The sequence below is a fragment of the Camelus ferus genome, chromosome 30 (assembly GCF_009834535.1).
Source record: "Camelus ferus isolate YT-003-E chromosome 30, BCGSAC_Cfer_1.0, whole genome shotgun sequence".
In the NCBI taxonomy this organism is placed as follows: domain Eukaryota; kingdom Metazoa; phylum Chordata; class Mammalia; order Artiodactyla; family Camelidae; genus Camelus; species Camelus ferus.
This window is the reverse complement of record NC_045725.1, coordinates 5,491,162-5,563,250: the sequence shown is the minus strand read 5'-3', so window position 1 is coordinate 5,563,250 and position 72,089 is coordinate 5,491,162. Positions and strand designations below refer to the sequence as shown.

General features: G+C 38.7%; 2 non-coding genes across 2 annotated transcripts; one reads left to right on the top strand and one right to left on the bottom strand.

Moving 5' to 3' along the window:
* The first annotated feature begins 50,123 nt into the window (after window positions 1–50,123).
* Window positions 50,124–50,195, top strand: TRNAD-AUC. Its single transcript has one exon. It is a non-coding gene; the product is annotated as a tRNA-Asp (tRNA).
* Window positions 50,196–64,209: 14,014 nt separating this feature from the next.
* On the bottom strand, window positions 64,210–64,283 carry TRNAV-AAC. The gene has a single exon. It is a non-coding gene; the product is annotated as a tRNA-Val (tRNA).
* Window positions 64,284–72,089: the final 7,806 nt, after the last annotated feature.

The following is a 72,089-nucleotide window of genomic DNA, read 5'->3' as shown; positions in this document are numbered from 1 at the left end:
GGGTGACCACAGGGTTTCAGGGGCAGCAAGGCGAGGGGTTGTGCAGGAGCTGTCTGCACTGCACCAGCTCTTGTGCAAGCCCTTGATTGAGTCCCCCGTGTCCCACACGTTCAGCAGGGGAGAGAGGACTCAGACCTGGAAACATATCAAAGCAGGTGTCAGCACTCACACGCCGCAGTCCAGACCCGCACAGCAGTGCTGCTGAAGACCGCCCCGGTCCTGCTGGCTCTGGCTTGCCGGCCAAGGGAAGTAGCTGCAAAGGATACCATCGACGTGAGTGAAGACACTAATTAGCCGGGTGCCATGAATCCTACCCGTTAATTGAATTCTGAATTATGTATGTTTTATCTGATAGTCTTATCTTTACCTTTGGCATTTTTATGCCTACAAATAGCCAGAACAACATTTTCATGCAGCAATTCTGGCTTTACATTAATAAATTGATGGCATCAGTTTGAAGGAGAATATTTATCTTTCTTTTATCTTTTCTTGAAGGGAACATGTCCAACAAGTCTAAAGTACTTTTAAACATTTAACATAAAATTTGAAATGGTATGGAAGCCACTTGAAAATATATTTTATCTATTGCTCTCTCTGTGTAGGCGTGCTAGCAGACCTGTTTTTATTGATTCTTGATGATAGTAAAAGCTTAATTTCCAAAAGCATTATTAACTGAAAGTCTGAGTAATATTGACATTCCTTGGCCCATAGTCAGAATCTGTCCAAAATCGAAGGGCATTTAAAAATCAATAGGAGAAACAATTCTTGCTAAGTTATTTTTATCAAATTTCTCCAAGCAGGGGTGGAAAATAAAATCGTGATCAATAGTACAGTAAACCCACTGAAACCTATTTGTTTCTAATGTAAGGCAATTGACTAAACATTTAGTCCTGTGGTTGACGGACAAAAGACTTGCTGTTACTCCCTGCCCTCCCCTAACCCTGCCCGTTTGATTAAGGGGAACGGAAACTCGAGCAATGTCGCACTTTTACTCTATCCATCGGTGACTGGGTCTGAGAAATAGACTAAAGTAAACACTTCCATGAAGACTAGATAAAAGGCTTTGAGCGTGTAAGTCCTCAACAAGACAGGCTGCCTAGGGCCCGGAAGGAAGGCAATGCAAGTTCATGTCTGGAACAGGTGTCACGTCCAAGTCATAGCGAGTGGCTGTCCCTTGCAGGGTGAGAGGGGCCTGATGTTGTCAGCTTGCTGCGGAGGTAGTGAGGGGGTCGTTTGGTCTCCCTGTGGAATAGTGTCATATGAAGGATCAGCATTGGATCAAATTACTGGCTGTGTGGGCCGTCACCAGCGGCAGTAACTGAAGCAGTCTTTGTAAGTGGGAGCACACCTTGTTGGCCCAGACGTAGGCCCCGTAGCTGCCCATGAGATTTCTGCATCCATGAGCCCGTTTTGAAAGTTGAAGAGTGGATGATGAGAGGCTGACTGGCGTCACTGGATTTTATGCTGAAACACTTGCTTCTAATGCTCATTAATCATTTTCACCTTTTGCTTTTTTAACACAAAAAAATGACTTATTACAGCGATCCAAGTTTCCAAGACGGGGTCCTCCTTAACACATATGCATTCCATAGTTATTATTTACAACACACATGCAGTCAATGAAAAGGGAATTTGCACAATCACACTTGGAATTGGAAGAGAGGACCATGTGACATTCCACCATTTTTATCATGGCTTCCTCCAATCTTAAAGAAGGGCCATGTGCATCAGAATCAATTTATGGCAGCCAAAGCACTTCCTGAATCTCTTCATTCCTTAAAAATATAGCTTCTCTTTGCACCAATGAATGTCAGATTAATGGTCAACACCCTTAAATTATTATACCACATTAAAAAGGAGCAAAAAAGAAAAAGAACAATACTATTAAAACAAAAATGCACATTTCAGTGCTTTTTTCAGCTGTTTTTTCAGTGCATATTTCCAGTTTTCCAATAAAACAGTTGCCAGGGGAACCTCATGCTAAACAAAACCCACTGTCAAATGTCATCATTAAAGTGAGCTAACAGCACCCATGGGATCTCCTCTTGGAAGCTCTATTCATTATTTTCTAAATCTGTAAAGCTATCATTTCCAGGGCTTCTTTTGAGTACTGACATAAAAAAAGAGAAACAATCATAATTTGTAAGAGTGTCACCGAAAACTACTCTCCCCCTCCCCCAGAAGCGCTGCTCTCAAAGAAAGGGAAGGTAACAGCGAGCATCCCCTGTCATTCCCGCAAGAATGGGGAGATATTAGCCGTCGCTTTCAAAGGGAAATAAAACATTTTGAAACTAAGTTGAAGTCACCTCTTTTATAACCGTAGGAAAGGATTACCTCTTGATGCGTAGGAAAGGAAGAGACCCCAGATATGAAATATTTTTTGTTCTCATTTTGTTGCTTGCTCCTGTGGCTTGAATTTTTTCTGAAAGAAATGCTGAGCCCTTGGGGAAGTATGAGCTGCCCCGCTGGTAAAGACTCAGGGCGGTACAGCGTCCAGCAAGGCCCTCAAGAAAGACTGGGGTGAAGGAAAAGGAAGAGTCGAGGAAGAGCATGTTGTTGACTGCCTTTGATCAGTTGTTCCGTAGCATCCTAGCTGGACTCATACTTGGAGGAAGGATCAAAGCTGGTTGAGACATTTAGAGGGAAGAGACTTGGAAGGGAGACTCGAAGTTTGGGTTATCAGTTCCATGTTTTCTATATCACTTTATCTAAATATGTCTAAATATTCTTAGTTTAATTTTCGTTAGTCATAAACATAGGGATAACTGGCTGGACAGTGATCTCACTTGGGAATGATATAATGACTCTAAGCTAAAAATTAGTAAATATTTAATAGCTGGTGGAAGCTACTCGTGTTTTTAACATCATTGCTAAAATTTATATTAGATAGAGGACAGGTTATTTAAAATATCCTCTTTAAGTTTTTAGTTGAACAATTTGAAAAATGCTAAAACTATTTAAATGATAAAACTTCCACACTTATGTGATTAGCTATTCAATCGCAAAGGACTTGAAGTTCTAGTCAGTGTATATAAAGCTGAGTGCTTCCTTATAATGAAATGATGTCTGTGGAAATGTGACTGTAATGTTGCAGAGTCAGTGCGTTAAAGTACTCTTTGGATCATCTCTCTTTATTACTTATAATAAAAGATATTAGTGCAGAAGAGCTTCAGATCATAGAAAATCATAGTAACACTAAAATCATTTTTCTGCGCTCAGGGTACCTCCTTTGTCCCATCATTGCCTGGTCCCTTAGTTATGTCACTGCTTCTCAAATGCTGGAGAGTAGAAATCTGTGTTAAGAGGGAATTCCCATTTTTTCTGCATAATACTTGAAATGGAGAATTTGTTAAGCCTTTCTGGTCTGGATGGGATTGTTTTAAAGTGAGAAGGCTGCAGACTCTGAGGAATGAGAGAACTGGGGATCACAAGAATCATTCTTCAACAAGCAATTGTAAGCTACAATGAAATAAAATAGACCAGTAGACATACCACGTGGAGAACCAGGGGAAATGGTGGTAAGAGGGTGGGGAAGCTCTCACCCATCACTATCGTAGCTCTAAATTCAAATCACAGGATAAAACTAGAAATCATTGATTTCTTCTGAGATGTATGAAAATAGAAATAAATATAAAAGGGAAACATTTTAATATCCCTCTATATTTTAAAATTTAGGTTAACTATACATGTAAATAAAGTTTTGCCATATAGTAACTAGTGAATATTTTATCATAGATAAATCCTGCTTATTGACTTTTACATAAGTCCTGTCATAAATTTAAAAACAGGGAAAAGCAAGTCAAGCAAAATTATTGATATACTGGTGTACCTTGTTCCAGTTTTAATTTAATTCATAGACAAAATTTTTAATACTGCATTCTTAACATTAAAATCATCTATAAAGTGATCTTTCTAGTTGAGACAATGATTTACACTGTCTTCATTTATCTCTCCTGTGGATTAATTGCCTGGAAAAAAACGTTTTCACCTGGAAATAGTGTCTCCACTGTTGCTAATGGGCCAGTCGGTCAAACCTCTCTGTTTTCACCAGAACTATGGTCTAATCTGAATACTCGTTTAAAACATACAGCATGCATTCATGCATTCTTATGTAGTTTAAAACTTGAATTTACTTACTTATTAGGATATGCTCCCAAGTAAAAAGTCATCATATTATTCAGTCTAAATCAAAGCTCTGTAAATATTTCAAATAACTCCCATTTTATGTTTAAATGACTTCTTTTTCCTCACAGTATGTCAACTGAGAATTTTTTTCTAATGATTTTACTTTTAATCAGATTCTTTACAAAACAAATAAGAAATTACTACATATTTCAGTTCAATATGTGATTTTTAAAAGAAGTTAATCAACATTAAAGCCACAATTAATAAAGACTTCAGACTTTTGATAATTTTTATTTATAATAATTATAATCACATTTACTAATCTATGTAGGGGCTGCCTGTTATAATTCCAAAATAAACCTGTGACTTATGAAGTTCTTTTTAAAGAGTAGATATAAATGCATAACCTAGAAAAAACTTCAATTAATTTATTTTTTCTTTTATAAAGAAATCTGTTTCCTCATGAAGGCATTTGTACTTTAGAAAGTAAAGCAAAAATCAATATGAAAATAATGAAAACCATTAGCCTCACACCCCATGTATGAGTTTACTTAAGTTCTGTTAAATACAAGTGAATTTAGTAATGTAATGGAGTTTTGAAAATATTTACTTAAATATATCTTACTTTATAGTATATTCTGATGTAAAACAACTTTCGTAGTTACATGGAACCCCTGTGATCAAACTAATGTTTGTTAAGATATCCAGTTCATCATTCTTCTGCCCATCAGCTGTGAGGTTTGGGGAAATAACTTGTTTGTGCCTTAGCTTCCTTTTAATAAAATGATGGTAATAATAAAATCTAGACCTTAGGTTTGTTCTGAGGATTAAAATAGTTAATAATGCAAAGTTCTTGGAACTATGATTGAAAAGTGGTAAACATTTACTCTAATGCATTGCAAGAAAAATTTTAGCTAAATCTTGGGGAAGTCTGAGACTATTTACTGAAAAGAAATGACGAGAAAACCTACATCAGTGGACATCATGGGGGAAAAGCATTCCGATTTCATACACCAGTTTGCACTCTAAACACCGTGACCAGCACTGACTGCTTCTCAACATTCCTTAGGAATTGTATTTACTTTCCAACATCATTACGAAAATATTTGTATTTCTACTCATATTTGTTAATTTGATTAGAAATGTTGAGCAGTTTCTATGTACGCTCCTTAGAGTTCAGCCCTTTTTCTCGTCACTTGTTCATTTGTGCTATTGACATCTACTTTTTTTTTTTTGTAATTGTAAGCTACAACCATAGCTACCTCTATCTGATTTTTACAACGTTTGAAAACGTTCACATTTTATGATGTGTTTTGGCACATAGATGTACTTAAGCGGAGGGCAGTAGTGTCATTGCCTTATGTTATTCTGCCTTTGTCATTGTGTGTGTTAAATATACACCAGCCAGTGACTGTATACACATCCATCTGTATCCCTTTCTGATTACTGTATGTTTGACTTCCCTGTATTAAAACATTTGTGTGGGATATGCTGTGCTGTATATTTTGAAAGGGGTAATATTTTCCTATATGATTTTTAATAAGCCAATTATCTAATCACTTTGTATATAATAAAACATGGAGATCTATATTAAAATAATAAAGTAGCAAGGCCAAATTGTTATTCTGCAACTATGCTTAATTATTAGAAAGCATATTGATATAGCTATATTCATACATGAACTGTTTGGAATATATACTTTTATATCGAGCAATTTGAAATGGGTCATCTTATTGATAGAAAGTAAAATGTAAGTAAAAATATTTATTGCAACCATCCCAGTAAAATACGGTACAGGCTTAAATTAGGGCAGTGTTAGCAATAGGGGTGTAGGCACCAGAGTCCTGGTCGGGGAAGGGAAGCACTGCTCACAGTGTGTAGCAGCTGCACGTGTCTCACATTTAAACAGTTTCTGATGATTCTTAGATCAGGGAAGGGTGTGAGATTGGAAGAAAGGTGGACACGAGTTGTGCTCATGATGTAAGGGACTGACGGCACTTCTCCTGTGGAGGAATTTTGGAGGGAACTTTCTGCCAAGCCGATCAGTACCACTGATGCTCAGGACAAACCACTAGTAAGACTTTGCATCCTTTTCCACAGCGTTACACTTCAGTCAGTATGTGGCGCACAGGTCGGTGTACTCACTCGCTGACCCTCACCACCTGTCCTATTTTAACTAGGTTTTTCTTGCTAACTACTAACTTGCCACCATCATTTGTTGTGGTCACGCTGAAGGAATTCATTTACCCCTCAGGTCTTTATCATCTAGTCGCTGTAAGTCACTGCTCCAGGTCTGGGAAACGGCAGTTAACAAAATAAACAAAAGCCCCGCCTTTACATTATTATGGTTGGAAGGAAACACATAATGATTTTTTTTAAAAAGTAAATATACAGAATATGTTGTACATTGGATGGTCAAAACTTGGTAAATGAGAGGTGGCCCGACCCATCAGCTCGGTTAAGGAGAGAAGTGTGATTTCCGTGGTGGGAAAATGTGTTTTTACGTGTCGTCATGATGGACATCGTCACCAGTAAGTGGTCTGAACGGTGGGTCTGAGGGGTCGGTGTTCCACTGCTCTGTTTATTTATTTATTTATTTATTATTCATTATTTATCTATTCATTGCTTCAATCATGCAATGAATGTTTGCATTTAGTGCAAATTATGCTTATGCATTTAATACAAAATATACTCATATTAAATATATAAATATGAAAATATGCATATATGTAAAACCAATGTCCATGTATCTTTATACGTAAAATGGGCCATATACACGTGTGTGTGTGTGTGTGTGTGTGTGTGTCGTAGGCCTGCCTTTGTGATTTTTCCCCCCAGCTTCTCTTGGCATCTGGAGACCTGAGGGTCTCTGTTTCCTTCTTCCATCCTCCACGTCCACACCTGCATCCTTCTCCTCCGTGGCTCCGTCAGGAGAGTCAGCACACACCTAGATGGGGCTTCTTTTCTATTCAGTATCACTCATTCAGTCACGTCTCTGTGGCAGACGGTCTTCTAGGAGTGGATTCCTGCCCTCATGTGATCACAGCAGTCCGGTGAGGGACATGTTATCATCTTAAACGTGTAGACGAGGCGCCTTATTTTCTCAGGTGGTTTGACCTGCGAGGCGCCCGTGTAGGAAGTAGGAAGGAAACCTGCACCTGTCTGACCCCGCAGACGTGCATGTTCTTAACTTTTCTATCAGTGTCGTGAAACGCACCGCTGAAAGGGGCCGCCCAGTCAGATCCTTGGACTCACATCACAGAAGCCCCTCCTCCCGGCGGGATGAGGGCCGCGGCATCCAGGTGCTGCTCTGCGCGGCTTCAGGACTCAGCGACCTGGGGAAAAAGCAGAAGGACAGGCAGCAGCGTGTGCAGGGAAAGGTGGAAATCTAGGAAACAAAAGGCAGTGATAAAAGTGTGTTCTGAAAAGCATTTCAATTAATCAAAATATATTAAAAGCATATTTTAGTACAAAGATTTCCCAAATACAATCATGTATTTCATTCTGGAAATGGAAGAAGGTAGCTGGATAAACATCAATTAAGTTCTCAGTGTTGACAACATCTTTAGATAAATGAAGACTTTATCTTGATGATGTGAAGTCAAGTCCTTAACGTGCTTCCATGGGCGTGTTACCGATAGGGATGACGGATTTGCTCCCTATAGTTTGAAAACTCATGGCAGCAGAACCACTCAAAGTGTTCTTTCCAGCTAACACTTACATCTGTGTCAACATGCTTCACATCCATCTTGCAAAAAAATATAGTTCTGATTTTCTGTCATTTACAAATACAATATTTTAATAACAAGTAGATGAAACTAAATCAGTATTGCTTCTGATTGCAGTAAGATTTTTTAGATGAAAGAATAGCCCATGTAACCATGTTTTTAAATAGTCAAAGATATTAGAGATAATCACGTTTCGCCACAATTCCCATACTAGTCATGGTGTTAGTGCCTTACTCCACAAAAGGATGTATTTCTGTAAAATGACTAAAAAATTTTTTCTGAAGTCTGATAAACATTGGATCATACAAAAATATTTCCTATAGAATAGACTATTTTTAACACGTTCATACATCTGTGGTCTAAGTTTGATTAGTGAGGAAGGAAATGGAAGATACCAAGAAATGCCTCTCCTAACTCGTCAGCTTGTGATCCTGGCCGAGCTCAGCTTTAATATAAACTCCAAACACATACTCTTAAACCGTATGAAGCATGGTTAACATATTTATTCCTTATTGCATTTATTTCAGAGGGTAGCCATGAATTTTTCCGAATGTTTATAGCTGTCTGAAGGAAACATGCTCTTTAAAAAACTTTTATTTTTCAAGCTATTGTTACTTCAGCAAGTTAAATGCCAATTTAGGGGGAGAAAATACAGCTATAAATATGGAAAGGCTTATAAAAGAGTATTCAGAAGCAAGACAAACAATATTAGGTCTGAAATATTATCAGTTTTATCCTTTTGAATATATTTCCAAATACGATTTGTTCAAAGATTATTTTCTTGTTGAAGCTCCGTTTCTATTTAGACAGAGAAAAAGCTCTTAAGGGGAATACGATACAGCACAATTGCTTCAAATTATACCAGCTCATATATTGGTATTTTGCTAGGAAAAATCAATGGCAGTAAGAACTCTTACAATAGTTTCATTAAAAATCACCTCTGTGGCCTGATATTCTCCTTCCAAAGTCAAATAAAAGAACACTCTTATTTTGTTATGTTGTTTGACCAACTACCAGCTTCAATTAAAATTCTTAGCTGGATATATTCTGTCTGAAGAAGAGGAAATCAAAATACATTACTTCCCCGGCTCCAAACCCATAGCTGGAATTACTGGAATTACTTCACTGCCTTAAGAGTTGACACATTTATTTGTTTTTAAAAAATATATGTATTATATAAATATAAATATATAAATATATTATATATATATGTGTGTGTGTGTGTGTGTGTGTGTGGAGAGGGAGGTAATTAGGTTTTTTAATTTATTATCTTTAATGGAGGTACTGGGGATTGAACCCAGGACCTTGTGCATGCTAGGCACCCATTCTACCACTGAGCTATACCCTCCCTCCAGTTGACACATTTAAATTCTGATATCATTGTCTTTCATGGCAGATGAAAAATTTGGCAAGTTTATTTAAAACATACTGTGTTTATTTATTTGGTGATTGAAATAAATAGTTAGGAGGGAGATACTTGCTTTTAGGATTTTTTAGAGCATAGAGTTCTACTGTCAATTTAGAAGAAGACTGAAAAACGGCTGATGGTTAATTGTATTGCCAAGAAGACGGGGCCAAAGGATGCCCAGAGAGCTAGTAAACATAACTTCTGGGTGTGTCTGAGAGGGTGTTCCCAGATGAAAGTTTTACATCAAGAGACTCAGTGAAGTAGGTTGCCTCCCTACTGTGGGTGAGTGTCATCTAACCCATCCAAGCAGGAATGGAACAAAATGGCAGAGGCAGAAGGAGTCTGGTCCATTTTGCCTCCTGCTTGCCTGGCTGAGCTGGGACGCTGAGCTTCTCTTGCTCTTGGACTGAGGTTTTCACCGCCAGCTCCCCTGTTTCCTCTGGCCGTTAGACTCAATGACTCCACCAGCTTTCCTGGGCCTCCAGCTTGAAGATGGCAGACTGTGGGTCTTCCCAGCTGCCATGACCATGCAAGCCAGTTCCTCGTGATACATTTATTCATATACATACATAGATAAGTTCTTTTTCACTGGGCACCCCTGACTATGGTGACTATTGGCTTTTGAAGGTAAATTACCAGCTTAGTGGAAGCAGCTTTGTCAGAAAGTGGTCAATTTGAGGTGGTGGAGGAATATGTGAAAAGTTGGGGTGGGGGGAACCAATCATAGAAAACTCTTTAGAAAATTTGGCTATAGTGCTTATAAAAATGCCTTGAGAAAAGTGAAGCTACTTAAATTATTCAGTGTTAACAAAAATATCATTAAACATCGTAGAAAAGCTAATTTGAAACTGTAGTCTAATATAAAATATTTTAAATCTGTAAACTATTCTTTTGTGTGGTAGGTAGCCAGTGGAGGTAATATTATCCAAAAAAAAAAAAAAAAAAAAAAAAGGAGAGGAAAAGCTACATAGTTCATATCAATTATATGTGCCCAAGTTGCAATGACATGTGAGACAAAATCCTCAGCAACACTACAAACCACCTGAACATATAAACTTACGAGAATAAAAAACATCACTGATATAAGAGTTGTCTGAGAAGTATATGTCTTTGCTAGAGTATTCTGAGGGACAGTAATTTTCCTGGAAAAAATAAGGTTTTAAAAGCGCTACATTTATTATATTCCAAAGGCAGATCTATTCAAATAAAGACACCAGTCCCAATTAGTGTCTGACCTAGGTCAAGTCACATTTTTTGGTAGCTGCTTAATGAGCAAAATAATAAAAAGTGTCTTACAAGATTTTGGAGTGTTAGTTGCACGGCAATGAAATGGCATTTAGAAAACTTGTTATAATGAATAGAAAAGGTATTGCATTAAGTTCTCATTATGATTTTTCTTTAGAAAATCATATCATCCTTATAATTAAACTCATTTTTGCCAAAATCGTTCAAGCAAATTATTTGGGGTTGTGTAACATCACATGTTTACTAAACTGTGAGAACAGTTGTAATGCACAGGGTCCAAGGATTTTCTAGAAATTGGTCAAAACACCAAATAGCATAATTGAGGTGAAATCTTTGCATATCAAGGCCACTCTATTCTTAATAAAATATACAAATGTCTGACCAGGGATTCATGGCCTGACAACACATATCATACATTTTTCTTGTCTACTCAGTGTTTACTGAGTATGAATTAAAATGGTTAAAAGTCTTATAATTTGCAATTAGCAAAAATTCTTACTACTGTTTCCACCTAAATGAGCATTTAGCGTTAAGAGAAGCATTATAATGTCCAATATTATCGATATTAACTAAGTGACTAAAGACTCGAATTTACAATGACTGTAGAGTAATATTCACGCATTTATTCAGTTTTTTGATACATTCATGAGTACATTCAGGTAGTAATTTGGTTTTAAAAACCTGTGTATACTACCCAAAGCAATTGTGGCAATTATGAAAACATGCCTGTAATATTTTCTACCATGTGTAATTAGGGTCCCAGGCACTGAGCTCTGAAATCCATCATGGCTTCAGGTCAAGGCTCCCAGCCAATAACAGAGCACATCGAGGATACTGAGACAGACCCTTCCTAGCTGACGGGGGACCCCTCTGACCGTCTGGAAGCTTGACTCAAGGGCTCTCCATTGACCTTGGCAAGACTTTACTCAGACTGCACTGCAGTCTACAGCCCCTCTCTCTTGCATGCGAGTCAGACCAGCACCACTGCCTAATAGCTCTCGTGTCTCTTCCAGCTCCCTCTGCATTTCATCTTATGGATGCATAACCCCTTCACGTTATTTTAAATCTGGTGCTAACAAAATGCAAGTGTAGGCAGAAGGCGAAGTGTGTCCCAAAGCTGAATGGTGTCCACATCACCTCTGAGAAGGAAACGCACCACTGTTACTGTAGCATTAAGGATTGTTTCTGGCTTCCCAATAACCAACTCATTGAAGCGTCATCACCCAAAGGAAAATAACACACAAGGACCCGTGAGTACTGTTTGGACCCTCCGTTCCGCCTCATACAGATCCTAAATGATGGGACCTCCCTGTCTTAAACACTTTGAATATATTGACTGTCACATGGGCTCCATTTTATTTCAGTGCACAGTTGTCATTAAATGCAGTATTTTCTCATTGGTGAAGTGTATCAAATAGATATTTTTATAATCTCCCAAAGATCAATATTATTCAACAAAAAATTAAACATTATACTTCCGATAACAATTGAACCAAACTGCAAGGCGGCCTAAGTCCAAAATCGTCCCACACTGCTTCCTTCTGCCTAACCCCCAAGGTAGAAGCTAATACCACCCTAACTCTTTTTCCCTCTGCCGTTTAATATCCATATCAAAGTCGGATCCTGCGTTCAAAGACAGAATGTCACAGAACAAATGACAGAAGTAGTCAGTTTTGTGGAACAATCCTGTTATTAATAGTTTCTCATAAATACATAGAAAAAAAGGGAAACACTACTACTATTATGTTTTATAAAGCACCTCAGTTTTATTCATGTGAATTTCAAAGAGCATTTTGCTTAATAAAAATAACCATACTTTCCAGATTAAAAGCTTATATTGTATAAAATTAAATTAGCAAGCTAGAACTCATACATTTGACCCTTAACAATATCACTATGTCCAAAAATAAGAAATAAGCTTGCTTATAATTTGAGGACCAAAATTTATTGATCAAATTCTAATTACTGACTTAAAGGTTACAACTCCATTCTCCATTATTTCTTCAATGTTTCTTAAATAAAAAGGAACCACCACAAAAAGCCACATTATTAGATGAACCACAGTCCTATGTTATAAATTACTGCAAACTGTAATAACTTATTTAAATAAATATATAATTTTAGAAAGGAAATGATATCGTTCAATGTTAATTTGCATATTAATAAATATATTTGAACCTAGATATAGTTAGCTGTTTAATAGAATTAATGGCTATGCTGTTTAATATAATTCACACAAGGTCCTATAGGATAGATAATACTGTATTTATCAGCAGACAAGGACAACAGTCCTCAAAGAATTTAAATACTGTGCTCAAGTTCAGGCAGCTGTTTCGCTGTGGACTTTAGATTTATACTGATGCATTTCAGATTATATGCATATTCTTCCCAATATATACTGATTCTAAAATTGGGTTCTAAGTATGTATTATTGCCCATCATTCTCTCTGAGTTTTTTTTAATTGTATGGTTTCGTTTTGATTATAATATAAAAACTGATTAATGGCCCTGTTCTGGACCATGAGAATGACTGCCATGTATCTAACAGCTGATCCGTGCATTTAGCTCCTGTCTTTGCACCTGTGTTTATGATCACCGTGGAGCCAGCTGACCCTGTGTCATATATCTTAGCTAAACAAGAAACAACAGAACTGCATTTCACGTCCGAGTGATAACTTCAAGGATGTGACGACCAAGTGAATAATGCTATAAATTTGGAAGCAGAGGGAAGACAGATTATCACTCATCATATAACATGGCACTAAAAGAACAGTGATAGCAATATTTTTATAGTTGATTGAGGAATATATTACTATTTTGAGATTCAGTTATGTAGCGCTAATTGATGTTTACCTCCTTTTTTATTGCTGAGTAGTATTTCATGGAATGAATGTACCACACTTTATCCATTCACTTAATGACAAATATTTAGATTATTACCAGTTTGGAATTATTACACATAAAGCTTCTGTGAACGTTGGAATAACAAATGATGGTTTGGCAATTATTCTTCAGTTAGGTTTAAAGGCCCTGTTGCCTCTGTGGTACAATTGGGAGAAAGTCTTTTATTTCCCCTGATGATGTGGTTCTCTATGCTCTTGTTTTCAGAGGAAAAACTATTCCATTCTGGGGCTGTTCTCTCTTCTTGGAGTGCTTCCAGAATGCTAAAGCTTTAAACATGCCGGTTGCCCCATCTCCTTTGCACACTCATGCTCAGGACACTCTATTCTTAAAAGAAAAAAAAATAATGTAAGCTACTTTGTTTCTGGGCAGAATGTATCTTTCTCAATGGGTTTTGGCTTTGAGAAACACCAGGATCTTGCCAACAAGGACACTTTTCTATGTAATATCACCTGTAACCAGGGGCCACAGGCCGCACGTTTGAAGGGGACAGAAGAGGAATACTGGCGGGGTGGGGGACGGGACTGTGAAATACATAGCGAAGTAGAAGTTTTAAGAACAAGCGTTGTACCTAATTTTACATTTATACATATTTAAATAGCATCTTAAGGAAAATAATAGGAGTCAGCAAGAATTTTTTTTTCTTTAGAAGCAGCTCATAAAGTGCTTAAATTTAAGAGTCATTTCACGGTATTACAAGAATTCCTCGGTGATTAAGTACAGCTTATGCCAATCAAGGACGTTACCATCTGATGTGGACAAGCATGGCCATACTGTCAGCAAAGGGAGTACTTGCCGTGTTTGAAAACTGGAGCAGTATTGGGCTCAATGATTAAGAACAGACAGTGGGTATGGAATGGGGATAAGGCCCTGTAATGAACGCCCGCTGAGTACCAGCCCTGCCGGAGGGTGGTCATACGGAGTTTATAGCATTTTATATCTTATATGCTTTAATTGATACAGCTGAGCATAGCCAGTCAGAATTTTTAATCCATATTAGCTGATTAGCACTCAGGGATGCTGGCCTGTCAGAAGCTAGTCATTTGAGCCCCAAGATGTCATGTTGTCCCCATTCTTGTGTCTTCAGCATCATCTCCTCAGACTTGCTCCAGAATATGTGATCATTCTTGAGAGTAGAATACGTTCTTTTTTGTCTTTTTGTTCACTTCTCAAGCTTTTAGAATATATTTTCACAGGTCTGTCATTTGGCTTAGAAATTGTGTCTCTTACCTAAATCTACTAATAAACCCAGGGCAGAGAGGATGATTTTGAACTTTTAAATAAATTATAAGGTAATTAGGAGCTGGGGATTAGCCCTTACAAAAGCAAAATGTTTTATCTCAGATACTATCTCCCTTCCGTCTTATCCAGGTTTCAATTTGCAGAGGGTTTTAAGCATTCAGCTTTCTTCCATCCTCTGTGCTCTTTTATCCCCATTTCTCCTGGCTGCGCTGGGCTGCATAGCAGGTGGCTGATGTAGGCTCAAGATCTTTCAAAAGAGCAGTTATCACATTTTTCAGCAGCTCAGGTAGTAGAAATTTGCTTTTCTCACAGTATCTTTTTTTTTTTTTTTTTTTTTTTTAGAAAGGTACATTTTTGCCAAGTGTAAATGGAACTCAAACCCCTGGGAGTTTAAACTCATTTCTAGGTTTGAAATCTACATTACTCAAGTGTGTTGGAAACATGCAAAAAATCATTTCCTTCACAGCTCGGGGATGCCCAAGAGGCTCCAAGCCTGAGCCAAAACAAGAAGAGTGCCAGGAATAGAGAAATATCTTAGTATTTTCTCACTGATACTCTTTTCATTCTATTAGTCATATGTGGCCAGCCCCACAGCCTTAAATAATTCTCTAAGCCCCAGAATAGGTGATGTGTTTTTTAATGCTTTTCTTTGTAAAATACATTTCAAAACTCCACCAAGAGAAAACCTGAGAGCTTTTTCATCTCAATTTTACACAGAAGACCTTCTGAATGTGTTAACAATATCATTATCAATGTCACCCAGAGTCTTTGTCACTGTTTTAAATTTCTATTGTTTTCAAAACAAACACATTCAATTTTCTTCCATCCGGCCATCTGAAGGGGAACAGAATTTGCCACCCCAACTATGCCTCTCCTGCATGAAGATTATTTTAGGTTCATTATTTTTAAGAAACAGCAGACACAGGAGAAGCTCTGAACATTGAGGAAAAATTACCCTTTTGTAAGAGAGATTGATATCTATTAGGGAAATTCTATCTATGAGAGTGTCTTCCTCTCTGTCCCAGAAAGAGGATGACTAAGTGTCTGGGAAGTCTTATCCACAGAGAAGGGCAGGGCTTAAATCTGCATGACAACCTAACCTGTGTTTCCTGTGCTTTTCTGACTGCCTCCTGCTCCATGGCCACATCTTCTTTTGTCTCACCTGGTGATGGTATTTAAGCTGATGGCCTGGGCTGTTTAGGGGTGTTGCTCTGTTTTCCTAGTCATCTCCCACGCACGCTGGAGGTACACATGTTACTAAACTTCTGTTTGGTTTTCTCCTGTTGTCTTTTGTTACAGAGGAGTCTCAGCCGAGAACTTGGAAGGATAGAGTGGAAGTTATTTTCCTCCCTGCACCCCATAAACAGGCAGGCCTCCTTCCCAGTAGTGCCATTAGTGGGAATAGAAAAGTGGTGATGCCCCGTCAGCTTGGAGAAAAGCACAATGTGAGAGCTATTTAGTTTATTTAGTGTCTTAACTGAGGATTACAGCCCAAGAGACAGCCTCTCAGGTAGCTCTGAGGAACTGCTCTGAAGAGGGAGGGGAGAAGCCCGTATGTAAGGAAGTGATTTTGGCTAAGAGGTACGTGGTACGTGCAAGCAAGTGTACGTCTCAGTAGAAGGAAGCTGCCCATCACGAGAAACAGGTATCTCAATTAATGCCTACTGTGCTTTCCTAAGAATGAGAAGATGCAAGAATCTTTCACACAGTATACAGAAACTTAAATTCTAAATGTGTGAGGTAATGAGTAAAGCTTTCAATGTTAATGTAAAAATTAAAACAAAAGACATTTTGCGAGAAAACATTGGAAACTATGCTCATGACTTTGGGTAGGTAAACGATTACAGTCTTTTTGTTTGTTTGGTTTGGGGTTTTTTTTGGGGGGGAGTGGTGAGTATTAGGTTTATTTACTTATTTGTTTAATGGAGGTACTGGGGATTGAACTCAGGACCTCACGTGTGCCATGGGTGCTACCACTGAGCTGTACCCTGCCCCCCATTATAGTTTTGAATATGTACAGTAATGGCCCCAAATTTCTTTTCCCCTCTGTGATTCTTTAAAGGAGAAACAAATATTTGGCTTACACTGTGTTCTCCTTCAGCTTATAACTATATTAATATCCTGGAGAAATCTGATTAAGCTCCTTTTTTTTTTTTTAATTAATCCATCCTCTTTATGTTTGAAAACTTAGAAGATTATTTCTTTGTTCCTGGATTTTAAAAATTACCAATAGTCCTTGAAAACATTCTGAGAAAAAAAAAAGCATTCCAGGTAATTCTAAAAAGCACTTAATTGTTTGCAGATTCAAAAATATGTGAAAGAAAACACACAGGAGGAGGCATTTGGGCAAAAAGTAAAGCAATGATGACACACCCAAGAGGGGCAGTAGTTTATTCTACCACAAGGCAACGTTAACTAGTTAGAAGGGTCCAAAATACTTTATTAGGAAAACGGACATTCAGATTGAGTGAAACTATGAAATAAAACAACAAGCAGTGGCACCCCCAACCCCACAGCAAAGCGGCAACAGCCGGCCGCAGAGGAGCTGTCCAGCTGCTGCCCGAGCCCGCGCAGCTGGACACAGGGCACAGCATCCCTGGCTCACTGCCCCTCCCTTGCCTTCTTCCAAGTGCCCTCTGCGGACGGACAGACGTCTCTTCCTTGATAGACAATACCATGATAGTGAGGAATTCCCTACAGAGAGGATATGAAAGTGCTAAACTAACCCCTGGAATTTGCCCAGAAAAGAAAAAAAATAAAGTTTCATGACTCATCTGAATGCAGCGAAGACATTTTTGAATCTATTTAAGCCATCTCTGGGGAGGTAACTCCCGCCAGTTTAGTACTTCCTTAAATAGTTCTTTTGATGTCAACCAAATTTACAAATTCTAAGTTTCACGCATAATCCCTCCCCATTGTCATCAAGACGTTTTGTTGTTAGTATTTATTTTTGAATGCTGTGGTTTTCTGAGCTACGTCCCTCATGAATTTATCAACTTCAGTTCTACCCATTTTTATTTTTGATTTCCCTGAAACCACAATTCTGTCTTCACAGGCAGAGCTGTCATAATTTAACAACATGAAAAAAAAAAAAAGGAAACCAGGAAACCATGTCTTCAGGTCAGGGATCTGCCAATATTTTCTGTTAAAGGCCAGATAATAGATAATTTTAGGTTTTGTGTACCCCATAGAGGCCCCCTTCTTCTCCCCCCATTAAAAATGTAAAAATTGTTTATGTCTACTACACAAAAACAGCCCCCCCCCTTTCCTGTTGCTCTCACTCAAACAGTAAGAAACTGGGTCCCCTCTTCTGCCAACCACTGACTTGGTGGGTCAGTCCCAGGATTCACAAATAGAAGTATCAGCAGTGTTTACCTGTGTCCGCCTGGGGAAAAGCTTTACAAACGATCGTTCAGTGCTTGAGTAAAGTTCCTTTTGCATTTAGTCTCACAGAAGCCACTCCTCCACAACGTTAGGTAGGTAAGCAGCATTTTCTCTCACCCCCTTTGGTGAGCTGGTTTCATACATTTTTAATCCTGTAAGATTATTTTGACATACTATGCATTCCACCATGAGAGTCTCCCACCTCCTAAAAACTGTATATACGTATGTATTGTTATTTGTCTACAGTAAGGTGCACTGTTTTTTCTGCACAGTTCTGTGGATTTGGAGAGATGCTCAGTGTCATGTATGCATCATCACAGCAGCCTACAGAATAGTTTCATCACCCTGCAAAAATTCCTAGTTTCATCTCCCCTACACCGTCCCCCCAAAGCCTGAATATCTTGTGCCCATTGATCTGTTTATCAACTGCATGGTTTTGCCTTTTCCAGAATGTTATATAAAATCACGCAGCCTTTTCAGGCTGGCTTCTTCCACCTGGCATTATGCGTTTAAGCTTAATCCACATCTAGGCATGGCTTGATAAGTGCATACCTTTTTATTGCTGAATGGTGTTGTATTTTATGGATATCCCAGAGTTTATTTCTTCATTCGCCTGTTGTAGAACATCTTGGTTGCTTCCAGTTTTTTTTTTTTTTTTTGTCAATTAGGAATCAATGTTTGCGAATAGGTTTTTGTGTGGAGCTATGTTTTCAAATCAATGGAGTAAGTACGCGACTGCTGGGCAGTGAGCTAAGACTGAGTTTAGCTTTATGTGAAACTGCCAAATTGCTTTCCAAATTCCAGTACCACTTTGCATTCCCACCAGCAATGTGTGAAAAGTCCCTGTCACTCTGCATCTCACCAGCGATTGATATTGTCAGTTTTGGGGGTGTGGGCCACTCTAATAGCGTACAGTGCTAGCTCACCGTTGTAGTTTGCCTTTCCCTAATGACAGATGAAACTGAGCATCTTTTCATGTGTGCTCTGTGATCTCTCTATCTTCTCTGGTGAGATGATGTCTGTTTAGATATTTTAAATTGGGTTGCTTGTTTTTATTATTGAGTTTTAAGTGGGGGGTGTGTGTGTGTGTGTGTATTTCCGGCACAAACACTTTGTAAGATACGTTTTGATAGTGTTGTGCCTTGTCTTTTCTTTCTCTTAATAGGGTCTTTCAGAGATTTAGAGGTCTTTAATTTTAACGCCCTCCAAATAATCTCTTTTTTTTCTCATTTTCATGTAGCATGATTTTTGCATTGTATCTGAAGACTCATTATTAATCCTAGAGTCACATATATTTTCTTCTAAGTTTTCTTCTTGAAGCTTTATAATTTTACATGTCACATTTGGTTACAGATTCATTTTGACTTACTTTCTGTAGAAGGTGGAAGGTCTCTGTCTATAGGTTTATTTTTTTGCATATGGACATCCAGTTGTTCCTGTGTTATTTGTTGAAAAGACTGTCCTTTCTGTGCTGAATGCCCTTTGTCAAAAATTGGTTGAATATATTTGTCTCGGTATATTTCCGGGCTCTCTGTCCTGTCCCATTGATCTATGTGCTATTCTTTTGCTAATACCATGCTGTGTGATTCATGATAAGTCTCAACTCCGGGTAGCATGGGTCCTTCGACCTTCTCCACCTTTAGCATCACATTGGCTATTCTAGGTTTTTGCCTTTCCACATACATTTCAGAACCAGGTTGCCAATATCTACAAAATAGTTTACTGGGATTTTAATAGGGCTGTGTCACAGTTTCCTCTTTATAAGGATGTGTATAATAAATCCTTTCTGGGATTCATTGCCAAAAGTAAAGTTTGCTTCTCGTCAGGACATAAAATGTCTTTCAGTGAAATCCGTTTAAGCTAGGGTTCTTCTTTTTTTTTTTTAATACTGGCATCAAGGAAGCAATAAAGCAGAAATAAATCATATTTAGAAATCATTTGGTCATTTAATTGATTTTTTTTATTGTTGTTAATGACCTTTTTATTTTAACACCCAAGATATATATGCATATATTCATATATATTCCAGCCCTATTAATGGTAGGTATGATATAAATTATAACTAAAATTAGAAATAGAATAGACATAAAAATATAAGTAGAATAAGCGGAAATTTAAATTAAAATATCAATAAAATGTATTACTTTTTGTTTCCATGAAATTTTTACAGACAATTTGTATCAATTTGTTCTCTATGTTAAATATTCTGCTTCTTCTTCACATACATGTATTTTACTTTTTTCCAAGGATTCCTTAATAGAATTGGAGAAAATTCTACACATAAATGCAAAGTTCCTATAACCTACCAAAGAAGAGAATATGGGCAGGAAAATGTGTAATGGCGTTTTTGGTTAGTGGAAATTCAAAAATTTTATTAGAGCTAGAATTCAAATTTATAATCTTAGCAAAATATATTTAGAAATGCACTGAGGCCTTATCAGGGTAAAATACAATGTGGCCTCATCTTAGTGGTAGATCTGTAGGTGTGCATTTTCAGAGCAGGGAATTCGAAGCTAAATCAACAACACTGGGCAGTAATATTATTTCTTCACCTTGTACATGGAATCCACACAGTATTTTTTCCTACAACTTAACGACAGGAAGAAGAAACACTCCATTTTTAAATGGTTAAGCTACTCACTCTGGTTTACCTTTGTAGTTCTTGAGGAATGTATTTCATATGATGCTGGCTCTTTCCTTTGTACACAAATAGCACTTTGCATCAATCCCCTTGAGCAAGAACAAACAACTCCTTTTGAGCGAGAAGTGTGTTGAAGAGGTATCAGGTATATAAAAGAGCAGCAGAACTGAGAATAGGACCTGGAAACCTTGTAAAGTTTTTGTGTTCATAAAGCACCCTACATTTTTTCTTACTCAAAATTTATTTCAAGCCTGATTACAAAATTAAAATAGTATTTCCCAAAATGGATTATCTCCAGAAGCCATTTGTAAATTCAAAATGTCACCCACATGTTATCTCTAAGACCTCAATTCATTTCGTATTTACTTAGTGAATTCATAATTATTCTTTAAAATCCACACTGAGCCTTTGAGAAGGGATCTTGGCTAATTCCAAGTACATTTGGGATTCTAGTAAGTTACACTATTAAATTATTGTGTGTGGACACATTTACACATTGGGGTCTACAACTAGACCCCAAGCAGTTTGATGGAAGTGTAAATATGGCCGGCATCTTTCCCTTACCCGAAGTAAGCATACTCCTTGACTTTACCAGATAGGGACTCTTTACAGTATATATTTGTGGCAATTTTGCAAGACCCTTTCTTTTGGGGACAGAACCACGTCTTCAGTGAGGGGCTCCACATCTGAAATTTGGCTCAAACTTAGGCACCGAGCAAGGACTCACGAATTCTTATTAAGATGACATCCTGTCTCCTCCATCTTTGCCTTAGTTGAATTGCAGAGGCCAAGCAGCGCTCCACAGGCTGCCTTTCTCCTTTGCCTCCAGGGATACCGTGTTCTGTTAACCATCCCCACAGCTCTTCGTGGGACCTGCCCCTTGTCTACTCTTCTGACCCTGCTGGATGTGGCAGTAGTTGTGGGGCCATTGGCTTCTGGCAGTTAAACCCCACCACTCAGTCTCTATTGCTCTGGGTCCCCATTACCCTCAGTACCATCAACACACTGACTCTGTGACCACCCCTCCTGCTGGCAGAGGAAAGCCAACACCGTTGAACTTCTCTATGAAAGTTCTCACTAGCGCTGTCCTGCAGAACCTAATTCCTCTAGTGGAGCTTCCGGTCTCACGGGGTCTTTCCATTCCAGCATCCTCAGCTCGCAGAACCTTGGTCCCTTCCTCTGTCATCTGCCTTGCTCAATGTGAGCCACTGCTTTTCTCAGGAGTTCATTTTCTTGGACGGTTCCTAGCTCCAGCCGTTCTAGTTCAGGGTCTCAGGAAACAAACGCCAAGGAAGAGTGAGAAGGGCAAGAAATGTATTACGAGGTGAGGAATGTCTGTGAAGAACAGTTAGGAGAGAGAGTAGGGAAAGCCATCGGACCACGAAGTCTGACACTCCTGAAAGAGGAGGAGAAAAGAGAATTGGATGGGAAGAACCTCAGGCTGGAGTGCCGTTCTGAGCAAGTCTCCACTTGGCCAAGGCAGCAGAGAGCCTTTAAGCAAAGATTGCCCCGGAGAGGGGTTCTTTACCTCTGGAAATGGCTCAGGTCTGCCGTTCCTCTTGTGGTCAGGTGTTAGTTGGGAGAGCACAGGGAGCATGTGGCCCTGGTGGGAATGAGGTTGTAGATCACAGAGGGCCAACGAGTAGATGCTAACTCTGCTACTCAGAACACTCTTGTTTTTCAAGAAGTCAAGTACTTCTTGGTGGGCCATGTCTCCCTGAGGCTGTTACATGGAAAATATAAATTTCTGTTTGGTTTATTTCTGGCCAAGGCCTAGTTAGAATGTTAAGAACTAAATCGTAATGCTCAGTTTTTGTTGTTGTTTTTTGTTTGTTTGTTTGTTTTTTTACCTAGGGAGACAGAGTTCAGTCGTATGAATCAAGGCATCTCTCTGTTCACGTCTAATAACCAGTACAAATGTTTATCACATCACTATGCTCCATCTCTAATTACAAACACATATTCTTTTTCATTTTCCCTCACGGAGAGAATTTCATTTTAATATTTTCTAGTAAATTTCACATACTTTGACCAAAACCAGCTTTACTGTTTTTATTGACCAAGAGGAGCAGCTAAAGAAGGCTGACAGACAAGAAAGTAATTTGAAAAATCGATTTTATACACTTAAATATAAGGAAATAATGACCTATTTAAGCAGAACCACTTACACTTTCTTCCCAGATGACTTTGAAAAGCTCTTCTTTTAAGTTTATTATTGCTGAAGATGAGAGGCTGTTTGTTCATGTGACAGTGTTTAATTCAGGAATATGAAGAAGTAAAATGAGACTCAATAATTTACAGAAAAGTGCTAGCACAGCTGGAAAAGATCGTTATTATTCTCCTCGGCAAAGCAGGATTTTCATGTTTCCTACCGATACGTGATTACTGTTGCATCTGAAACTCTGACCAACCACTTAGTAGCACATAACGGTACAGAGCAAGCTTAGTAACTGCAGCTAAAGATGTACCACTATTCATTACTATGTGAAACAGTGTTCTTCACAACAGACTCCAAACCTAGAGGGCAGCAAGAATACCAGGACAGAAATTAAAATGAGAAAAAAAAACCAAAAAAAAAAAAAAACCCCAGAAAGATACTAACTTTCCTTTTCCCAATTGCCAAAAAGAGAGCTATTCTTGGTGAAAAATAAGAGGCAATGTTATTTGTTGCTCATTGCCTAAAATTATAGCACGTTAAAAATGAAAGTCCCGTGCTTCTAGAAATCAAAAATCGATCTATCCACCTATCTAGCTACATAATTTCTTAGGTGATGTTCTTAGATTAGCATTCAAAAATACTATTTTTGCACTACTACAGAGGGCAATACTGTCTTACAGGCTCACATGGAATTACATGTCTTATTCAGTGACAAACTTTACTAATGATGGTAAAGACCAGTGATGCATTGCACCCTGAATTTTTCAGCTGCAGGTGTCAAAAGTCCCCTTTTCAGAGTGATGAGAAAAAAACGCATATAGTAGAGATAAGGACAAACAAGCCACTTAGTTTTGGAGTATTTCTGTTTTCATAACTCGGTAGTTTTAGTGCTACGAATTCTATAATTCTAATGATTAACGTCTATTCTCTTGTTAGGAGTACCCTAAAAATTTATAAATTTCAAAGTTATTGCTAATGACTGGTCTAGACTGGACAGGATTTTCTCTTCCTAAAAGCATCTAGACTTGGGAACTAAGTACAGAGGTGTGCCTACAATCTTCCAGTTGTAATCCCACCACTCAATTTCCATAGCATGTTTTCAGGACATCTGGTTTGGGGCAAAAAAAGGCCACAGGCCACAGGCAAATCGGAGGAGTCCGAAGCCATTTGACAGACCCACTGCTGACTCTTCCGTTCCCCACAGTTTAAGATAAATTATCAGTCATGTTGTTGTTAACATAAAGTGAAATGGTAAGGAAAAGCAGCAAGAAAGAAGTAGGAATGAGGGCATGTATTTATAGTCACAAATCATATAACTGGACAGTTTGTAAAACTGTATCTAATTCTTTAGTATGCTCAGTGTTTTTCCATATAAAGACAAACATGTATGTACTATGATATTTACTTGGGTACATCAAAATATTCAATGCTTATTAATGTATAGTAACATCAAGCCATATGGCTCTTTACCATTTAGTCATATTTTAAATTTAGAAGTTATAAATGAAACAAATCTGTATCAGTCTGAAATATATTTCTTACTATGAACAGATAGAGAATTATCATTTTCCACTTTAATTAATTACTTTGACAGAAATGCATTTAATTCTGGACAAATGTTGTTTCAGTTTCTCAACTTTTCTCTTGGCTGCACACCTCTTAATCTGCTCTGCAAGTCTTTTCATATATGTTAATTTAATCAATATTGTTCCTGTTTTTTGGTTTGCTGGAAATGAATTCTGTTTCACTTAGCTTTGCACAGATCAGCTTTGTCATATTTTGAGTTGATAGTCCAGTTTAATTCTCAGGGAATGATAGGATTTCTCTTTACTTATTTATTAAAAATAGTTCTAGGTGGTGTCTGTACATGTGAGACATTGTGCTAGGAATATCATGTAAAATGAACAAAAAATTCTACTTTTATGAAGCAGCAGCACAGAATCTAGTAAATTATCAAATACTAATATAAACCAAACCTGTTGCAACGTTGGTAAAGAATATCTATATGCTGCTAAAAATCTGAATCCGTGGTTCTAAAGCAAGGTGATGTGACTGGCAAAGACTTGGCAGTTTCTGGTGACAATCTGACTGTCACCACTGGGGACAGGGGTGTGAGAGAGCTCCTGCCCTCTAGCGGACAGAGGCCAGGGATGCTGTTAAACAATGCACAATTCTCCAAAAAAAAGAACGGTCCAGCCCAAACTGGCAATAGTGCTGAGGTTAAGAAATTCTAATATAAATCAAAGGAAGGTGGAATCATTTAGATTATACAAAAGGAAACCTATCTGAGAAAGTGATAAAGTGAAAATGCAAAATATGAATAACAATAAAAGAAGATTTGCATAACTGAACTCGGATATCCAAGGGTTAAGATCATTCAGGACCTCAGCTACGCTAAAGATTCTGAATTAAATCCAAGAGAAATTAGAAATCCTTTGATGGTTTCAAAGAGAGAAGTAATATGATTAATTATGCATTTTTAAAGGATCACGCTATGGGGTATGGTTGTAATGTTACAAGAGATAAAACAAAGACATAGTTTATCTTTATAAACTAAGTGATAAATGCAGGCATTTTGACACTCAGTGGTGGTAAAAGAGATGAAACAAGGTGGAAAACTTTATAAATATTTATAAAGTAAACTTGGCACGTTTTAGGAATGGATTTGGATGTGCTCAGAAAAATGAAATCAAGAATGACTCCCAGGTTTTTTTCTTAAACAATGAGTTGAAAAGTAAAAATATATACATACATACGTACGTACATAAATACATACATGCATACATACATGCATACATCCAAGTAGTGCCTTTTATTGAGTTGGAGCAATGGAGAACCATAAAGACATGCATTTTGGTCATGTTATATTTGCAGTGCTTTTCAGACGCATAAGGTGAATGTCCAGGAGACAGTGGCAAGCCTTAGTCCAAAACTCCGAAGAGACATTAGACCAGAGAATCTGCTACTGAGTCTAAGCTCCCACTCCCTGCAGAACAACTGGGCAATAAATCCAGAGAAAAGGTGTTGGGGCAAGAGGTAGCAACTTTATGATTAAAAGACAAAACGTCAACTATGCTAAAAAAGATAGCAGACTAGTTAGCGTCCCAAAGATTCAGGCTTCTTTTATACTAAAATGGGAGGGGATGTGACTGGTAGTTGCAAGCTTCTTAGTGCTGGCCAAACCCCAGAGAGGATGTGATCACCGTTCTGTTCTTGCAGCTGCCCACGTGGGTCTGGGCACGATGTTCCTGTGAACCTCCAGCAAGACAATCGTTCTTTTCTGTTCTGTAACTTTTTAACTCCAGATGAATGAAAAGTGTTATACCTTTAAGGGTCAAGCCTGGGAGTCAGAGCCCTGAGGAAGGGCTACCATGTATATTTCAGGCTCTACCCAACATTCTTTCACAAACTGGCAGAGCCGGCATGACTCAGCACAGGCAACAGAGCACGTAGCTTAGACCTAAAGGAATAGAACCAATATGGAGTCAAGCTTGTTCTTGTCTGTTACAAACCTTCCGGAATACAAATGACACGTTTTAAATATGAGAATGCCTGTGATCATGCAGACTGAAGTCATAAGGGAAGGAGGGGGCAGCTATAATGGAGCCCTTAGGTTCTTCAGTGACTATAGTCTGTGGAAGGGAGGTAGAATATGGAGAAAATGCAGAACAGAGAAACAATAGCCAGGGGACAGTGGCATCCCAAAAAATCCAACAAAATGGGGTTTTAAGAAGAGAGAATGCAGCCTTGTGAACCACATTTCTAGCCGTAAGGAAATAGAAGGCTCTAAGGGAAAAATGTAGGCGTTGCATTTGGAAGTAGGATTACCGATGATAACTAAGGCATGCAAATTTGGGGCAGCAGGGCCAGGAGTTAGACATGATTGAAGGAATGATAATAAGAAAAGTCAGGAAGAGTAGGTATCAAACCATTTTAATAGGTTTGCTTTCAGGTGAGCAGAAAACTGGCACCACATTAGGAAAGCTGTGTGGTGATGAAAAGATTTTATTGCTGAGATAGATTTTCTGTTTTGTTTTGTTTTGAATTTATTTTTTTGTATTTTATGGATATATAATCGAAATATAACAGTGTATTTCAGGTATGCAACGTAATGAGTCAATGTTTGTGTACGTTGTGAAATGATCACCACAGTGAGTCTAGAAAACATCTAGTACTTTCTTGGCAACTTGCAAATGTACAATATTATGAACTATAGTCACCATGCTGTACATCACACCCTCATGACTTACTCATTTTATAATTGAAGTTTGGACCTTTTGATCCCCCTCACCTATATTGCCCCCACCCCACCTCTGGCAACCAGCAGTCTGTTCTCCGTATCCACGAGTTTGTTTGCTTGTTTGTTTGTATTTTAGAGTCTACATATAAGTGAGATCATACAGTGTCTGTGTTTCTTTTTCTACTTATTTCACTTAGCATGATGCCTGCAAGGTCCATCCATGTTGTTGCAGATGGCAAGATTTCCCTCTTTTTTTATGGCTGAATTTTATATATATATGCATGTATTTATATACATATATATATATGTTATATATGTATGTATGTATATATATATATGTTATATATATATGTATGTATGTATATATATATATATACACACCACATTTTCTTTGTCCATTGATCCAAATACGAGCATTTTAGAATCCGAATGGTGTTGTCAGAGGCTAGAGACAAGAAGACATGGGGGAAGTGTCGATCAGTGGGTATGCAGCTTCCATTATGAAAGGTGATTGAGTTCTAGCGATCCGCTGTGCCACATCGTGCCTGTAGCTAGCAGTGCGGTATTGTACACTTAAAATGTTTTTAGGGAGGTAGAACTGAAGCTAAGCGTTATTCCTACAATAAAAATAAAGAAATAAAATGAAATAGAAAACATTAATGAGACAAGCTCCCACCTACAAAACAGCCTCTCGGGTTTCATTTGGGATGCCAGAGCAGGACCACTTTTTTCGTTACCCAACAATCAGAAAATTAAGACTTAGAGGAATTGAATTATTTTTCCACGTTATGAAATGAGTTTCAGTCCATATGATTTGGCCTGTGAGGACCTTTCCAGATTCGTTGCATTCCACTTTCCTATACTCACAAGACGTTGGGCAGCTGGCTCCTTTCAGGACCTCCTCTGTGCTCCGTCCCAGCCTCTCACCACCCGTGTCTCCGTTACATTTCAGTGCCCAGCAGATCCCAGGTCCATGAGCCCTTCCCACCTGCAGCCCAGTTTACAGACTCACAGCTCTCTACAATTTCCACTCAGATGTTTGTCCAGATTATATTGCCATATTTTATTGGATAATTAATTGTTTGATGCCTGCCATCAGGTATTAAATGATTAATTAATTGTAATACTGTGAACTGCATGAAGAGTGTGTGGTATCATCCCAGTGTTTCCAGAACTTCACTTTGTATTTGCTTGTTGATGGATTACACAAAACTATTTTTTAGCTTAGGTGAATTCAGCTTTACTTCCAAACAAGAAAGCAGTTTATGTGATTAAACAGAATCTCATGTTAGGAATATGCTGCTAATTCAAGTTTTCCCCAAGATGGCTGGTAATTCACTTTTATTCTGAATAAATGTTTCAATCTCCAGAACATAGTGTTTGCCTCCAAAAGACTTTTTACGTTACATCACAAAATGAAGAGACTACTGTGATTTGAAAAATAGCACTTTAAAAAATGATCTCAACTAAGTTTGTAAGCGTACATGACTTGTCACTACAAATGTGCATCATTCTGTTTCACACTGTATTTTATCACCAATTTAAGATGAATATCTATAAATGCTCGTCTTTAGCAAAGTGAGTGACTACTATTAATTGCACAGGTGTATCAACTCTATAAATATGGTAAATAATTAAACTTCTCTCAATTTAATAAATAAATGATATTATAGTGAATAAATGTGTGATCCACATTGTTTTTTGCTTTCATTCAAAATATTTGCAGGCAGTGGTATAGCTCAGTGGTAGAGCCAGTGCTTAGCATGCATGAGGTCCTGGGTTCAATCTCCAGTACCTCCATTAAAGTAAATAAATAAACAATAAATAAATAAAAACCTCCTCCCCCCAAATAAAATAAGATATACTTTATTTTATACTATAAGTTTACATACTATAAATTTATATTTTATATTATAAATTCTTATTATAAATTTATATTATAAATTCTTAGTAAAGAATGTATACTTTTTTATTGACTTTAATTTTATACCAATTTAGGTTCACAGAAAAACTGAAGGGAAGGTCCAGAGATTTCTCATTTACCGCCTGTCCCCACCCAGGCATAGCCTCCCCATTGTCCGCACCCCCACCAGGGTGGGACATTTGTTACAACAGATGAACCTCTGCTGACTGATCATTATCACCCTGATATGTAACTCACATTGCAGATCACTCAGTGTATATTCTCAGGTTCCAGCAAATGTAGGATGACCTGTATCCATTGTTACAGCATCACACAGGGTATTGTCACTGCCCTAAAAGTCTTCTGTGCTTTACAGAGTGATCCCCTTCACCAAACCTCTGGCAACCACTGGTATTTTTCGCTATCTTCATAGTTTTGCTTTGTCCGGAATGCCGTACAGGTGGAATTATACAGTATGCGGCCTTGTTATACGGGCTTCTCTGACCCAGGAATTGGCATATGAGGCTCCTCTGTGATTCTCTATGGCTTGATAGTTCTTTTCTTTTCAGCGCTGAGTAATATTTCATTGTCTGACTGCACTGCAGCTTCCTTATCCATTCACCTACTGAAGGATATGTTAGTTGCTTTCAAGTTTTGGCAATTATGAATAAAGCTGCCATAAACATCCATGCACAGGTTTTTGCATGGACAGAAGCATTCAGCTCCTTTGAGTAAACATCAGGGAGTAAGGTGGCTGGATAATATGTTAAGAGTATATTTAGTTTTGGAAGAAACTGCCAAGCTGCCTTCCAAAAGGGCTGTACCATTTTGCATTCCCACCAGCAAAGAATGAGTTTCTGTTGCTCCACATCCTTGTCAGCATTAGGTGGGGGGTTAGGATCTTGAGCATTCTAATAGGTTTGCAGTAGTTTGCATTTTAATATAGAATGCAGATCCATACTACCAAGCGTCCAACCAGAAAACTTTTATTAACTTATATTCCCTCCAGAAGAATGCATGGTCTCTGTATTTATGAAACATAGACAATCAATAATTAAAAATATACTATTTATATTAGTGCAAGTATCTTTGAATTCCAATGAGTTCATTTAAGTTCTGATTTTATATGGGAAATACTGTCAGTTTCTAAGCATTATTCCTTTTTTGCTTGTACAGACAAAAGCCACCTATATAACTCTGTTAGGCAGGGTTATGCAGAGAAAAAGAACCAAAAGAACACACACACACACACACACACACACACACACAGATTTATTTTAAGTAATTGGCTCATGCGATTAGGGATGCTTGCAAATCTGAACCCTTCAGTTCTATCTAACCCAAAAGCCATCTTCTGGTGGATTTCCCTCCTGCTCTGGGGAGGTCAGGCTTTTGCTCCATTCAGACCCACACTGATTGGATGAAGTTTTATCCACATTAGGGTAGACCACCTGCTTTATTCAAATTCCACTGATTTAAATGTTAGTCTCACCCAAAAACACTCCCACAGAAACATCCGCAGTACTGTTTTATCACATTGTCTGGGTACCATAGCTCAGCCAAGTTGATGCATAAAATTAGCCATTACAACAATATAATGTGGGAATTTCAGCATTTCACTTTATTTCACTATTTGTGTTATTACTCACTGTTGTGTCCAGAAGTGTTGGAAAAAAACGGTGAGAGCTACCTTTCAATCATTAAACAATAAAAAGCATTTTTACCACCGATATAAAATAATGGTGCTGCAGACAGTTCTAGTTTTTAAAATTGCTTGGAAAGGAGTAATGCTTTTTTTTTTTTTTCTCTCTTTTTTTTGAAAACAGCAATAAACACTGTAACATTTGATTCTATTATCCTATACTGGCCAATTGAAACCAAAAACTAACTTATGAAAACTAGTTTCAGGAAGTCTGTTTCTTTGGAAAATTTTGAACATGAAATGCATTTTGATCTGCTCAGGGTTTTTTTTTTTTTCCATTTCCATTTCAAAAGTTTCAGAAGCCTTTTCATGTTTCATCCCCATACCAGGCAGCCTCAGATGTGTTTCATTTTAGAATTGTGAAGATCTTTGAATCCCATTATTCAAAGTAAAATGGAATGAATTGGAAACTTATCAACCAACATGAAGTGAAAAAAGTGTTTTGGAGGAAAACCTATGATGACTTTTTTTTTTATATATATAAAATGTATTCAGAAAAGACCTGAATGCCATGATCCCACCTGTGTGCAGGGCCAAGTCCTGTGCATTTGAGCTTTTGGCTATGAAGGGCTCTCCAGCAGAGTGGCCTGGCTGTAAGTGGGCATGAAAATTTTATATCAGTGCTGACTCTTCTGTTATTGCAGACAGGGCGATCAAAAAAAAAAAAAAAAAAAAAAAAAACCTCAATAAACTAAACCACACTGAGATATTAGTTAACAATAATGTATCATATGTATCTATTCATCTTTAACATTAAAAACACCTTGATATGAAACAATACATCCCAAATAATGGTATAATATATGTCAGGCTAATCAAAGGGGTGTTTGTTCCCTTTACTAGTAAACAACAAATACGAGGACCCCTTAGATATGTGCAAGGAAGCTACAGTTTAGAGAATTCTAAAATGACAATCAGAGGGTCCAGAAGTGTACAGTGACAGGTGGAGGGCAGGTATGGATGTCAGGAAATGTGCACAGGATAGAGACATTTTGGAGGAGGTTTTATTGTGTGGCACTTGTGAGTAAGATTGGAGAGACAAAGTGGGAATGTGATATTTTGTACCACATTTAGTTCTGGGTTTGGAGCAGCTGCAGAAAATGGAAGGAGCTGTATCGATGTGAGTTTCTGTGAAACTCAAAAAGACAAGATATTGAGCATATTTTTATATACCTGGTGGCCATTGTGTATCTTTTTTGGAGAAATGTCTATTCAGTTCTCGACCAGTATGTGAAAAGATAATCGATGTCACTGCTCATCAGGGAAATGCAAATCAAAGCACAATGAGCTATCATCTCACACATGGTGTGATGGCTATTGTCTGAAAGACAAAAGATAGCAATTGTGGACAAGAATGCAGAGAAAAGGAACACTTGAACTCTGCTGCCAGGAATGTAAATTGATGCAGCCACTATGGAAAACAGCATGGAGGTTTCTCAAAAAGTTAAAAATAGAGCTACCTTTGATCCAGCAATCCTACTTCTGGATATGGATCAGAAAGAATTGAAATCAGGATCTTGAAGAAATTGTTGCACCCCATGTTCGTTACAGTATTATTTACAATAGCAAAGACATGGAAACAACCTTTCCATCTTTAGATGGATAAGAAAAAGAAAACGTGGATGGAATATTCTTGAATATAGAATGCGGTATTCCTCAATCTTAAAAGAAAGAATATCTTGGCATTTGTGACAACATGGATGAACCTGGAGGTCATTACGCTAAGTGAAATAAGCCAAACAAAGACAAATATGACATGATACCACTTAAATGAAGAATCTAAAATAGTACTTCTCAGAGAAGCAGAGTAGAATGTTGGTTGCCAGGACCTGGGGGGAGGGGGAGTGAGGGAGATGTTGCTCAACAGGTATGAAATTATGCAAGATGAATTATATCTGGAGATCTACTATACAAATATTGTCCATATAGTCAACAATACGGTACTGTATAAAAAGAATTGTTAAGAGGGTAGGTTTCGTCTTATCTGTTCTTTCCATAATAAAAAGAAGTAGATTGAGATTGATCCGTCTGCCTATCTATTTACTTTTCTAATTGGAGAAAAGAGAATTCTATCCATTTTAAAACAAAAGAAAATATCATTCTGGTGTTCATAGGACTGAGAGGAATATACTATTGATGTGGCCATAAAAATGATGATGATGGTAATGATGATGGTGACAATGGTGATGATGGTGATGATGGTGGTGATGATGATGATGGTGGTGATGATGGTTGTGATGGTGATGACAGTGGTGATGATGGTGATGGTGGTGATGATGATGACAATGGTGATGATGCTGATGATGATGGTAAGAAAAGCTAACACATCAAATGGCAGTTACGTGATAGGAGTGCACTTAGAGCTTTAAAGCCCTTAGCAAATACAAAACATTGTTCATCACAAGGAAATCTGTTCCCCCAAGGCCCTTGCTTCCCTGATAAGCAAGCTTCAATTTCTTCAGTAGTCAAAGAACCTTTGATTCCAGGAAAGATGTCCACCATAGCATAATTGGACAGAGCCCATCGTGGAAACTTAATTCCCACTGATAGCTGGAAGGAGTGAGTATGGAACCAACTTCAGCTGGCTGTCTTTCCTATATAAAATATAATGGCTCAAGGGAAGAGCTGTTTTGACTTCTCTCCTTTCTGTCACAGACATGGGTGCAACGTCTGGGTTGGCAGAAGCCAAGGTCCCTGTCCCATGAGGCCGTGACCCGAAATGTATAAGAAGTAAATAGGAGGAGCATGGGACCCTGAGAATACAGCTGAGTGACTGCAAATCCAGACCAGCTTTTCCCAACTGTCTTATTATATGAGAAAATAGACAAAGTCCAGTTTGTTTAAGCGACACTTGCCAGATTTTCATTTACTTACAGCTAAAAGCATCCTTAATTGAAACAAATACTGTAAGGTTTTGGCACTAGTAGAACTTTGCAGCTACAAATAACAGAAAAGACCATTCAAACTGTGCTGACACAATTGACTGCCCCTGATCTCGTAGTCTAGAGCAGAGTGGGGTGGGTGGCACAATGTTTTGTCATGGTCCCTGACTGTGACACGAAAGGTCTACAAATGGACGTGCTGAGGGATTTATCTTGTCTGCCCTCTGGGCAGCTAAGCAGGCCATGGGCAGCTGGCTCTACTGAGCTGGTCACCAGTGGTCATTGTGATTTACAGATACTGTCACTTTATATCTGTATTATAAAAGTGCTGGGAAGCACTGGTCTGTGGGGAAGGCATCTTCAGAGATGAAGTAACTGAAGGACTCGGGCTCTTTGTCTACTCTGATACCCAGGATGCTGGCTTCATCCTCAGACTGGTAGCAAGATGGCGCCACAGTTACTGGTCGCATTTGGACAAGACTGTGCCTCTCTCTTGGGACCAAGAAACATATTCCAGAAATAGCTCACTCCTCATATCTTTTTAAAATGCTAAAATTTTGGTCTATTAGACATCTATAATCAACAAAATTATTATTAAAGATTCATTTTTTCCCTTAGAACTCTATACCCTACTTGATTCAAATTTCTCTCTCATGTATTTATATTTCAACCTATGTTCCTATGAAAATGTCTCCATCCTGTATAAGCCTCTCATCCAGTGAGCTCTTTGCCTTTATTACTCCACAAAGAGTATTCTCCATTTGGACATTGAGAAACTTCAAATTTGATTGGTAATAAAACTGAATATCAAATAAAACTCTTATTGGTTTTACTGTTTCATCTCTTCTTCTTTCTTTGAGTGTCTGCAGAACCATCTTCTTTGCCTAATTCTGATGAACACAGACTGATCTGAGATTGCATCTGCTATTGGCCACTTACTAGATGTAGAATTCAAGACAAACCACTTAGAGGAGCTTTGGATTCTTCACATGTAAAATGAGTTGTTGTGACAAACAAATGAGGTAAAACAGATAAAGTAGTGGAATAGGATCCAGCAAACAAAATTTTAGCCATTACTGTGTGGGCTAAAACTTCCTTCAGCAGAAATCATGCCTATAAATTTTGCTTTGTTCGGTGTCCAATACATTGCTATCACTTCTTAATGTGATATTATAATAACCTCCTGTATTATTATAATATTTTTCAGTGTCAGCCACGGTATTATTGTTAAATAACACAAAGCAATAAACTTACATAACTGGAATTTCAAATATTTTTAATAAAAACACAATTCCTCTTCATTGAAATTAAAATATCCAGAGTTCCTTGGCCATCAATGCTAAAATTAGAGCCTGCTTTATTTTTCCATTATTTTACAAATAATGTCTAACTAGAAAATACTTTCTTTTCTTATAACACATATTCTTCTGCAGATAATCAGTGAATTTCAATGAGAATTTTAATAAGTCCTAAAAACTGAATTAGATTTGCTTTGCTGGGTGTTTATTATGTCCCTTGAGAGGTCTGGGTAGAAAATACATGGATAGATTCTTATTTACTGTACTTCAGAGTTTATTTGAGGCATATTGTGAATTTGATTCATTATTGCTGCTTTTATATGCAGTGCTTTTATATCATCTATAATATAATAGTTTCTGTTTTGTAGAAAGACCCTTTGTGTTGACAGTTTTTAAATTTGCCCTAATCAACTGAAGGTCCAATAGAGGTTGATAACTTCTTGAATTATCAATTTGTTTGAAAAAATGTGATTGAAATAATCATGTAATACAGCATCATAAAACCATCCATTCACACAGCTTTATAAATGCATGCTGTTTTGAATTTTAGTATTAACATTATTTTCTATTGTTCAGAATCTTACAGTAAATATAATTTAACTTATAACATTATTGAAGGGATAGCAACAATGTGTCCCCATAAAAATTGTGTCAGATAAATGTCTAAAGACTGTAATTTTTCTGTGAGAAATACAGGCCCGTTAACACAGCAAAATAAGAAGAAACAAAATCTTTGAATGTGCACATATAAATGAGAACTAAATTTTATTTGCATAAATTTAAAATGCATATTATTTAAACAGACCTAAACATTTTTACATAAAGATAAACAAATTAGTCATCAGCCAGTTTACTTGTATGTGGCCCCCCCCCAAAAAAATCTGTGGAACTGTAGGAAAAGTGAAGTATAAAAACAATGAATTCTAAAGACTGGGTGAAGTAAATAGGAAAATCAAGAGAAAAAATATTATAGAAGAGAACAGAGTAAAGAAAATTAAATTGAACCTTATTTCTCTTTTAAAGGGTTATGGGAACAAAATACAGCTTTGCGGTGTGATTGGGGCAGAAATTTATTTCTGTGTGCAATAGATCTTAATCGTAAATGTGTGGTGTTAGCCTTAGATGAATCTGACTGTCTGAGTTCTGTACTTGAGCGGTTCTTTTGCTGACATTTCTACAAAGTTGAAAAAGACTAGCGCCTTGGCCAAAGGCGTAAGAAATATTGCCAGCATTACTAGGTCATGATTTGATGCAAGAACTCCTCAGTGCCTTTTGGTTCCACACCTAATGAAGACATTTATACTGAGGTTAAGGTTGAGCCTTAAACAAAAAAAATGTTGCTGTTCCTTTTATAAAGTTAGTAGCTGGAAGAGGGAGAGGAGATAATGCAAAATATGATGAATTTGATAAATGCAGCTTTTAGCCCCGTTTGCTGTTGAGAATGAGGTTATCAGTCATGGGAGTTGAACCATATGCAAATGCAGGACGCTGGCGTCCTACACGGTGGTGGTACTTGACAAATAACTCCCAACGTATCAGGGAATATGTGCTTCAGTGAAATCATATCCTTAGTCACTATCTGGAGTGTGTGTGTGCATGTGTGTGTGTGTGTGTGTCCTTGCAACTGTGTGCCTTTGTATCTCTTTCTACTAAAATTAAAGAAAAAGCAATGACAGGCAGTGCAAATGTATCCACAGTCAGGAATCCTAGACATCGCTCAGGAAGTCTAGCGTAGGGACACAAGTCAGCTATTTCATTAGAGGTGCGATTGCTCTTTATTCCCTTCAGGCACTTAAAACACAAATAAGACCTTCAGCCACGCCTTTGAGTAGAAAACACAGTATTACTGGTTTATACATATTGCATGAGAAGTTGCACAATATTTATATCCTAAGCCAGCCATTCTGTGCTCAGAATGCGAATTCCAACAAGAAGCACATTTACTCGTAATCGTAAGTCATGTGCTATGATACCTACCAATTAGAATGATAAAAATCTCAAAAGTGGCCTTTACTTTATACCCACAAGAAAACAGAAGATGCACTGTCATTTCATCCCCTTTAATGTTCTCTATGGCTTCTCAGATCCTGTAAGGATTGGCTGAATTCATTAGTGTGATATTTATAATCCATTTCAAATTGGCCACAGTCATCCCCTTCAGCCCCGTCTCTGGCCACTCTGCCCCTACACATGCAGCCAGTTATGCAGAAGCAGGTGTTTCCTGAAGTTGCACAGGCTGGAGTAAAGATCCTCTCGTCTTCATCCTTCATGTCTTCTCCATCTGCTCAGATGACCTAATTCACCTTCAAGAGCTTGGTTCAGTTTATCCCAGTCCTGACTATCCAGACTTCTTTTCTCCATTATCTGTGGGTCTGTTTTTTTAGCATAAAATTTGGAATGCAAAAACAGGACTTCTTCAAGCTAGTTTAACTGAAAACAGGAAATAGACTGGAAGGACATCAAGTAGCTCACAGATTCGTTCTCAGTCCATGAGAGGGACCAGAATCAGGAAGCACAGATATCTGTATCTCTTACGCTCTCTTCCTCTCTCCCAGGATCTACACGGTATTTTGTCTGTAAATCTTTCTTCATCTATTTCCATGTTCCTTCTTTCTGAAGACCAGTTTTCTCTAGGTCTCAAAGCACATGACAAAACATGGCCTTCAAAACCTTCTAATTTATGAGCTGACAATCAACACACAGAAGTCCCCGGGTTTAAATAAAAATTTCACTAGAGTGAGAATCCAATCTGTTTGACTTGCGTCAGGTGTCTACATCGACCGTTAAAGCTTTGACCCGTTGATTTGGATCTCGGCACACGTTTATCCGGATCTTTTGAGTTGAATTTTTGAAAAAGTATGTTTGGAAAAAGTGCCCTGAAAATTTCCAGTACACTTTCTGGCTATTACTATCATAGCTCTTAAATTATATTTTAATATGGTATTTTCCCCTGACAAGCTGTGAGCTATATAAAAGCATAGATAGCTTATCTGGATTTTGTTGTTGTTGTTGTTGTTGATTTGTTTTTTGCCCACAGCAAGCTTATAGTAAGTTATCAAGAAATGTTAAATGTACTGGGATGGAGCAGAGGGAATAGCTCCGTGGTAGAGCGTGTGCCTAGCATGCACGAGGTCCTGGGTTCAATCCCCAGTGCCTCCATCAAAATAAATAAATAAACCTAATTACCTCCCCCTGAAAAAAAAAAAAAAACAATAAAAATGCTTATAAAGTACTGGGATGAATGTAATGTGTTGCCCTGAGGATGATGTCAACCAGGGTAACGTCAAGAGAACTTGCTAGACTTGTCCTGCAAAGGTGGTTTATGACTTTTACTTATATTTCAAGTATCTGAATAAACATATCTTTAAAATGGTGCACTAAGGCTTGAATAAACTATAGAAGACTGTGAGGGAATCTGAAAATAGACTGCAGGATGTGAATTTTCAACACTCAGAGAGTCATTCGGATTTCACATTTGCTAAAGAAAGCAATGGGTATCTTAAAACAGCTGATCACTTGGCATTTCAGTTCTCTATTTTTGCATTAACAATACTGGATTTGGTCCTGGGGTCATAGCTTTTTGATTCTTGTCCTACCTGATATTTAGTACAAACTATGTGCCAGTTAAGATTGAGTCCATACAAAAGCGAATAGTTGTAAAAAGCAGAAGAAAAACAATCTAATAAACATCCCAGCAAGAGTAAACAACTTATAATATTTTTCATAAAAAGGCCAAAAGTTATGTGTAAATCATGGCGGGATAATTGAGGTGAAATGCGCTACAGTAAAATAGGGCATTTCCTATTTTGAGGCTTAGTTTTTCCTAAACGTGTGTATGAGCTGACAAATTATGATAGTTCCTATGAAAAGGACCATGCTGAGAAAAAGCTAAATTTCATAAGCAAAACACTCCTGATTTGACAGACTTAGCTGCAGGTAAAATGTAAGAGATCTACACACGCAGAAGCCAAAAGATGGAATCCATATGTCTGCATGATATATTTGAATATGCGGTGTTGTTGCCAGGTGTGTCTCACCTGTGGAGTGTGGCATTTTGTAGACTGTTTTGCCTTTTTTTGTTCCCCATTGCTAAAAAATATTTTTCTACCAGCACTGCGGTTATTCTCATTTTAACTAGCATCTTTTATAAATCATACATATTAGACCTCAACCTTTCCCACTATTAAAACGACCCAGAAGTGAATGCTCACTCAAACAAATCACTATTGCTTTGTTGCAGTAAAATATAATATAAATGCAAGATAGTATACAGAATATGTGGCCTTTTCTAAGATACCCTTTGTGATAATATTTTTGCATGCTCATAACGGAGTGAGTCATTCTCAATTTTATTACTTTTTAAAATTTTTCAGCTTTATTGAAGTTTAACTGAGAAAAATTGTATATGTTGAAGGTGAACAACATGATGATCTCATAAGAGTTAACATTGTTAAATGATCACCACATCCCAGCTAATTAGCATGCGTTACCCCACAGAGTTACTTTTTTTTTTTCCATTTCATCCTTTTTGCCCTTCCCTCAGGCAACCACCTGTTCTCTCTGAGGCTGTTTCCATTTTGTTACTTTTGTTCATTTGTTTTGTTTTTCTTTCCATCCCACATATGAGTGAAATCATACAGTATTTGTGTCTTTCTCTGTCTGACTTATTTTATTTAGCATAATGCCTGCAAGGTCCATCCATGTTGTCACAAATGGCAAGGTTTCCTTCTTTTTTATAGTTGAGTAACATGCCATTATTTATATAACACATCTTCATCCATTCATCTCTCAGTGGACACTCAGGTTGCTTCCATATCTTGGCTGTTGCAAGTAACGCTGAAATGAACATAGGGGTGCATATATCTTCTCAAATTAGTGTTTTTGTTTTCTTCAGAAAAATATCCAGAAGTGGAGTTGCTGAATCACATGGTAGTTCTACTTTTTAATTTTTTGAGGAGCCTGCATATTGTCTTTCCACAGCGGCTACACCAGCTTACATTCCCATCAACAGTGCATGTGGGTTCCCTTTTCTCCACACCCTCATCAATCCCTGTTACTTGTTGTCTTTTTGATGTTAGCCATTCTGACAGGTGTGGCATCATCCAAAATAATTAGTGATGTTCAGCGTCTTTTCATGTGCCTGTAGGTCATCTGTAGGTTTTCTTTGGAAAAATGTCTGTTTAGGTCCTCTGTCCACTTTTCAATCTTGTTGTTTGTTCTCTTGACATTGAGTCATGTGAATTCTTTGCATATTTTGGATACTAACGTCTTACTAGATATGTCATTTGCAAAATATCTTCTCCCATTCAGTAGGATGCCTTTTCATCCTGTTGATAATCTCCTTTGTTGTGAAAAACTTTTCAGCTTGATGTAGTCTGATTTGTTTATTTTTGCTTCTGTTTCCCTTGCCTGAGGAGACATATCCAAAAAAAAATAATGTTAAGACAAATGTCAAAGAGCAAACTGCCTGCATTTTCTTCCAGGAGTTTTATGGTTTCAGGACTTACATTGAAGTCTTCAATCCATTTTGAGTTTATTTTTGTATACAGGGTGGGAAAGGAGTCTGGTTTGGTTATTTTGCATGGAGCTGTCGAGTTTTCCCAACACCAGCTATTGAAGAGGCTGTCTTTCCCATTGTATATTCTTGCCCCCTTTGTCACAGATTAATCGGCCACACAAGCATGGGTTTATTTGTGTGCTCTCTATTCAGTTCCATTGATCCAAGTGTCTCCTTTGTGCCAGTACCATACTGTTTGGTTGCCAACCTTCAGACTGGAATTAAACCCTTGGCTCTCCTGGGTCTCCAGCTTGCCGACTCCCTGTAGCTCCTGGGCCATGCCTGCCTTCATAATTGCAAGGTCCAATTCCTTATAATAAATCCCTTTATATTACACACACACACACACACACACACATTCTATTGGTTTTGTTTCTTGCAGAACCCTGGCTTTATTTTGAGGAAAAAATGAGCCAATACATACAAAGTTCTTAAACAGTGTCGACAAGTGATGGGAGCTTAATGAAGATTAGATACTTAGAAAGTGACGGGTCAGTAGAACACTGAGACTCTAAACTTGGTTTGCAAAGACATTCTTACTGTAAAGTATGGTGATAATAAATTCCGTCTCACCTGTAAAGCGAATTTCAGTCTACATAGTACGGTCACATATTGGTTCTCTTTTAAACAAGACATAAAGAAGATTACCTCATTTGAATAAATTGCATGCAATAAATCTTGAAGGAATATAAATAGTTCTAGTTAAAACCAATCAATTGAATTGTTTTGAATAAAAAGTATAATACTGAATTTAAAATATTAGAATATAATAATAGTGGACTACTGTTAAGTGTGGGAGAAACAAAACCATGATGGGGATAAAAACTAAACCAAGTCATGGTTAGGTACTGAAAGTCACAAAATAAAAAGCGTAAGTGTTGATGCAGAGAGTTCTGCTTCTGACCAAAATGGAGCAACAGGGACCAGATTTACCCTCTTATCTGAAAGAATCGAGTAACTGGACTACATCTATGAAATGACGGTTTAGACATTGTGCACCAGTCAACACAGGACAGCAGTCCTCGGAGGTAGGGAGACAGGTGAGGTTCAGGTGGCAATTGCCCAGTTTGCTGCAGGGACGGTTTCCAGTACACTGGGAGGACAATGCAGGTGAGCTGGAAGGCTTCCTGAATTGAAGGGATGGGGCTAGGAACACAGGGAGGCCAAAGGGACTAGAGTTTGCAGAGCAGAGAGGGCAGAGCACCAGAGAGGAGAGAGCTTCCCAGCAAAGAGAGACACAAGTCTAGGGACCTGCCTGAGGGTCCCCTGGGGTCTTCACTGGAGAAGCCATCAGTCCAGGTCTTTGAGGAAACCACCCACGGCAAGGAGAAACCGCCAACAGAAACAGAGGGAAGAATGACCATAGTCCTTCCTGTGCTGGAATCCATGTCTCTCATCAGTGAGAGCAGAAAATCTGGTCATACACACATCAGTGGCAGAGTACTTTGAAGAGCATTGCCTTAGTATGAGGGCAACCTTGGCCCTAGGCCATAGGTTGATAGAATCCTAACAAAGCTCAAAAGCAAGGCTCAAGAAAGGCAAACGGTTTCTAAGTAACTTAACTGAATACCAGAGCAAAGTTAAAAAAAAATTTACCTGCAAACAACCATACCCAGCACCCAAACAAGGTAAAATTCACAATGATTGTGATTAATTAAAGTAGTAGGCATGCAAAGAATCAGGACATCTTAACCCATAAATGAGAAAAAAACAGTCAATTACCAAAAGATGATATAAATGATAGAATTAGTAAGCAAAGATAGTACAATAGTTATCATACCATACTCCTTATGTTTAGGAAGTTAGAAGACAGATGGAGTGTGCAAAAACATGGAAGATATCAGCATACGCAGATCAAAATACTAGAGGTAAAACACACAGTGCCTTGGATGAAAAATGCACTGTGTGCAATTAACAGATGTTTAGAGGTGATAAAAGAGAAGATCTGTGAACTCAAATAAAAACCAAAAAACAAAAAAGAAGAAGAAGAGAGAGAAATCCAACATGAAAAAGAGAAAGAATAAAATCTTCAAAGGGCATAAACCAACAAGCAAACAGTGTCAGGCTTAAGTAGCCACATATGCTTGGAATTAGACAGGAGATATGGGAGGGGGACTGATGAAGGAATATTTGATAAAGTATTGCTTGAGATGCTTCTAAATCTGTTGAGAACAAGACGACACAGTTCCGAGAAGCTCAACAGACTCAAAGGAAGAGATGCATGGGGAAAGCCACACCACAGAACATCACTAATGAAAATTATATGCGTAGATAGCTAGACGATGACCAGCTAGCTAGATGAAAAGTAGACAGAATAAATCAGCAGTGGAGTTGATATAGAATCACAAACAAGAAAACTTAGTCAATTGTTAAAACAAAGTGGGTGAAAGAAATCAACAGTCGAGACAAACAGAAAAAAAAGGTAGATTTAAATTCAACTGTATAAAACATCCCATTAAATGTAAATATGATTAGAACCACGCCAGACAGAAGTCATGACTCCTCTACATACTGCTTATGAGAAATTCACTTTAAACGTAGTCATACAAATATGACAAGAGCAAAGGATAGGAAAAGATACAGCATGCTGTCCCTAATGTAAAGAAGGCTAGAGTGGCTGTGGTAACATTAGACAAAACGCACTTCAGAGCAAAAAGCCTTACAGGGATACAGCAAGCTGGCCCCCAGTGGTAGCGCTGCCATTCCAGCGGCAGGACGCGACAAGCCTGAGATGTGTGCGCCTAATAAAAGAGCTTTAAGCTTTAATGTACCTGAAGCAGACACCCAGAGAAGTACAAGATAAAAACCAATCAAATCCTCAATAACTATTTATGGTTTTGACCCCATTCTCTCAATGCTTGATAGAAGTCGAAGGCAGAAAATCAGTTAAGGACGTACAGGTCTGGTAGGACGTTAGCAGCCAGCTGGCCTGCACTCACAGGGGCCGCTCCACCCAACACCGGAGAAGACGCGTCCCACCTCGCCCTGTCCCGCCAAGTGCCTGTGGGCTAAATTGTTCAGAAAGGAAGGGAAGTTAGTGCCACGAAGGGAAAAGAGAGGAATCTTGAGTGTTTACCGGAGAGAAGCAGAATGGAGGCAAAATTGTGATCATTCTCTTGAGTTTTAAGCATTCAGCGGTTTATAACTGACCAGAAACGCAAAACTTTGCAGAGCAAACTTTTCAACCTCTTGCTTTGATTTTTGCAAACGTCTTATCTTGCTTATCCAGGCCTCGAAAATTGGCTCCTCCTGATTGATTTTTCCATTCTGCTGCCAGAGTGAAAATTCTATGGTGTAAGTCAGATCACTGGTATCATTTCCTTTCCTCAAACTCATCCATCGGTCTCCATTATGTTCAGTGCAAACTTCTTGGCGTGATTTTAAGGGTCTTCTCACGCTATTTGTATTTTGTGTTTGAGTTTCACTATTTAATTATGGTTATGTCGCGGTACTTGCTTTTATTTCTTCCAGCCCTCTTCTTGCTGCATTAGTATTGCCTGGTTCCTTCTAACATTGCTGCCTCTATTGAATTGTTCTTGCTACTAAAACGTGGCTTCCGTGTCCCTCCTGTGTGCTCCCATAGCACCTCCTCTGTGGGTGGTGCACTGCAGACTCTCCACTCCCTATTGTAATGGCCCTTTTGCTGGCTTGTCTTCCCCGCCAGATCGTTAGCACTCGATCAGGGCATCCTGAAATCCTAGGCCAGGAGGGAGACACAAAATTGATGTAGAATAAGTCATGTCAAGGTGCATTTCAGCCATGCTACAGAAGCAGCATGATCCTCTTTCTGAGTGAGATGGGATAGCCATTCATCTGGACAAAGACACATGAGTACCTTTGACGTGTAAGGTGCACCTCAATGGGTAACGTGAATTTCCCAAATATTTCCAAAGGTGGGTGACTGCAGGACGTCCCTGTGCAAATGACTGGGAAGGTTGGGGTAGACACAACTTGGACTTTTAAAGGAAAAAGTCAGATAGAGAAAGACAAATATCATATGATGTCACCTATATGTGGAATCAAAAAAAAAAAAAGATATGAATTCTAGTTACAAAACAAAAAGAGACTCAAGGACATAGAAAACATGCTATGGTTACCAAAGGGGAAACAGCGAGGAGGGGTGAAATTAGGTGTTGGGGATGAACAGACACACATTACTATATATTAAAAAGATAAACGAGGACTTACTATATAGCACAGGGAACTGTATTCAATACCTTATAATAACATATGGTGGAAAAGAATCTGAGAAAAAAATATATATATATATGTATGTATGTATATATACGTATAACTGAATCCCTTTGCTGTACAGCTGAAACTAGCGTTGTAAATCAACTACACTTCAATAAAAAAAAAAAAGGAAGACATTCCACATGTTTCTATTGACCAATAAGTTGTTAGCATTCCCTTCAGCTTGACTGAACTTCAAACAGGTTTTTCCCTGCCCTCATCTCTCCCCTTCGCTGGTCCTTGCAGAACCCACGTGTCCTCTGGCAGAGGTGCCTCCTCTTTTTTTCTAGCATTTTCTTTAGAAAAGTTCTTGTTGTGCATCATTTTTCTGCTCCTTTGAAGTGTTCTTAAAAGCCTCTTGACAGTTTCAGAGCCCAGGACTCTTTCTCGAGGGTCTGGGAGCCACCCCTTTGAAAGGAAATCCTCAGGGAAGAGCACGTCCCTGTCCCGGTCCCTTTGTGGGGGTGTCTTCAGAGAGGCTGCCTTGCCCCAGGTTGCAATGTCATCTGCTGCTGTGAAGAAATGAGAACGTTTTCTTGCTAAAATCACATGCGATAGTGCAAGAGTGGCCCCCTGACATAGCAATTTTCAACATGGAGATAAAATCAGGGGAATCTCCAGGCCCTCGTGTCTTTCTACATCTTTTGTAGCCCAGCCTGGTAGAAACTCCATTAACCACGGAGGAGAGAAGCGCTATCTCCTGGGGGAGTTTCTGTTTCCTATTTAGGTAGATCATTCTTGCACAAGCAAGCAGCAAGGGGGAAAGGAACACGATATTAATAATAAACAAATACATACGTCGCTGGATTGCTCCGAATAAGAAATCAGTAGCGTGTTGGTCTTGCCAGAGTTGGAGCTGGAGGAATCACAGGAGCAACTGTGCATGCGCAGGGGGGCAGAGGGTGGTCTTCTGTCTACCTGAGCTCAAGGACCTGGTGCACATGCATTCAACTTTTGAACTGACTTGATAAAACATTCTTGTCCCTTTCTTTAGATTGGAGTTTGCAAAAACCTGAAGAATGTTAAGAATAATGAAAAAAAAAATGAGAGAAAACTGAGAAAGACGATTTGGTCCCCTCAGCATTTTCTTTTTTCCTGCTGAATTGACCCATATCCAGGCTTACCGTATTTGGCTAAAAATTCAGTGCCCTGAAGTGATCCTTATGCATGACTCAGATAGGAATTAAACTTCTCAAGAGAGTGCTTTCATGACCCTGGACAATCTGTGTATTCATTTGCAGTTGGAAATAAAACTGGGTGCACAGTTGAATTTATTCCTGATATAGAAGCTACCAAAAGATGTCCAATGATATGGCATTACCTCGGGGAAGATAGAGAACAATGAGAATGAGTTGTAAGTAGTAAAGGTTTCATGCCATCAGATTAAGAGATACACTTTCCTTCATGCTTCCTTCATAAAAGACCTTTCTTTTACCCCAACCCTGTGTGCCTGGGCATTGCCAGGGTTGCCGTCTTGGTTTGCCTTCTAGATTTCTCCAAAGGTCGCTGAGCTCCGTCAGTAATTAGTACATTCAGAGCCTCCATATGTAAATTAGCATCTCTGAGGTAATTCTCACATCTTCCGGGTGAGACAGAAAAGGTGAGACTGCTGTTTTTGTTGTTGCCATTCTTTCTGCTTTAAGGCAATGCTGACGTCTCCAAGAGAGACCCCGCAGCCCTCTTTTCTACAATGTAGAGGATTCACCTGCAGATCAGTTAAGTGCTGATATTCTGTTCCTCAGTGACGGGACCTTTGAGGCTTAAGAGAAAACTGTTGATTCCTTTCTGAGAAATAGAACATGCTCCTCTGTCCGTCCTTTGAGGAGGCTTAGGATAAAATGTCAAATGCCCCTCCTTTTTGAGAAATGTTGTGCGTTCAGGAAATGACAAGTTACTGAGCATACCATTTTCAAACCTTGACACTCTTTAAAGTTAGGTGATATTCTGCTCACACAAACATGCATTTCTATAGCATTATTATAACTGCTAAGATGACTCTGTCATTACAACTTAGATTTTTTTTTAAATGTCCTCCTGTGGTTTCAGGCAAGAGGTATAGGAAGCATATATTTTAAATACCCAACTTTCTGCCAAGGTAGCAGAAATAAAGCAGTGAGGAGTAAAGTTGAATGGAAGCTTTAAATTGTCATACACACTCCGGAGATGCACGGTTACCATGGTGATGGGAGCTAGGTAAATACATAGAAAGACTGACTGACAAATGGACGAAATAAAATCCTGTTTCCAAAGGCACATCTAATTTGCTATTTTTTTAATGAGCATTTTCTATTATCTTCCATGAAGAGAAATACGACATTAGAGCCATTTAAAAATTCATTAGGGTTTCAGAATTATTAGTTAATTTATTCCAAGTGGAAAAGCACACGATTTGGTCCAGTGTGATCACTTTCAAGTGGCAGTTTGTTGTGTAATCTCAATCTGAGAACGGCAAAGAACCTTGACTTGCTAATGGCCTGTGAAGAGGAGAAAAGTGCCCCTGGGATGCTGAGAAAGCCTGACGTCCCCAGGGCCTTTCCTGCCACTGTCAAGAGCTGGGATCTGACGTAGGAAAAACCGACCACTCACGAAGACCTCCACGGACCGGAACCTCTGGTCCTGTCATTGCCTCTGCTTAAGAACTTAATTTTCGATTTAACATCCTTAAACAAGACTGTGATTCGAAAGGTTCTGCCACACTTTACGTCGCTGAAAGTGGGTATCAGAATGTACTTTCAGATGAGACATTTCCTTGTTTGGAGAAACACATCTCCCTAAAGAACTCTATGTGCTTATGAAAAAAAAATCATCAGGAACTTCAGTGTCCAGAGCAGTGGATCTCAGCAACCTGACGGGCAGGAAGAGGGCCGAGGGGGCCAGACCCTGAGGAGCCCAAGCGAAGGGCACTGACCTTGTGCCACGCGTGTTCATTACACTTTCACCCGATGTAACTCTCTTGTGGTGTCCTCAAGACAGAGCAAATGCTGATCAATTAAAACACCCTTCGGTAAAGTATATTTGGGGCTAAGAGGAGAATGTCGGCTTCCTTGAGCAGAACGAAGCAGGAAGGGAGCCATGGTTGCAGCACGGAGAACTGAGACCCAAAGAGCCAAATGTCCAAATGTCCTCAGTCTCACAGCAAGAGAATATTTGAATAAATAAAACCTATGTATGGAGTTACAAATCTCTATGAAAGTTATTTCCAGGTAACACTCTGCAGGAGCTAGCAAGGATGGCTTGAGATAGATAGACAGACAGACAGACAGATAGATGGATAATAGTTATAAATCAATAAGAAGTTTATGGTAATAGCAGGTGATGATTTTAGAAGAAAACAGCTTTAAATATTTCCATAAAATAATCTTCCAAAATCTTTACTGGCATCTGATTTTATAAAGGAGTTGTTCCAGTCAACTATTAGCAAGTCAAGAGTGTAATGAAATAATTCAATATTATCTCCATTTTTAAACTCTTCCTTTTTTGGGGGGTCATTGGGCTTATTTATTCAACTGTTACTATTTTTTAAACGGAGGTACCAGGGGCTGAGCCTCGTGCACACTAAGTACACGCTCTTCCACTTGAGCTGTGCCCTCTCCTTTACAGAATGATTAGAAACCTGTGTATCCTGATGTCAGGTGTGAGTTTCTCTTGTTTTTCTTTTTTTGTTGTTGTTGTTTTTTCATCTCATATAAAGATTTGCATTATTCTGGGCAGAAATTCAAAGGTTAATCAAAATAAAGTCCTTGCCACTGAGAAGTTAAGAGTTAGCTGTGTGTGTGACAGGATGAACACGGAGGTAGACGGGAAACATAAATAACTATATTAAGAGAAGAACATGGTGAGAGTCAGGGGTGATGGCATTTGACTAGAGACCTCAGGAGGGAGAGATGAAACCTGATTGTGTCACAGAAGATGTCAGGGTAGAGTTTCAGGGACGGTGTAATGGCATCATCTACCATTGATTTCAAGTCACAGATAATTGAAGAGGAAAATAATGTAGATAAGAGGACACTTTTCAGTCGTCAAAAGTGTTTATTCTGGAATTTTCCTTTCTAAAAGAAATCTTGGAAAAATCAACCAAAATTTTAAAGTAAGTTTGGAATCATTTCATGCATTTAAAAGTCTTTGTTTTTATACATTGAATAATTCATAATTGACATCTGAAAAACTACTTACAGCAGCTGTAATCTCTGAAGAAGATCAGACAAGACACCTCACTGACCCTACACCCTATTTGCACACGAGATGATTCAGGACCAGGATGGCACATTAATAGGAGCAGCACTACATCCACATTCATCCAACCACCTTTGAAGCCCATGCTGAGTCTTATGCAGGCTATTAACATTATCATCATCCTTTCTCATCGATCTGTTATGTCCATCTAACTTACATCACTCAAATCTATTTTCTGTAAAAATGTGGTGCAAAAGGCACAACGAAAGAAACAGATACAAATAAGTTTGTTTTTTTTAATGGCTTTACTGAGACATACTGCACACACCACACAGTTCACTCATGTGAGGTGGGCAATGCAATGTTTGCAGTGTATTAATGTACATGTGCACTGTCACCCCAGTCCATTTTAGAATATTTTCACCATCTTTTATCTATCCCTCCCACCCCAGTTCATCATTGCACCCAGCCCTAAGCAACTGCTAACCTGCTTTCTGTTCCTGTAGGTCTACCTTAATGGGCATTTCATGTAAATGGAAGAATATAATTATTAATTTTATTTCCATTTTATAAATTAAAATATACATACACTCAAGAGAAAGAGGTTGAGTACATTTCTAAATGTCGCAAATCTCCTGACAGTGTCAGGACTTGAATACAGGCAATCTGATTCCAGATCACTGGTTTTGATTATTATGTCAGATGCTACAACACCACCATGAACGTCAAGAAAAGATGGGCAGGGATTGAGATTCACTGAATATATATCTATTAAGGGTACGTTAGAGGATGAGTTATTTACATTATTTATATTTACACACATTACTCTTCCAAATTTTGACCCATCTGGTAAGCTTTGATCTTCTTAGTCATACAAGTGCTGTCATAGCTCAGAATACATAATTAGTCATTTTTCCTTCAGGAATTACACTCTTCCAGAAAACTCGCCACACAGTACAGGGAGTGAAATCTAAGTATTGGCTCCAAGAGTAGCAACATTATCTAACCCTGACAACAAAAGCAAGCTTGTCACTGATCGTGGTGGCATTAGTCATATCCACCCAACAGACACTTCCCACCAGTACTGCTGATAGAGCATATGCCGCTTCCGGGAGCAACTTAAATACCTGCTACTAAGACCTACGTGAAGAGTTTACTTAGGAGCTAAGGACACAACCTATTTCTAGATTATTCAGTGAGATATAGTCATTATTACAGGAGACATAACGTTGAGATAAATGCAGTCCTTTTCCTTCGTGTGCACACAAACAACTAAAACATGATTGGCAGGCAGAGGTGGTCGGGAGGAATAGCTCAGTGGTAGAGCACATGCTTATCAAGTACGAGGTCCTGGGTTCAATGCTCAGTACCTCCATTAAAAAAAAACCCGTAATATTATAAGTACCATAAATCAGAATGAATCCAGTGCTACAGGAATTCAATGGAGAGAGAAATCCTGATTGGGCAAATCAGAAGAGCCCTAATGGAGATGCTAGTTTTGTGGTGGGAGGGTGAATACAGAGGAAGCATTTCAGAAAGCAGGCCCGTTACACACGGAAAGTGAAAACGTGCAGAGGGGGATGGCGGGGCATGGCCTGGCTCATGACTGGTACTTAGAGCGCGGTACTTAGAGTGGATGTTGAGGATGGAAGAGCTTGAAGGTAGAATCCCGGGAGACTGTTTAAAACCATGTTGCTAATCATGTTAAGGTGATGCCACTGCGAATGCAGCCAGGAAGAGCTGTTTCCCACTCTACAACCTCCTTGTGTGTAGTCAACAAAGGTCACAAACTTTACTTGGTTGTGGGTGACACCAGATAATGATACACAAAATCATTCTTGGTATAAACTAGTGTCCACTTACTAGGGTCACAAAGACCTGTGAGAAGGGTTCAGTCTACTTGTCAGGTTCCTACTGCATTGTCTTACTAGGAAAAACAATTGTATTTAAACAAACTGTAAAATAGTGGAAACTCCTCTAAGCAAGAAAATTAACCAACGTCATTTCTGATTTAGCTGAACACCCAATGCACTTCATTAACCACCATATATTATCAATAGGTATATATGTAAGAAATGCCAAAATAAATTAGATAGATTTAATGCCCAAGTTAAGAGAAATGTGCTTATTTTATCTTATTTTTAAAAAATTCTTGTATGGAGGGAAAAACCAGGAAAATATTGTTTCTTCTAATTTCTGTTTTGTCCTTTTTTGGCTTTTAGCTATTGGCCATGCTTTTAGGCATGATTTTTTGCTGCTTAATTAAAAAAATCACATAGGTATATATTTTACAATGTAATTTTGAAAGCTATCCACACGTGTGATTTACAGTTTCAAAGAAAATGATCACGAAAGATAAATTATCAAAGTAAGTTTTATTTTTACTGTTTGAGAGGTCACTTGATCAACTAAAGTCTACTGCTTTTACTGTAGAGGCGTTTGCTGTAATATTTATTCTTTTTTTTTCTGTTTTAATACCAAGACTATTTGATGCTGGGAAAGAGAATAAGAAGAAAAATGTTTCTTAATGCCCATTTAAAAAGTATAATTTTTCAGTGGTAAGGAGTATTTACTTTTCTTTATAACTGAATCACCAGGACATTCATAGAGCAGATGGTAGTAGAAACCACCATCATTAATTTCTGTATTAGAACTATGCAGGGAGTAAATTATTTTTGGATAATTTGAAAGGTTTTCTTTCCAAAAAAAAAAAAATCTATGTCTATGCAACATGTTTGTTTATAGAGATTTTCTGATTAAGTAAAATGTATTTAAGTATAAATATATTCATATGCATATGTATGTATGTAACCACTGGGCTGTTCCTGCTTACGAGAAATAAAAGCTTATACACTGAAGAGACATGGCTTTACAATGTGAAACTAACACTGATAATTTCGGCCTGCCAGACCTGCCACCGCCTTTCATAAGGTGATCCAAGGATTTGGGAAGGCACGTTGACCCCATCTTTGCTATTCATGCCAACCATCAGTTTAAAAAAAGTTTTGAAAAATAGGTGCCAGATGACTGGAAATAGACAAAATTTTAATGGATTTCAGAAATGCATCAGACTGATCCTGGAATATATTGAGCATTAGACCATGAGCCTTAAATCGTCATTGTCACGGGACTGTCTGCCTCATTGCCATTCTAATTATTCCAAAATAGTCTTGAAATATCCGACTTCAAAGCATTAAAAATGTGAGTAAATCACTGAAAATTAATCTTAGTTTATTTTATATTATAACAATAACGGCATAAAACAAAACATTTTTGTTTGAAAACATTAAATTTACATATTTTATACTAGGAAGTTGATATTTCCAAAATGTTTAAAAGCATTATTTTTCAAGGTATTCTTGGGGGTTTACATAATAAAATAATTTCGGGACAAGCCCCATGTCATATACCAGTCTTGGATAATAACTGCACATAGAAAGTGATTAAAAAACCGACTCAGCATGTCTTAAAATTATTTTAACAATAAGCCAATTTTCACATTTAAAAAGAAGCAATTAACATAAGTCAGAAGTGACCTTTCACTTTGGGAAACAGTAATCAAAACAAAATCTGAAATCTTAAATCAAATGATGGAAATAGTTTCTTAGTAAAAAAAATGTGTGTGGATTGGATTGCAGTGTTCTCAAGTAACAACGGGTTACTTAATTTATTCAAAATATGTTCTTTATAAATAAATTTATTCAAAGTATGTTCTTCATAAACAAAATGCTGAGTAAAGTATGATTACAAATAAATATCCAAACTCCCCTCCCCCAAAAATAGGCGGAAAAGATGAGGCTGTGAAAGATGATGGGAAGTTGGCAGTGCAGATTTTAAATCTTAGATTTTAAATCATCACATAAAAGCAACACAATTAAATAAAGAACTAAAAACTGACGTTCTGTCTTTTGACAAAACTAATTGTCAGGGGATCCCACAAAGTACAATATACCAGGAAGCGAGGACACCACCGACCCTGCGTGGCTGGGCGGATCCGACCCCTGTCGGAGGAGGCAGAGGGCAGCAGCGGGGAATCTGATGAACGTGAAGTGGACGTGAGACTGGGCAGGTTCGGTGCCTCCCGGGGCGGCCCGACAGCAAGGAGACGAGCCCGGGGTGAGAGCGACACTGAGCGTGAGAGGGCCGATCAGAGGAAGGGAAAGGAGGCCCGGACAAAAGGAGCGGAGAGAAACAGGGACGAAATCTTGGAAAGGAAGCCACTTGTTTTTCAACACTAAAATAAAATGAAAAAAACCCCAGCGAAATAGAGAGCTTTCTGATGTTTGGGAAACTATACTGAAGCTCATGAAAGTGCAGGAAAACAAATCGCATCACAATGAGCAATTTAAAAAAAGGATCACGGTTGTGGGGATCTACAGAGGAGCAGCATGTTCACCTCAGAGGGACGCACGGGCCCCCCCAGGACGGGACCACGGGGGGGGGGTCACACGGTGAGAGGAGCCCCCGCTGCAGCAGGTCAGCACCTGGAGCCCCGTCTGCCTCAGAGCACAGTGGCTGCTCTGTCCATTAACTTCTGTGTCTCGTGCAAATTTCTATTCATTCCAAACCTAACTTGGAACCATAAAGGGGGACATATTTGAAGGGAAAAGTTCCAGTTTAGCTCAGTTGCTTCAAGAGGAAACCACCAAGGCTGTATGTGCGTTCAGCACCCATCCTGATTATATTTCTCTGCGTTCAGTGGCAGCAAACCAGCACAAGGCGAAGGATAATCCCTTGAATGGGAGAAGGAGATTCTGAAAATGGAAACATGAAGCCGTTTTCGAAATGACATAGGACGTGCATAGTGTACTCAGCGAGTTAGGAGAACCTGCTCTTCGCAGATAGAAATAGCATCGCGAGGGAGGAACAAGTTAGTATAAAGGGGTAGGGATAGAAAGGGAGAGGGGAGGGGACGGGAGGGGAGGGGAAGGGAGGAGAGGAAAGGGGCTTCCTGAACCAGGAAAAAAGAAAATGTGTTTTCCAGTTGTTTTCAGACAAGCTGTACTTAATGGGCACTCTGCAGTTCACCATTAAAATAGCCCTGGGAGAATAACAAACAAACAAACAAAAAGACAAAATTGGCAATCACTTAAAACTCTCAGAATTCAGCGTATCCTGGGGAAATGCCTGATTATTATGTGTGGGAGGAAGGGGGCTTCCTCTAATCTCACAGGACAGTTGCTTTCTTAGACTAAGATGCACCATCCTCGGAAAGTGAACAGCAAAATGTGCCCCCAAAGGGAAGAGAACACTTAGACTCTTGCCCGTTGAATATTTTAATGCTTATTATCCAGCAGCTGCACTGAATAGCCATTCTCCGTTTGCAGGAGAACAAAGGACCTGGGCCAACCAGAGCAGAGAAGGTATACGTTAGAACGATTTTTCCATGTCTGTTTAGAGATGAAAATACCTAGTCTTCAGCACCACTAGGATAAAGACAAATCAAGTGGCATCATAGTTATATCTTGAAATGAATAAAAATCCTCAGGAGTAAAACCTTGAAGACAGAAATGGGGATACTAAGAGACCTAGAAGCTAATGGTTAATGTATTCCATGCATTACACTTAGAAGTGCAGATCCGATCTCTCTCTTTACCATAGTCAGGGAACCAAAAAAATCAAGAAAGATGTGGCCCTAAGAGTTACCAGCAGAGCTCCTTCCTGCCAACAGCCATCTCCTTCCATATTTATTTATTTTTAAGAAAAAGAAGCGGTCAGTAATTTACTGAATACTTTAATATAATGATAATAACTGCTTGTTAAGAAATAATTAAAATATTTTTTAATGTATGTCTCCAAGTCCTGTCCCCGATGGGTAAATTTCATAATCGTACCCCCCTAACAGCAGTGCATTTGAACTGTCAATGATAATGTCCTTAAGTTATTATTTTTTTATGGTGTAAACCTTAATTTTACTTACTTATTTTTCTTTTCTTTTTAAAATTTTAATTGTGGTAAAATACACATAACATGAAATTTACCATTTTAACTGTTTTCTCTCTTTTTTTTTTAATTGAAGTATAGTGAGTTTACATTGTGTCCATTTCTGGTGCACAGCATCATGTTTCAGTCATACATACACACACACGTTCCTTTTCATAATTGTCTTCATTATAGGTTACTACAAGACATTGAATATAGCTCCCTGTGCTCTACAGAAGAAACTTACTGTGTATCTGTTTTATATATACTAGTTAGCATCTGCAAATCTCGATCTCCCAATTTATCCCTTCCTTAAGTTATTAATGTAACTCCCATGTGCCACGCAGTGTCCTTTGGCAATCCCGTGTAGTTACATATCATGATTTAGAGTCTGGAAACAGCATATTTCCATTGCCAAGTGTAATCAGGACTTCTGTGGTTCTTTTATTTTTTAATTTTTATTTTAAATTCTTTTTGCTTTTCAATTGGGACTATTTAATCCTACTTCTGTGATGACTGTTCCCAATCGACAAGAGTGTAGCCAAAGAGTAACCATTTTTATCAACATTTGTCATGTCTCATGGCATCATGTTGCAAAGGAGTGCAGACTTCAAACATCGGTTTCTAAATAAATACAAACATACGTATATGTTTTTAATAAACAAATGAAAGTGTTTTTTATACATTGAGCAGTTTGGAAGGGATCCTATTCTGTGGTAGAATTTTAATTGGTTTTGATTATGAAGAGATCACTGTTGGAATTTACTTAGCCCTACCAAATAATTTTTGACAATTTTTTTAGGATTTTTAAATAATAATTGATTTAGATGTCTTCTCAACAGAAAGATTTGTATTTCACAGAAGTGCTTGGTAGTAAAGATACAAAACACCACTAAAGTACAGAATGACATCTTACTTTTTTATTTCCACTTAAGAGAAAGTGAAACCTTGCTGTCCTTAACCCATTGGGAACAGAGCTGCAGACATTACAGTAAATCTCTTTAAGGCTAAAATTGTCACGAACTACAAGGATTAAAATCCTTGCCCTTTTTTTTATAAACAAGAGATTTTAGAGCCTTAATGAGAGCCCATTTGCTGATGTGCACTTAATCTACATTTGTTTGTATAAAGAATGGGGAAAAGGAGATATATAAGCAAGTAAACTAGCATATGGAAAGTCCTCCAGCCCATTATGCTAGCCTGATTGGCCTCAAGAGCCAGAATTCTGGCCAGAGGTTATACTGGATGTCTTCATTAATACAAATGCAAATAATTAGTCCTAGTTAACTGAAGCCAAAGTCCATCAGAAGACAAAGTAATTATTTTGGTAAATGACTTTTGCTGGAACAGGGAATTTTACTTACATTGCATAATTGATATAAATCACTTGCTCCGTTTCCCCAGGAGCACCAGACACCACATCGGGGAGCGCCACGTTGTCCCTGGGAAACTGGTAAGGAGACAGCAGAGTGGGCACTCATTCTGCCTTCCCCGTTTACAAGTCTTGTGAATTGACACAAATCATTTCACGTCGGTACAGCTCACACTGCGCTGTTAGAACAGCCCCATAGCACTGTTATGGAAACAAAGTGACACCAAGTAACGTATGTGAAAACACTACGATTTATAAATCCCTATAAAATGTAAGGTGTATACATTTAATTATTTCCATAAAGTATACGATCTCAATTAAAGCGAATGCTTTCCTTTAAAAGAAACCCGGAATTGTAGGCTAACACATGTAGAATAAATAATCGACTTGCAGAATCACAAGGGAGCAGTCTACAGATTTCATGTAACAGTTACGGCTGTCACTGCTGTTCTGTTGTTGACTTCCGTCCCGGAATTTCATTAAGTTCTGTTTGGTCTTATTACCTGGATTCAGAAAGGAAAACCTTCCTCCATCTCCTCGTAATGACGCGTGGGGAAGGTGGATCGTGACAACCCCTGCTCCAGGGTTACGCAGACACGCAAAGCGCACCCGGCTCTGTCAGAGTAGCCGCATCAGCAGCTCCTGCTGCTTTTCATTTGATGAGTTTGAAGTTGACAGTTATACGTGCAGAAAGCCACGAGGGGGGCTGAGATCAGGGACAGGATGTGATTATCTGTATCAGGTCACGAAGCGCATTTATGATTTTGAAAACCGGGCTTTCACAAAAGAAATTCCTCCTTAATCAAAGCTGCCAACATGATCTGATTGAGGCGTGCAGCCTGTGTGTGCATTATTGGAAAGTCCAGTTACACGGTGCTTTCAGGGAAGGCCATGCGTTCTTTCACACAACGGGAATTAATCTTTCTCCCCAGAAATTTTCTAAAAACGAATCATCATCTTGCTCTCTTTACGCCGAATGACATGCAGATAAGTACTTGGGTCACGTTTGGCTAAGATGGAACATGACAACCTCTTACTGGGTATTTGTAGGTATTTATATGACAAACCTTGGCTCTTTGTTGGGCTGGAATCCTGGGCCTGCCTGAGCGACTTTTCTGCAGTTTCTTCAGCTAATGATGCTTTTTGCCTCTCCTTTTCCCACGTGTGGCAGAGTGGTTCCTCTGCAGGGATGCTGTTGTTGTTTACTGAGTAAAAGACATGCCGTGAGGCTGAGAGGTACCTGGCCCTCCCCTCTGGGCTGGAAGTTCTTCCTTGCACCTGACCGCCAGAAGCTGGGCATATTTACCCGGGCTCTGAGAGAGGGTGTGTCCTGCCCATCACCCCTGGTTTAAAGCTTTGTTCTGTGTGAGAGACGGGCCTGTCAAGGGTGGATTTTCCTGCGGGGAGTGCCACCAAGTGGATGATGGCAAGCCTCCTGCAGCTGCCTGGACTTCTCATGTGCACCCAGAGGAGGCTCTTAGAAAAGAGCTTGCAATTCACTCTAAACTTCCTGTGTGTCTGGAACTTCTCGGGATTCTTAAGTGTCTCAATGTGTGACCTGTGACAATTCGCTAAAATTTTAGCGGTCTTCCTACCCACCTGTATTGTGGTCACCTCCATGTCTTGTGCTGTGCCTGAAACATCCCTGGTATTCTCTTGGAGAGTCTTGTCCATTTTTTAATTCAGCCCACGTCTTTGCCTTGTGACCTCCGGACCCTGATGGGCTCAAGAAAAGTTGTTACTTTGTAGATTATCAGAATTTTTCTCACTGTTTGTTTAAGTTGGAGCTAGTCACGATATACAATATTTGTAGAGCTCATATTGAAGGCACGTTAATATAAACCGTAATTTTATACTTAGGCATACCTTTTCTTGATGATTATCCCAAAAATGTCTGGAGTTAGGTCGATTTAGAATTGTTGCGGAATTTTTACTGATAGGAAAGCTAAGGATAAAATATTTTCATTATTTTGACCTGGGTCATGGAGCTAGGAGTTGGAACTCGGATCCTGGGCTCTTTTCAGCACCAGACACTGCTTCCCCACAACTACCTTTGAGTCGAATGGTGTCTGCTGGCCTAGAGCTGCAAACTACAGCGTTAATGTTAGAAGCCCCTTGATTGCTATGCCAGCGTGCAAGCGTGGTGCCTCCCTAGCACTCTTACTAGTTTGTTTAGAATTTAAACTACACATGGTAGGATTTTGTCTTAAATTCATTACTTATTTTGTGATCTTGAAAAATACATTTCATGCCACTTAATTTGAGATTTCTCATAAGTAAAATGGAGAGAGATTTAGCAATTAAATTAGATAACATGTGACTATTCTTGGTAAACTTTAACAAATGCAAGTTGTACTTTTTTTTTTTTTTAAGTGAGGATGATTTTAGAGAATTAAATGACTCTCATAGGTGTGTTGCTGTTGCGTTCTCCTCTGCTCCTGTATAAACACGGACATGCAAACACAGACAGACAGCAAATTTAAGCAGAATTAGCAAGCAATGGCAAAATTAAGATTGGGGATAGTGTGAAAACCAGGCAGAAATATTGTTACTTCCAACTACAGAATTCTTCTAAATCAAAGCAAGATAATGATGAATAGTTTAACTTGAAGATATCTTAAAATAAAAGTTAGCATTCACAAGTTATTACAGTAATAAATCATACAAATAAGTCAAGTAAAATTCTGTTTTCTCTTTTTATCTAATAATGTGTGCCTTACTCTTACCATGTGTAAGAACTTGGTTCTTCAATCTATGCTATGTTGATAAAAACAAATTGTTTTCCTTTAGACCTCTTATGGAATTTCTGGACTGAAATTCTCTCTCTTGAGTTCTTATATATTATTCATTATGGAGGCATTAAAGGAAAAATCTTAAAAGCTAGGAGTAGAGTATGGACTGAGTTTTTCTCCTCTGCTATTATGCAGTCTTTGAAAACACAAGGGAACAACAAAACACATATATATATACAATTATACTTGGAAAAAATCTGATCAAAATTTTACTTGGAGGTAATGGAAAGCAAAAATCTATGTTGACTGATTTCTAATAATAATCATTAATGCCAGATTACATCCATTGCAGCATGAATTGAATAACTTCTGCTCATCAGCTACATCATAAGCACAATTAAAACCAAATTTTAGTTTTTATCACAATAAATTACAACAATACAATGATTTAGAAAGTTAAACTTACTTACAAATATATTTGCATTTGTCTGTAAATCTAAAACTATTCTAAAATGAAGAAGTTTATTTCCTCAGTTACTAAAAATATGTTTGTAATTTCTGCCCTTCCAAACAAGACTTTAAACTGTTCATTGGCTTTCAACTTTCAAATGTTGACACCATGTGGATAATGCATATTTTTAGACACAAATTTTATAGCCATGTTTCATTTGCCAGAATGTTGGAAGCAAGTAGTTTCATTACTAGCCTTTTTTTTTTTTTGAACTTTTTTTTTCTCCCGGAGCCATTATCCTAAATGTGGGTATTGACGGTGCTACCCGTGGAGTGGAAGCATTACGGCTACATAACGTTTAGATATTTTACATAAATCTTTGCTATAATGTCACTCCTGGCAACCAGCTGTGCTGTGATATGTCACAATGATGAATCATCAGCCATGGTAAAAATCTAAAGGACAGTTATATAAGAACCTGTATTAATAAACATAATTTTCACAAGTGCAAAATGAACATTTGCATATACTCTGAAACCTTCTATAACATTTACTCCAAAGTTGCTAGTACATGACCATGTTTTAGAATCATAATGATTTGCATGTGATATTTCACAGAGAAACAAATCCTTTCTGCAAACATATTTAAGACTGAAACTTAATTGCACAAGGCAGGATTACGTTATAGCAAGATCTAACGTGACTACCTTATACAAATCCACTGGGCTTCCAGTCTGAACAGAATAGTGTAGCCTCCTTTCTCCCTCCTACTCCCTGCTAAGTGCAAATAAAAACCCAGAAAGTAATTCAAGAGACAACCAAAGTGTAAGTCTGAAATGCAAAAAGAGGAAAGTAAACTGGTTAGGGACATTAGGACTGGATGGACAGCAGAGGGGAGGGACATCTTGCAAACACCTCCAACCCAAGGAAAGTGGCCAAGGCCCAGAATTTCCTGATGCCCCAGACAAGCAACAGAAGACAGATGCGGTAGGTTCGTTCCCCACACAGACCAAGTGCGAGGCTTGCCAGCAACACCAAGCAGGCCTGGCTGTCGTAGCAAGAACTGACCAGAGGCAACCTGATGGCAGGATGCTGGGGAAAGTTCCTTCCATGCTGGACCACTGGGCCTGAGATGCCCCCCTCACCCAGAGATGATGGTCCATCGGCAAGGGAGATCTCCCCACAACCAGCGCCTTCCTGAGAAGCCCCGTTCGTCTCTTGGGCAAGAGATTCTTTTTCTGCATCTAGAGATGACGAGCAGTCTGACACGAAGCCCCTCCTTCGGGCCCCAGGGTCCAGGGGATGGCCTGGCAGCACATTGTGATATGATAGTCAACCAAGTGAACCAAAACTGCCCCTTAAAGTTTCTGATAATTAGATTGTCGTTGGACCCACAGCCCACAGCAATGGGCCAGAATCTATGTGCTGTGTACTTCAACAGTAACAATGTAAACAAATGGAGACGTTCTGTCTACGTATTACAAACTCAACACAGTAAAACATGTCAATTCTCCCCAAGTAGATCTATAGGTTTAAACCAATGTTTATTAAAATCTCAGTAGGTTTTTTTTTTCAGACAAAGAAAATTTATTCTAAAATGTATACGGAAAGGCATGAGCCCTGGACTAGCCAAAAACAATCCTGAAAAATAAAACCGAAGTCGGTGACGACCTCTATAAGGTAGTAGGACCCCCAGCACAGCTGCCCTGGCAGGACCGCGTGGCCCTGGTAGGACCGCGTGGCCCTGGTGGAGGTATTGGTGACTCAGGCATCCAGGGGCAGGTAGGGTGGGGTCATAAAGGCGGTGGTGGAAACGCTCTGTGTTTTGACTGTGTTGATGGTAACACCTTGGTTGTAAGATTGTACTGTAATTTTGTAAAATGATTCCATAAGAAAAAAATAGGTAAAGAATACAGAAGAATCTCTGTAATATTTCTTATCACTTCATCTAAGTCTACAGTTATACAAAAATAAGTAATTTAATTTAAAAAAACCAGACAACCCTTGTTTTCTTATCTTTGGAAAAACATAGACTAAGGCAATGGTGTTGAACACTTTGGCTGACCAGATTCCGAAAGTTGTTTCAAGTGTTTTGTTTTTTGGGTTTTTTTTTTGTGGCTGCCCTATCAGTTTCATCACTCTAAGGGGAGAATCCTGCAACCGCTGCTGCTTTTAATTATCGTGATGGTCCGAGTGACATCTGTCGGTGTTGCTTAAAGGAATTGTGTGGCCATAACCACCGCAGGGAAATTAAAAGTATCTTGTAGACCTAATGTATACATGCTGTTAACCACAAAAGCAGGTTCTGCCTTTCTTGCGTCTGACACCCAGAGGAAGGTGGCTGGGAATGTTAGCGTATTTTCTGTAATCTGCTAATAAATCACATTCTGCTTATATTGACTTTGGTAGGAACTGGACCTGGCTCATTTCGTGGGCAGTAGACCACACTTCCAGTAATGTTCAGTTCCAGGAAGGGAACATCATTGCAACCATATAAAAATGGGCTAAAATAGTACAGAGGGAATTTTTTTCTGGGCCCTCTTAGGAAAAACATTAGGTGCCTATTTATTACTGATTTCAAAGACGGTTATTTTAATAGTTCCGTATCTGCATATTATATAGCATGTTCGTGAGCCTCTGTGAAATTTAAAGTGATAAAATAAAATGTATAGAAAAAAACATGAATACATTTTATTATGTGCAAAATTAAGTTTTCAAGGGGGAGTGTATACAGCTCAGTGATAGAGCGCATGCTTAGCACGCACGAGGTCCTGGGTTCAATCCCCAGTCCCTCCATTAAACAAATTAATTAAAAAGCCTAATTATCTCCCTCTAACTTTTTTTAAATGAGATGAGTATTTTTTAAATTAAGTTTTCAGTCTTTTGCATATTGCCCCTTTCCTACCTTGAATTTATTCAATCTGCCTACTTTGCATGAAGTCTGCCCCTCACTCCCAAAATTAATGATGACCCGAAGCTAGTTCAATCACCCCGCATGCTGTAGAATAAGTCTGGATTCACATGACGTATTTTGGTCCACTTGGAAGTTCTTTTCCGCGGAGAAGTGAATCATTCACTCGCCCACGGAGCCAGTAGTTCAGGTTCTGATTTAGCGTCTCCCACTAACAGCTCGGCCTCAACTGAGTCTGAAGAAAACTGTGTTCCTCCTGCATCCTCGTTCATCCAATTAAACTCAAATGCTGCTTTTATCCCGAGACGTTGAGTCAGTCTCCCACATCGATCCTTCCTTAGTGCACAGACGTCATGACAGGCAGCCACTTCGCCAAGTATGCGTTTTATTCTATGAGGAAGTGAGCATTCTCTATAAAATCCATTCATTGAGTCCTTGAGATGCCCATAAAATTTTTATCATCATCTTAATGTACTTTAATGTAATTTTACAATTTAAAGGTACCTCAGTTTCCTCACCTTCCCCCCCCCCCAGAAAAATCACTGGGAAATTACTTAAATGTTGTTTTATTAAATTACAAAATATGATAAAACACAATATTAGGTGATGGCGAATAATTTACCTTGTAGCAACTTCATCACTATGTAAAGTCAGCATGCTATTTTGGAAAGAAAAAGTTGTCTTAAAATAGCTATTATGTTGGTTTTGTTGGAAAAATCATATGACTTAAAATGTCAGGTTATCGACGCATGTTGTGTCTTAATTAGAGAGAACTTGAGGGGTGAATGATGAGGAACTGTACGCAGAGAAGCCATATGTCTCAGCCACAAAGTGCAGAGAGGAGCCAGAGGACAAGGACACGTATCCAAAAAAATCAAGTGTCATTGCTGTCAGAGGCTGGCTGTTCTTAGAACCAAGAGAGAATCGACCCAGGGGTAAAGAAAACAAACATGAAAGCAACGGGGTGAAAAATGGGGAAAGAAATGAATGCTAAGCAATATAGAATAAAATGGAATTAAAAACAGAACAATTACCCTTAATACATGAAACTCGGGGTTTCCCTTGCCTTCTTCCTTCTCCCTGCCTTTGTGTCTCGCACACTATGTGGGATTGTTTAATTATCTTATCAACTGCTAGCTCTCAAATCCAGGATTCTTACTGCAAACTGAATTATGTCACCCCCCAAATTCATATGTTGAAGCCCTAACTCCCAGTGTGACTGTATTTGGAGATGGAAACTTTAGGGATGAAATGAAAGATAAACCAGGACATACAGTTGGACCCCGATCTGATAGGACTGATGTCCTTATAAGAAGACAGGAGAGAGCCCCCTTTCTCTCTCCACTGAGGACAGATCGAATAAGCTCACAGCAAGAAAATGGCCAGGAAGAGGGCTGCCACCAGAACCCAACCAGCCTCCAAAGCTGTGACCAAATCCATTTCTGTTTTTTCAGCCACCAAATCTGTTGTTTTGTTATTGCAGCCTAAGACAATACTTTTCTCGTACATTCAAGCTACGGAAGACAAGAGAAGTAGTGTTGAGTGAAAGATGTCATATTTGAAAAAATCAGATTTGAAATGCTTTTATGCAACATGCAATGTGTACAATTATTTACTGTAATGTACATTACATTTAAATTTAATGTAATGTACATGCAATTTTACAAAAATGTGTATACGCAGCACTTTATCAAAAGTCCATCTGGAGTTTTGGAGAACATTATGGCTGAGAGAGCGAGTTATGGCTGAAGTTGAAAGTTCCCACCCTTGGGTTAAGTGCATTTGAAAGTAAGTCCTGACCAGAATGTAGGTGTGCGGCAAGGCTTCTCACACTTGTGTTTCTTTCCAAGGAATGTCTCGCAGTCTAGTGATTCAGAGATCTAGATAAAGGATATGAGGGGCTAGCTTGTTGTTCATAATGTGCTTCTTTTTTTTTTTTATTTTTGTTGGCATTTTTTTGGGAGGGGGTTATTCAGTTTCTTTATTTCTTTGTTTGTTTAATGGAGGGACTGGGGATTGAACCCAGGACCTCATGCATGTTAAGCATGCACTCTACCACTGAGCTGTACCCTCCCCCACGCATACTATGCTGTTTAAAGTTCTTGGGGCACCAAAGGTTAGCCTACCAACCTTGTTCAGGGACATACAGACTGATAAATTCTACTTGATTTAATCAGTTGCACCACCTGGCTTGGATAAGTGATCAGTGAAATATTTATAAAAATAAATTCACTGGAAACTTTTGCCCAAGCTCCTCTGAAACCATGATCGCTCGCACATGTCTTAATGTTTCCTAATCTTACAGAAAGGACACCATGAGTGGCTGGGGAGCTGCACGCGGGCACCTCCCAGTCTCCTGGTCTAGCTCAAGCCTGCCTCCTGCTCATGCAGCGCTTACGTTAACGCCCTGTGGGTTCACCCTGTGGGATCTCGGGGTGCCTTTCAGGCACCTAACTGTGCATAATCCGTGCTGCAGGTCACTGAGCTGGTGACAGAACAGGAGTCTGAACTAATTTCTCCACCTTTCTCAAGTTCATGTTTTCATACCATTGCTCATAATGTATTTTCTTGACACAAGGTAATATAAATAATTTGTGAATGTTGCTGCACTGAAAACAATGATCTCATCTTCCCACTTTATCATGTAGATATTCTTATTATCTTCTGCATTGTAGCAAAATATTCTTTCCTCAAATGTTTATCCGTTTCATGGTGGAATTATTTATATTAGCAATTAGTTCCCACTTTTTCTCCAAGAATGCTTTATTGCCATTCTAATTCTTTAGTAACTGAAATTTACCCAAAGTAAGTGACATTTATCCGAAGTTTTTCATTTTCTTTCTAGAGTCTACTTGGAGAGGGAAGACTTTTATGAAGACTAGGATTCAGAGTACAGGCTAGTATGTCTAGGATTTAATGTTTGTGAGATGGTCAGAGTGTTATAAAGAATCCAGGGCACTACATAATTTTGAGTGGAGATGACTAACTCTTGGCAATCCACTCAACAAATCTGTAACAATGGGGCTGTCCTTTTTCCTTGGTGTTCATGTTAGGCACTCACTACTCCTGGCACTGACTTTACTGTTCGCTGAACAGACTACCATCAGCGACAATCATTTTGCCTTTCTGGCACTAAACTCCCTGTTCCCACACATCTTAGGGAGAATCACTGTTACTCCCTTTGCTGTAATAGGGAACAAAATGGTGAAAAAGCTCAGGGAGACGTACATTTACAGGACTTCCTTCCGTGTAATGGTATAGCGACATCGGTTCTCTCTGCTGTGCAAATTCACGCCACAATCAGAGACAGGCGACTGTTACAGAAGTTCCATCATTTGTCTCCAAGGCAGATTATGACTTTTAATCCTTTATAATGTTTTCTTTCAAAGGGTTCTTAGATACAATCTTGTTTGCCAGATATGAAGACAAAATCAGAAGGGAAATTATTTATTTTTACACTTTAATTCAACAATGTTACATAAAAGGTGGCAATAAGAAGAAACGTCACTGTTGCACTAGAATATATTTAATACATTTTTCTTTTGTGTAGATGGTGTACTTTGTTTAGTGAATGCTTTGAGGAATATACCCTATCCATTTCTGTGTTCATTTCCTATTGGTGTGTGAGAGATTTAGTGGGTTAGGACCGCATGAGTTCTTCATCGCATAGTTTCTGTGGGTCAGGAATTCGGCACGTGTTAGACGGCTCACCCTGTGCTCTCACAGGCTGGAATCAGTGGTCAGTGACTACGTAAGCAAACCTCAGCTCTGTCTCTCGGGATATCATGTCTGTCCACATTTCAGGACAGTGACAGACCCTGTAAATCCTCTGATGGATGCAGAAAAGTCCTTGATTTTCAGTTTCTTCTGATTTTTCCTATTGGAAGCATAAGAGCAACACATCCAAGCTCTTTACGTGTGGGAGCAAAACCTAGAAGTCCCAATAGCTCTATGGAATTCTTATTTTGAAATGTTCCACCACCTAAGCTATCTTTCTCATAATATCATCTGACCTTAGATAATGCCCCCAAATTATGCTGCATTTTGTTCGATCTGTTTTTCAAGAGGCTTAAATATCCCTGATTATTTCCAGTGCTGTGAAGCATCCTCGTCTTATTGTTAAGAACAGAATGACATATTAACCGTTGTTTAATAAAATGCCATTAGAAAATGCTGGCCACGGAGCGAATCAAAGTTTTAAAGTTTTCCAGATATAATATAAACTAAGGAATAAAGTACGTAAAAGTGGAAACAAGGGGAAAATAATTGGAGCTTTGATTATATTGTGTATTCTGGCAAAAAAAAAAAAAACTACATGAAAAATAATACAGTTATTTACCATAATGAATGAGTATGGATGCTGGAAACAAGTGATGTAAACCAACTGTGGAAAATAGAATGCTATTTAGTTTGAAAATAAATCTATTTTCAAACTAAACAGGAAAAAGGAAGTAAGCGAGAGCATTCCGACCGATGAGCAGTTCTTTAGACAATCACCCATCAGCTGCTTTATTTGTGGTTGAGAAGAAAGAAAAATTACAACTATGAAAAATGAACAAATTGTCATTACTGTTGAGAGAGAGGAAAAAAACACAGAGTGAATTAATGAAAGGAAATAACAATCCTGAATAGTAATAAATACATGGAATAGTTGAACTGTATCAAAATTGTAAGAATTGTAGCTGTAATTTCTTTTATTTCTAATATTTGGAAAAAGACTTTTTAAAACTGCATTCACAGGGGCTGGGAGTTAGGACTTGAACTTTGAGGGGAACACAATTCAATATAGAACATATACAGATGAAACAGTGGGAGTGAGGAAGCAGAATTTTGCAGGTGATGCTTCTCCTTAACCGAGAGACATCTGAGGTACAGGAAACGACACGGTCCAGTAGAACATAGAAACAGGAGCTAGTTCCAGTTTGCATTCTTTGTTCCTTTTTAAGGAGGAAATGTCTCTGCATGTTCCAGCCTGGCCTCTCCAACACCAGGGAGAAGTAAAGGAAGCTGAGTGTGTCAAGACTTTGCCAGAGCATCTCGGTAGCAGTGCTTTTCCTGAGCGCGTGGTGGAAACGGTGTGGACGATGAGTGGGAGATTCCAGGAAAATAAATACCAGAAAATATTAGCGGAGGCTCTGTTTCTGTTTCCTGTCCTCCATTCCCTTCAGGGCTGACCTTCCAAAGATTCTGCTTTTATTATATTTAGGCCATCAACCGGCTAGCTCTTTGCAAGTTGCATCTCGTATGCTGACTACTGTAACCCTGAGAATATTTCAGACCCACTGCATGTGTTAAGAATAATGTAATTATAGTTTTCTGTGTGAATGGCCTAGCAGAATACAATATTCAAGAGGAATTATAAAGCACTGGAGTTGCTGCACCCACTTTTTTGGTCTGAGAAGTCATCCAACTGAAATACAGCAAAATCTATTTGACCTAAGCCCTAGCTCAGCAAATATAATCTTCTGTTTCTGAGATGGTGAAATAGATAATTAATCTACTGTCCTCTTATCAAGACCAATAAAAACTGGGCGATGAAATGTAATCTGATTGTGCCGCTAGCAGAAAATGAATTTTGTATCAGCTGTTAGCAACTAAATAATAAATTATTTTTCAACAGCTTTTTAATAAGACGAAAGATAAGGCAGCTCGCAGGGAAGTGCGATGGGAGCCATTGTGAATGACTGGTACGCTCCCTGTGAGAAATGAAGTCCTCATGTCTTTCTCTGGAATTCTAAATTCATTTAATATTTGTGAAAAATCACAATGATATCACTTGATAAGAAACAAATGCAACAACATCTCCTCTTCACTGCTATCCTAAAAGAGGCTGCTAGTTTAAATGTTTAAGTGAACTTTGCTCAGTTTGGCTGAGGTGCAGATTTCGTGCTGTTGATTAATGCATCTGGTCTGTGACCAGTACCTTACGAGTTGAGTGTATGACCTTAGCATGCTCCTTCTCTCTTTGTCTGTATGTGTGCGCATGTGCACACATACAGTTATGTACATGCACAGGTACGTACACAAAGTAAATGAGGGGCAAAGAAGAGGATTTTATAAATGAACATTTTATGTGTGTTTATAAATGGTTGACTTGCAAATATTTCCACCATAAAATAAACTTCCTACAAATAACTTCATTATCCCTATGTGAGAACATTCTACAACCACCCTTTCATTAATAATAATACTTCAGGTGGCGTGCTAAAGCACTGTGGGTTTTAGTCTATTTTATTTTATTAAATTTCCATTTCATTAACAGCAGAGCTCCCCTTCCTCCCGGTATCACTTACATGGAATTTGTAAATCAGAGAAGACCAGTAAAAGCAGAGCTGTTTTTCTGAAGCAAGGGTATTGACCTAAAAGTACCATTCTTGAACATCGAGACTCGATAGAATATGGTTTTAAAAACCCTACTATGGTGGAAAATCGGTGGGCTTTCAGAACTAACATCTTACTGGTCTCACATGCCCTCATTGCCCAGCCTACTGCAGGTTAACTCTCTCCTGCATCTACAAAGATAAAAACTGCCATGTTTTCCCAGGTGTTTCCATCCATCCCTTGAAATATCAGTTCGGACCTCCTCATTGAGCTCCAGAGAGCTTTTCTTCTGCAGACCCACAGGATGGTTGGCCCACAGCTCAGACTCAACGTGACCAATGCTAAACTTACCACTGCTGTTCCTCAGACCTCACTTCACCTTCCAACTGGCTTCTCTTCCTACAGGCTCTGTTTTGTTAACTGTCTCTAAGTGTGACTTTCAGCCCATCAAGCAGAAAAGTCTTACACCCCACCATATCCAATTTTTAAAATTCTTATTGATTACAAATTCTGAAACCTTCTTCAGTGTCTCTGCTCCTCTTCACCATCCCTGGCACTGCTGAAAACAATTTTGCCTTCTTTTCTTGGATATATGGGTTAAAACCCATCCCCCTTTATAAATATGTACAAAATTCTTTGTATTCTATTTCATGCTCATTCCTCCAGCTGTGTTTTACGTAATTCCAAGCATGCTTTTCATAAACAAATAAATTACAGAACCCTGAATGCGACACCTTCATTCTACTCTGAAACCTTCCTCTGACTGGGGAGCCATGTGTCTAGTGTCTGAGAATGCCTTGCTCGTGACTACAAAACCCATTTCAGTTGTCACTGCCTCTGGCCCTGCTGGCTTTCTTGGTTCTACTCTGAAACCTTCCTCTGACTGGGGAGCCATGTGTCTAGTGTCTGAGAATGCCTTGCTCGTGACTACAAAACCCATTTCAGTTGTCACTGCCTCTGGCCCTGCTGGCTTTCTTGGATTGGACTTCCACAGAAACACTCTGAGAGAAAGATGAGTGCAAGTAAGTTACTAGGAAAGTGACCTCAGGAAGCATTGAAAATGGAGTTAAGAAGTGAGATATCGAATGAAGCCAATACACGGGCACCACCAGAGAGGTGTGTCATTGAGCCCATTACAGATGTGGGAAATCTGGAGAAAAAACAATCAAACAAGGGGCTAAGGTTTCTAGTAGAAAGAAGAGTATATAATTTAAATCAGAAATGTGGAATTTAACTTTTTTTGGTAATGAATTACACTTTTTTAAGGGGTGAGTTAAATATTTGTGAAGCTGGGAGTATTAAAAATCAAAAATTGTGTCTTATGAGTGTTGAGTATCTTACTATAATATTTTGCAAAACCAGGCATTTAAATAAATTATACCACGTGGGTGATATCCTACAATAAATTACAGCGTCTTCTCTTGAGAGCGTCTACTCACATTTCACCCTCTAGTGACCATAAAGGTCACTAGTGAAAGAGAAGTGTGTAATTTAATGGTGGACTCTCTCCATTACTTAAAATAGACTGCTTAGAGGGTCTACGCTTAAGAAAGTGGAATTATTCATAAACCTTGACGCCTGTGATCTTATTTTTACACTTTCCTCTTGCTCATGTTTTATTTCTCACTTTTTTTCTCCTGTTCTTAATTTCCAAATGTCCTTCTAACTGCAGTTCAAATGTGTGAATGATATTAATTTAGTATAATAATTATTCTGGTAAAGAATAGTATTATTTCTCCATCCACTCATTGACCCCAGGACAATGTACCAGGCACTGTCCTAGTTCTTAGGGCCAAAAACGAAGAAAAGGCTTGACCTTTATCCTCAAGGTGTCGGAAGCTGATAGGAAGACGCTAACGAAAACTGTCCCTTTGGTGTGAAAAACGGCACAGAGGATGCACAGGAGGCAGTGGTCTCGCCCTTTGAAAGGGCTTCCGGTGCTGCTGTGTCTTGAAGGATGCATAGCCAGACAGACGAGCAGGATAATTCCATTCCAGAAAATGAGAAGGGAGTGCAAGACGAGAGAACATGAGAAAAATAAAGAAGTCGAGGGCAAAGCTAGTAATTTGGAAGGTTTAAATTATAAAGGGCAGAGAAATAGAGCAGCCATGATGATGTAGAGAAGAAGGCAGGGGCTAGAGAAACGCCGAGGTTCGGTCAGCACTGGTAACTGACACGAATATTCTAAGGCCGTCTGAGTCCATCAGTGCTTTAGGACTGTGTGCCCCAGTTGTGCATGTGTAATTTCTGCCTAAGCGCTTGATAGGACGAGGTGTCAACATTCATCCCCTGCACAGGAGACAGGCAAGCCGTGAAAACAGGCATGGTGCCCGTCCATTTCCCGGACTCTGTGAATTGCAAAATCAGGATCCAGAGTCTGAATTTCTGAGTTAAATTTAATTAGTTTTCCTGTATTGAAGCATCATGGAATTACTAAAATTTTTCTTTCAAATAAAATCGTTAATTGGATGCCTTTCAGAATTACATATAAAATTTACATTCAGCAAAACTAGAGACTTCACATATGGCATTCGTTTTGTTCCTAGAATCAGTATGACCTCATGGTTGTGGTCATTAGGTCAGAGAACAGACATGAAGTTGACTCTTCAAGAACATAATTATTATTTTGCCACCAAACCCTCTTGGCCCTAAATGTGTTAGCTGTTTGCTTCGCCAGCACTGAAACGTTTATAATTGTTTCAACATCCATATAGATTATTGATTGAACATTGTGGCCTTCTATCTCTTTTAGCTACTCACATTCAACAGTCTTTTCTGCTTCCCAACACCTCCTTATTCAGCAAAAACTTTAGTTATTACGCATAACCATCTACCACCAACATTTTGATTTCAAGTATTCCATTTTTTTATGGTCTTTTCAGTTCACATCACTTTTATTCTAACAATCAATTACCTTGTGCACTATTGGTGAGAATATAAATTGGCACACTCATTATGGAAAACAGTATAAAGCTTTCTCAGAATTTTTTAAAAACTAAAAATAAAACTACTGGGGGATGCGTCAAATGGGATGTTGGGCAAAGGGTACAGAGTTTCAGTTACGCAGGACGATTAAGTTCTAGAGTCTAAAGTACAAGTTAGTGACTATCGTTTACAATACTCTGCTGTATACTTGAAATTTGCTAGGAGAGTAGAGCTTAAGTGTTCTCAACACACATGCAAAATATGAGATCTGCATGAAGGGGCAGGTATATTAATAAGCGTGACTGTAGTGACATTTCACAACGCACACAAATGTCAAAACAACACTCTAAATTCTGAGAACCGCAGCTCTAACCAACTTGCCCTTGTTATTTTCGCTTGAAGGATCCAAATTCACTGCCACCTCTGTGACCTTGAACCGTACACCCGCCCCCCGGATGCGACACATCGGCTGATAACTCACACCCTCCCCCACCCCCTCCCCTTTCCAGCCAAACTGGGAACTGCTTCACTTACAGGCTAATGATCTCCAGCCTGGGGACAGGTTCTTAATTAATGCCCGCTTGACACGGGACTATGAAACACGAGCCTCCTTGCTGCAAGATGGGACAAATTCT